The sequence below is a fragment of the Triticum urartu genome, chromosome 7A, assembly GCF_056163025.1.
Source record: "Triticum urartu cultivar PI428250 chromosome 7A, HENAU_Tu73, whole genome shotgun sequence".
In the NCBI taxonomy this organism is placed as follows: Eukaryota; Viridiplantae; Streptophyta; class Magnoliopsida; order Poales; family Poaceae; genus Triticum; species Triticum urartu.
In genome coordinates, this window is record NC_141879.1 from 696,558,533 (window position 1) to 696,630,621 (window position 72,089).

Consider the following 72,089-nt stretch of genomic DNA (forward strand, 5'->3'; position numbering starts at 1 on the left):
TGCGGGCTTGGTGGTGCTGGTTGCTAGCATGCAACACCGGTATTTTCTTAGAGATTCGATATCTTTATGTAAGGGTAAATACACTGGCAGTCTTAGAACTTGAAAGTGACGTGTGGTGGTCTGTTTGGTGCATAAATTTGTAAAATACGTATTCTAGTCATTAAACTTGTATGGGCATGCAAATACGGTCACATTTCGCGTACGCGGGCGTATCTATTGCCTCTGTGGCACACTGTCAGCCACTGTAACCCTGCGTGCTTGATAGAATTGTAGTAAAGCCCTCAGTTTTCTTTTTATTTACATGAGAGCCCCTCAAATAAAATGGAAGGTTTTTGAACCCATGACCCGTGGCTAGTAACCTCACGCGAATTGCCAACAGACCAATGATGATTCATGTTCAATTCACACGACTAAATTTTATATCCTAGCAACCAATAGGGACCGAATAATTAAAGACAAAATATAACCCAAAAGAGGTAGCTCCGCGGTGTGACCTCGTGGTCGCTCGTGCCCGAGCAAACTAACTGTCTACAACAACCCAATATCATATACGGGAATTTTTTATGTTGCCATCTCTTTTTTTCTATGTAATAAAAGAACTTATATTCTGATGTGTGTGGCATTTTAGAAAATCATGCAATACAAAAAATGTATGAGAAATTAATAGAAATTATAAAAAATATGTTTGTGTAATTAGAAACACGTATTTTGCATTTTCAAAATGTTAACGTGTTTTAGAAAAATGTTCATGGCATTTTAAGAAAATTATACAATCTAATAAAGAGTTCATGTAGTTAAAAATGTTTTGTACCATCCAAAAAATATCACTCACCCTTGAAATGATCAAAGTTTCATAAATTCTTTTGGACAAATCAGCACTTTTTTGTTTGAATTTGAATAAGTTCGAATTAAAAAATCTAGATCAAAGGAAACATAGTGCAGATGAATGAATGTATATTCTGATCAATGAGTTTTTTCTTTGAATTCGAATAATTTTAAATTTGAGAATCTGGATAAAAGGAAATATAGCGCAGAATGGATGTAATGTAGAAGAATTAACTACGATTTCGGAAAAAATAACTAAGTTTTCTTTTGAATTTCCGTAATTTTAAATAAAAAACCTAGATAAAAGAAAATAAAGTGTAGAAGGAATAGAGAGGGATTGACATAATGTGTTACAGGATTTAGAGGGCAAGAAGCCTTTCCTAGAGATAAGGTTGGAATCACATAAGAAAGAATACAATCAATCTTAATAAATCCGAGCCTACCATAATCTATACTCCAACACACGTAAGCCACCTGTGCATGTCGTGTATATGTGTCCGCGCACCGCTGCATGTGTACATGTGTGTCGTGTGGGTGACCGTGCTTGTGCGCGCATGAGTGTTGTGGGTGTGCATGTGTATAGTTCGCATGCACGTGTGGTATCAATATGAAACAAAATTAATCTTCGACGAGGTGGTACCACCAATATAACATGAGGCGATTAATCTCCAAGGATAAACGCAAGTATTACGTAATATGTGTGAACTATACTATTTTTTTACCAAATGTGTGTGAACTATACTATTGTCTACATTATTATGTATAGTGTTTCTGTCTAATTTGTGTTCAAGTTTTTGTCGTCATTTGTTTCAAGCTTATTTAATTTATTTTTTATGGTAATACCAATCTCTTCAATTTATTCTTTGTAAAAAGATAACTTCAGCTTTTTTTGATTTTATTTTTTTGGTTTTAATATAGTCTTGTCGGAAAAGAAGTGATTGTCATTGACCTGTGAAGCAGAGGAAGAATATGGCAGATGGGCCTTTGGATCCTAATCAGATGGTGGAGAGCAACTTGAGTGAAATCACAAAACAAATTTCAGGCGCCTATTTAATAGTCGGCCCATATATAGTGCATGAATTAATGGCATAGAACCCCAAATATTATCTTTCAAGACTGCATTTGTATAGAACTCCATATTTGGCGATATGTTCACAATGCACCAACCATATAATTGCAGGGTAGGAATAGTAGGGTAGTAAAATACACACTGCTAAAAATATATCATTAATTAAAATTATAGACATCTTGATATACACACTTTGACCGCATAACGCTCTAATATAAAATGTGGACCGAGGGAACTCATCTGGAATGCAAAACGAAACGTACATCTGCAACACTTTGTTTCATAACCAGATAGCTAGGTAGCAGGCGTCCCTGATTTCTCCTGCTTAGCCAGATAGCTAAGATGGGAAGTACCAATCGCCTCTGTTCCATTTCCCTGGCCGCCCCCTTCATCTTTGCTGTTCTGCTGCTCAACGCTGATCTAGGGTCGTGCGGCTGCTTCAAACGCATCTTCACCTTCGGCGACTCCATCACTGACGCCGGCAACTTCGCGTACACCGGGCGTAACAATAAGAATCCAGGTCCACCCTCTGTGCCCCCTTATGGAGAGACCTACTTCCACCGTCCCATGGGACGCGCCTCTGACGGGCGTCTCATCGTCGACTTCTACGGTGAGTGCATATGCATGCATGCATGTATGTATATGTGTGTTCCAATCCAAATAGTCCGATTTCATACTAATGCTAAATTTGGTGCGTGATGTTCTGTCAGCGCAATCGTTGGGCCTGCCGCTGCTACCGCCGAGCCTGCCCAAGGAGAACACGGGCCAGTTCCCGTACGGCGCCAACTTCGCCTTGTACGGTGCCACGGCGCTAAACCCGAACTTCTTCAAGAGGTATAACTTCGGGGTGCCGTTTACTTGGAGCCTCGACGATCAGCTGGATACATTCAAGAAAGTGCTCGCGCGGATTGCTCCGGGAGATGGTATGTAACGCATGCAAAAGCATACGTTATGGTCAGCTTATCATATTTTAATTTGGCAACATGTCTTCTTGGTCAACTTATTCCATTTTTTTTCGTGATGACCAGCTGCCACCAAGAGTCTCCTGAGCGAGTCGCTGATCGTGTTCGGTGAGATTGGTGGCAACGACTACAACTTCTGGTTCTTCGCAGGACACGGCGGTGACACACACACACCCGAGCAGTACATGCCCGACGTGATTGCCCGCATAGGCGACGGCGTCCAGGAGGTGATCAACCTCGGTGCCAAGACGGTCCTTGTCCCGGGGAACTTCCCCATCGGGTGTGTGCCGGCGTACCTGAGTGGTAACAAGAGCAACAAGTCGGCGGACTACGATCAGTACCACTGCCTCAAGCGGTTCAACAACTTCTCCCAAATGCATAATCAGTTGCTGAAGCAGGAAGTCAGCAAGCTCAAGTCGCTCAACGCCGACGTGAAGATCATCTACGCCGACTACTATGGTGCTTTCATGGAGTTCGTCAAGAATCCCAGTAGGTATGGCATTGACGACCCTCTGGTGGCGTGCTGTGGTGGCAATGGCCCCTACGGCACCGGCCATACATGCAACCAGACCGCAAAGCTTTGCCCCGACCCGTCCAGGTTCGCCAGCTGGGACCAAGTCCACATGACAGAGAAGGCGTACAGCGTCATCGCCAATGGGGTGCTCAACGGCCCGTACGCCGACACACCGTTGCTAGCGCTCCACGTTTGCTAGGAAAATTCAGTTCCATCGTTTTGAGACTTGAATAATTACTGCGGCTGATGATACTTTGTAACATATGCTTACCAAACCGCGGGAAAAACAAAAATCAATAAAGACATATGCTATTTGCCAATCCGGTTTTAGATGTGGTCAGTGGCACAAAAGTATTATGTGTGACTTGATTATCTAAAAAAGTTCAAGTGTAAAAGGAATAAATAAGATCAAATTAAACACGCATGACACATAGAAATATATACCCTACGGGCTACAAAGTAATGATTATATTTTTTCTGTTCATTATCTATTGAATGTTCACTAAACCTCATCTGGAAGACCTGGGCAACGGGACAGGTGAAGTTCTTCTGCTGGCTCCTGCACCAAAACCGGCTGTGGTGCAACGACCGGTTGCAGAGGAGGGGCTGGGAAAATGCATACTTCTGTCAACTCTGCAATCGGAACCTCGAGACGTCGGTGCATCTCTTCTGGGAGTGCAGGGTGGCCAGAGATGTTTGGCAACAAGCAGCGACATGGAAGGAATGCGTCGCCCTGTGCCCAGCTGGATGGCCAGTGCCCAGTTCGACCACGGAGATGCTGACCATGATCGCAAGCAACACGGAGCCGGGCGAAAGAAGAGGGATTCTGTCACTAACAGCCCTAATCTCTTGGCACATATGGCTGGAACGAAACCGCTGCACCTTCAAGAACAAGCAGCCAAGCGCCAGAGACATCATCGGCGCTGCCAGAAGTGACTTGGAGCAACAGCGCCTCGCCGGCGCAGCCTGCTTAGAGACCCCTTTCAAGGACCAAACGTGAGATAAACGTTTTTCTGATCTTTAAGCTAGTATGGGCTCCCCTAGTTGCTAGCCCACCTTTTGTTCTCACCTCTCTGCTACTGATCGCGTTCTCGATCAGTCAGCATTTTTTGTACTCTCCCCTCTACTAAATCAATGAAAAGCCAGGCAATCAGGATCTTTCAAAAAAAAGTTCACTAAATAATATCATTTTTATTGATTGGCAAGTATGTGACTTGTTTGCCAAACTCTATGCTTGAATTTAGAGATTATTATGAACTACTCCCTAGTCGGAGTTCATATGTGGACACATATCATAGCAATATCTTAATCATTCTGAATCGTCTGATCTACGTAATTAATCTATCTTAACCTTACGATTTACGTTAGCCTGTGACGAAAAAATATCCAATCTAAACGTGAACCTGAGCCAACTTGCACATAACTAACATGTGAAAAACAAGCAATATTGTCCTAAACAAATTCTCAAAAAATAAATAAATTACTAAACAAACAATGTTATATAGGAGTCTTATAAGAGTCCATATATCCTCCTCAAAATCACCACGTTCTCCTTTCACGCATAGATGCCCCCTCTTAAAAAAAAGAAACAGGACCATCACCATGTGTCCTAGAAAAATACCATCACCACGTTCCTCTCCTTTCACGCATAGATTCAATCTAATGCGCTCCGGCCATGCCTGTTTCCACAACCACAGTACGTAGTAGCTCCTTTTTTCTTGCCTCGAACAAAACCACGATCCAATTCTCATCCAAGAAAACTGGTGGCAGCTGCAGTTGATGCTGCAGATGGGTGTGCCATGCGGGAACTGCACAGAGTCTCCTGTGGTCGGGTTCCATGTGAGCAGTTCGACAGTGTCGCATGTGCTTGAAGCTGGGTGGGCCGCAAGCATCGCAAAATCCTGCACAAGAACTTGGCGCTGATCTCCACTACGGACGGTGACCACGCTCCAGGCCTCCAACTCTGGAGCCATTAGGATCCTTTAATGCCTTGGTTCACGTGAGGGGCTCAGCAATTTCGTGCTAGAGAAGCTTGGGCGGAACCTGGAAAGAGAAGGAGCAATCATTCTGCTTTCGTTTTTAGTTTTTGAGGTGAGACGGGAAGCACCGCTAGAGGTATGGATGATTACATACCCCATATCAAGAGAGCACCGATGGGATCGAGCAGTGTACCAAGGGGTGCAGAGTAGGCAAGCCGCGGCATCCTGCATCCTCAGGTCTGCCCTTCCATATATTCTCAAGTTTGCTGGGATATTGTCAAGGATGATATCATATCCTTGTTTAGACACTTTCATCGAGGGGTGTTGGATGTTCAAAGGTTGAACTACGGGATCATCACTTTGCTCCCGAAGCTCTCTGGAGCTGACAAAATCCAACAATTCAGACCTATTTGTCTGCTTCGTTGCCCTTATAATCTCATCACAAAAGTCCTAGATCGCCGAGTCTCGGTTTATGCTGACAAGCTAATTAGCCCAGTACAGAATGCTTTTGTCAAAGGTAGAAACATTATGGACGGGGTGCTTTCACTCCATAAAATCCTTAATTACACTCGTGTGAAGAAAAAGGTTGGGGTGGTGTTGAAACTGGATTTTGAAAAAGCGTATGATAAGGTTAACTGGGAGTTCCTATTAGAATGCCACAAGTTGCGGGGATTCAATGATACCTGGTGTGGATGGATTAATCAGATCCTTCGAAATGGCACGGTTAGCATCAAGTTAAATAACAGTGTGGGGCCGTACTTCCAAAGTGCGAAAGGGGTGCGGCAAGGCGACCCTCACTCCCCATTCTTGTTTAACTTAGCTGCCGAATGCCTCACGAAGATGATTAAAAATGCTCAGCGTAATAAGTTGCTGGTTGGCTTAGCTGCGGATCTGATCCCTGATGGAGTTGCGGTACTTCAGTACGAAGATGACACAATTATCTGCCTTGAACATGACATCGATAAAGCAGTCAACCTGAAGTTGCTGTTGTATATGTTCGAAATGATGTCCGGGTTGAAAGTTAATTTTCAAAAAGTGAAATTCTGACTGTTGGGGGAGACGATGCTGTGATTAAGCAATATGCCGACCTCTTCAATTGTGATATAGGCAGCTTCCCTATTAAATACTTGGGCATGCCTGTCAGCTATACTACCTTGAGAAACTCCGATTGGGAGTTCATTGTTTGCAAATATTTGAAAAGATTTGATGCTTGGGTAGGTAATGCTACCTCCATGGGAGGGAGACACACTTTAGTTGACTCTGTTGTCGCTCAGATATCCTTGTATCATATGTCCATGTGGCTGATGAACAAAACGTTCATTGAGAAATTGGATAAACATAGAAGAAGATTCTTCTGGCAAGGGTGTACCAAAAAAAAGAGATACTATCTCGTGAGATGGAATAGGATCTGCAGATCCAAAGAAAAGGGTGGTCTAGGTATTAAAGACCTGCGCAAGCAAAACATTAGTCTGATGGTGAAATGGTGGTGGAAGCTTGAAACTCAAAGTGGGTTGTGGCAAGACATCGTTCGCGCTCGTTACTTGCGGAATAGAACGGTAGCTGATGTTGTCCCAAGGTTTTCTGACTCTCCCTGTTGGAAAGCCTTGCTGAAAGTCAAGGAAGTTTACATGACTGGTAGAAAGATCAACATCGAATCTGGAAACATTGCCAGGGTATGGAGTGACTCTATTAACGGACTGCTTCCGTTTAAAGAGCATTACTCTCAACTCTTTGACATTTGCAATATCCTTGAATGTACTATCAAACAAGTGCTGGATATGGATAGTGCTACCTTTTTTAGAAGAAGACTCACTCCTGTGCTGGCTGAGCAATGGGGGGTTGTTTTGGATACAGTTAAAAATCTTCCTTTAAATGACAAAGAGGATCGAGTGGTTTGGGGTCTGAACAAGAATGGTAAATTTAGTACCAAATCTGTTTATAAGTTGCTGGAGAAACCCCTCAGTGGGTGCCATTATAAATGGATTTGGAAAGCCAAAATTCCACTCAAGATCAAAATTTTTATGTGGCAACTTTCGCAAGATGCGGTGCTGACTAGACAGGTGATGCGCCACAGGAATTGGCCTGGGAACCCTGTTTGTTCATTCTGTAACGATATTGAGACTTCCCAGCACTTGTTCTTTACTTGTTCAGTCGCTAGGGTTGTGTGGCGATCTATTGGGGTGGCTATTGGTACTGATAAGTGTCCTGATAACTATTGGCAATTCTTTGCTTGGTGCTATTCTTTCTTCCAGGAGGGGATACGTTTTATACTGTTGGTCTTGCTGCCACCTGCTGGGCGATCTGGCTTGCTCGTAATAAGACTACCTTTGAGAAAAAGCAAATTAAGCCTCCCTTTGAAATTGTGTTCTCTATATGCTCCTTTCTTTTGTATTGGACAGGACTGCAAAAGGGTGATGACGCTGACAAGTTTCGATCAGGTGCCGAGGTGATCAGGGCCAGCACGATGCAGCTGATGAGACTTTGCGAGAACACTGCCCAGCTGATTGGAGGAGCGTGAAGATCTTGGTGAAGGTACTCTGCTTTGAGGACAGGACGAAGTGGAGTGTTCTGCTGGAAGGGCCATCTTCCTCATAGTTGTTCCGCCTCTTTTGTTTTGATGTTACTTTTGGTGTGTTGGCATGTAACCCTCTCTGGGTGTTGTGGGACTTAGCTCTCTGATGACTGTAGGTGTTATCAGGTTTTCGTCCCACAACGTTCGGGTCGACGGCGACCCGAATGGCAGTGGGTTTTCTGGTAATGCTTGAACTCGCCTTACCTCTTTCCCTCTCCTGACTCTGTATTCGGAACTGGTTGTATTTCCGTTGTTTGCAATGGAAAGAGGTAACGCCCGGTTCAAAAAAAATATTCTCAAGGTTTTCCTCTGCCTCTTGAGATTTCATCAGGTGCGCTGCTTCTATATGCTTGCATGATCTACCCAGCCTTGCATGCCATAGCCTGGGGAATGCAGGGTCTTGATGGAGGCACCTGGCAGGCCAGTGCTAGCATACAGGAAAGAAATTAGAGCCAGAAGAAAAAAAAGAAGAGCAATGCACTAAAAATATACTGGACTTCCTAAGGATTTATCTCAATCGGATGAAAAATATGAAGCACATATCATCTCTCTCAGGTCGTCCATGATGAAGAGCAGCATGCATGTGCCATAGACTGTCCATCCTGACGAGTTGATCAGAAATATCAAAATATGTACAATAATCATACCGAGCGTCAGTGGATCGAGGACGCTAGAAAAGCCTCGCGTCTACTTTGTTGCTTGAAATTGACTAATGCATGCAAGCTAGACTGCATAAAGAATGCATGCCATGCGCATGGCAGCCTTCAGAATAGTTGAGGCACCGACAAGCAATAGCTGTAGTAAACATATTGCATGACAAGGCATGCAGGACAACAAGAGTTAAGAAACAAAGTTCTGCTGATCATGATGATAGGTGGTAAGAAGCAACGATAACTTGAGCGTGTTATTAATAAAGAAAAATAGAAATAATTTAAAGATCACTTGGGGTTTTTGTAACAGGCCACAACCATCATTCAGGAAATACATGACCGCCTGGCCCATAAGAGAAGAAAATTATATATCATTGACACGATTCTTCCTCTTTCCGTCCATAAAAGGTAGCAGTTCATGTTTATGTCTGCCAACATGGTTATGTTAGAACCTAGATGCACACAAGAACTAGAGTTAGGTACTCTGACCAGGTTATGAAAATCAAATATTTTTGATATTAAACATAACTTACCAAACTATTGATGTCTTCAACTACTCTTACACTATTGTTGCGGTCCTGTTTGGTATGCACAAATATGTGAATCGTGGCAAGCATGTCTGGCTCAGCTATCCAAGATTGAAGCTGAATCCCAGTGTCATTCTTCCGGTTGTTGTCATGGGAAGGGAGCCATATAGCCTCCACAGATGATGAGTACTCCCTTCGTTAAATGTATAATAGCAGAAATCTCTTCTTAATCCAACATTGGTAGAAATAAGATGGAGAATTAACTTAAAGCAATTATTTCTAAGGAGTGGCCATGGATGATACTTAATTTTATTTTATTTAGAAGTTAACTAAGTAGTGGCAATTTTAAAGCCGTCGCAAATGTCTGTGATATTTCATCTGAAACTCTTTGACAAGCTCCAATGATTTGTGAGTTTTCATAACATTTCTCACTATTTGAGATTTTAACCCTATATGATTATTAGATATATTCGTTTGCACTTCACTTCATGTGAGAGGTTTAATTTTTAGTGGTCTGAGGTGTCAGTTATCAAAATAGGACATTCAAGACTACAACTACATGGGTGGAATTATTTCTGCCAAAACGTAAAAACTCCAAATTGTTAGGCATATCTCATTAGTCATGATTTGATAAGTTTTTCAATAATTGCCTATCTCAATATATGCAAAATATCAATTCATACAAAAAGTGGTAAAAAAAACCTCATGAGTAATGACTAAGATTCAATATGTCCAAAGTTTGTATCGACAAAATAAATATTAATAAAAAATTGTTATTTAAATACAAACTTTTGCAAATACTATATTTTATGGGTATTTTCTAATGCTACATTAAATTACTTTAATATATCATTGGAAGGGCTCAATCGGTAGTAACTCAAGTGAAACAAAATCAAATTATCTATCATATTGTTTCACAAGTCTTTCAATTGTCTGCTCTATCCCTAAAAACAAAATGTAAGCATTGTAGTTGATTTATCTGAAAACCATATAACCAACCGAGCATGCACTATAAAGAAAGTTGGATGACATGGATAACTAGATGCATAAATGCAATAAATCGTCCAATTGTGGTATTGGCATGAATAATGTGATAATATGATATTTTAATAGAAATATCATTGTCAAATCAACTTAATTTTTTGCCGGATCAATTTGACAAAATAAGTGAGCAGCTTCACTTAGATGGACATTTAAAATATATGAAAATATATTGTATACTAATTTCATATAAGAAAATAAATCATAAACTAGACCGTGTGAATGCACGGGTTGTCGACTAGTTTACCTCTAATCCCACTTTGAACTGCTGTGTTTGCTAAACTCGGGCGAGTTCAAGGCTTGGCCACTGCTCCAGTGACAATTTTTGGCTCCTGGTGTAAAATTGGGCCTAATGGGTTTCTACAAATCTCGCGCAACCCTCAAGTTGACTCATACGCCTTCCTCTATAGTCGGTTCACAGCGCCTCAAGACCCTAACCTCGTTCGCGTAGCGTGAATGGCAGCGATAAACTGCTCTGTAGCATCCCTCCATAACCTTACCCGCCTCCACTTACCCGGCGAAATAAATTCTTCACCGACCTCTCCTCTCTCGCGTGACTTGGGAATGAAAGCCCTATATTCACTGCTGCCTCCGCTGCCCCTGCCACCCCAAGCCCCACTATACGGTGATGGATCATACCTCTCACCTCGTCCGACTCGTGTCGTCCCCCTCACTCATGCTCCATAGCTCGCCTCCTGCCACTGCTCTTAGAGCATCTCCAAGAGGCGCCCAAAAACTGGGCCGCGCGCTAAAATTCAGGTTTTTTGGGCGCCGGACAGCTCAAGCAGAAGCTGTAAAACAGTGCGCGCGCAAAAAAGAGTTGGGCGCACGCTGAAAAACGCTATTAAAAGCTGCAAATTTGAGGCGCCGGATTACGTGTGCTTCACAATTTACACTGTGTGTTCTTTTGGGCGCGTATTTTTGGGCATCTGCTAAAGCAATATTGGGTCTGTCGCACTAAAAGTGCTCCAGTGACGCGCTAAAACTATTTTAGGGCACTGAATTTTTGTGCACCTGTTGGAGATGCTCTTAGGAGCCTCCGGAAAAATGACACTCAAGGTGAGGGAGCACGTGTGTTATCTCCAACTCATGAGATCCGCAAGGACATCAACACACAGATGACTCATCGACCTCAAGTGCGAAAAGGCTTCACCATCCAATCAACCGCTATATGCTGTACCTAGAATGGGAACAAGGTCCATTTCTCTCCCCTTTTCACTAGCAAAGTTTATTTTCTCCTCGATATATTAGCTTCAACTATATAGGTACTGCACCCCCTTACATCTCCACCGGTCAGATGCGTTTAGATTCGAAACATATAGTACGCGTGCTGTGTATAGTTCTCCGTATCTATTAATTCATGCAAACATATCACTGTGTATATGCATGTCCTTTTTGCAGATCCGGCCCCACCAGTAACCCTCTGTTTGCAGTTAATTCATCGCTATTTTTTAAAATAATATAATTTTTTAAATAAATTTTAGAAATATTACGGCATAATTATATATTTCAAAAATAAAACCCAGTCGGCCTACTGCTGGCCGATGGGATCCGTCGGCCTACTGCTGGCCGATTGGAACCCAATCGGCCCACTGCCTGTCGCCCAGTCTGTTTCCTCTAGGCCGACAGATGCATGCACCCATTTATCTGTTGAATAAGTATTTGAAAAATGTTGAAGATATATTTAAAAAAATGTTGATCATGCATATAAAAATGTTAATCAAGCATTTATATACATGATCAACATTTTTACAAATACTTGTTCAACATTTTTATATACATGATCAATATATTTTTAAATACTTGTTCAACATTCTTTCAAATACTTGTTCAACATTTTTCCAAATAATTGTTCACCATTTTTTGCAAAAGTTTGATTAACATTTTTATATACATGATCAACATTTTTGAAAATATTTCTTCAACATTTTTCAAATACCTATTCAATAGTTTCAAATATTTTTTCAACATTTTTCAAATACTTGTTCAATATTTGTTTTTCAAATGGTTGATTAACATTTTTATATGCATGAGCAACATTTTTTTAAATACTTCTTCAACATTTTTGAAATACTTACTCAACAGATAAATGGGTGCATGCACGCCATCCAATCGGCCGGCAGTGGGCTGACTGGGGTCCAATCGGCCCACAGTAGGCCGATTGGATCCAATCGGCCAGCAGTAGGCCGACTGGGTATTATTTTCAAAAAATATAATTATGCCGTAATATTTATGAAATTTAATATAAAAATGTATTATTTAAAAATAGCACTAATTCATCTACCTCTGGGCAGAGCTCCCCACCCACCCCGTATTTACTCCCCGATCTTAGTCTGTCATTTATATGTGTGCCTTGTCTTCAGTTTAGGCTGCTATTCAGTTTACTATGTATTATGCGGAGAATCATATGTTGATCTCACCAGTAGTTTATCTTTAGTCAATCTTTGACGGGACGTTAGCGATCCAGGTAGCACTAAAGTACTGATATGTGTTGTAATCCTGTTCCCCAAATATATATACATGTGTTGTGGTTTGTGATTTTACAAAATAAAAATAAAAATCCACCTGATTGTTATCTTATCTCCCGGCGCACATGTAACAGTAAATCATTGCCCTGGTGATTTATGTTGCGAAGATCTATATGAATTAATATTATTTTATAAACTGTTTACTGCTCTATAAAATTGTCTTCTGTTGTTTTTGGTAACGATCCACTCAGATGAAATTAATGTTGAGCACAAGGTGACCCAATCTCAGACGCACCACTCCCTGCTGCATCTGTCACCGGCATTTAATAATGGACCCATCTCACCGCGTATGTAACGATTGTATTCAGCTCGTATATGAGCATAGAAATGCTTCATATCGATTAATGTGGAGATCTGGCTAGAGTAACGCATGACGAAGATTTCAGGGGGGACAGCACCTCAGAGCCACAAATCCTCGTCCGCGTAAATATGCACTATATTGACCAGTTGCCGAGATTTAAATATTCAAACTAAGTTGATTGATAAATGTTTATTCTGAAAGGCCAATAGTTACTTTTCATACTTATTATTTATTATTCGGAGATTCCTTACTGAACCTCTGCAATTTTGTGTTCCACTTAGTGCTGAAAGTTTGTTCAGTGTTTCATGGAGATATTAAATCAGATCCGTTTTTTAGAGTTTTAGAATAGTATATTGCACTATGTAGCTTTTGTTGCGAACACGCCACCAAGATTCTTTGTGGATTTTCTGCTCGAAGAATGTAGCAAAGCTTTTTATAAGGAAGAAGTAATCTTCTCAACCATGATCCAGACCCACATATTTCCATGTAATGAGTTACAGACAGAATGGCATATCCGCTTGGTGAGGAGTTGTACCAACATGACTGTGGTGTGGTGCCTGGTGACCATGGAGAGTTAGGGACTGCAAAAAATGGTAGCATGTAAGCTATTTCTGTGTATTCGTTTACTGAACACATAGTTACTTCAACATTTCCTTGATTTTTAGTGATAATCCAAAAATCTGGGTGCTTTCTTGCATAATTTGCCAGCACCTTAATGATAGTGGAGTTGTTCAATTCTGTCTGATCTTGTTAAATTTGCTACTACAGGCTAGCAGATGGAGATAAAGAATTAGCCTTGGCTGAATTCGGATCCGGTATACTAAGATGTATCGAACTATTTGTTCGATGTTGCATGAATAATGGTTGTTTTTATTTGTGCCAAATATGGTTGATTTCGGTACTGCACATGCTGTGAATTGGGACAAAAGGACCTCTGATGATTATTGTTTTCATGAATCTTGTCCATATTTCCAAATTGATCTATTTCACTACGCATGGATATGCTGCCAATAAAGCAAAAATAATAATATTTATAACGCCGAACATGTGAATGTTAAAAACGACCCGTCAATATGGTGAATGCTAAAACGACTCGTCAATCCTCTTACACATCGTCCAAAAACTTATAACGCCACACATGTTTTACATGACGGCTTCATCTATTTATCAAACACACGCACGCACGTGCGCAATCGCTTTTGCTATAACATAGGCGCCTGTATTTTTTCTAGTACAATCAATTTCCTTTTTTTTCTTTTTCATGCGCGTTTACTTTTGTTATTTCTTCTCCTTTCTTCTGAGTCGGCTTTTCCTTCCTTTGTGTGTATATGTGGGCATGTGGGTTTATGCGTGTGTGTGTGTGCACATGTGTCTGTCGTGTGTGCGCATGCATGTGTATGTAGTGTGTGTGAGCACGTGTGATATCAATGTGAAACATAAAATCTTCTTCGATGTGTTCGTGTGTGTGTATGTGCGCGCGAGAAGATACTGTCAATATGAGATGAGGCGATCAATCTCCAAAGGTAAACGCAAGTATTATGTAATATGTGTGCAACTTATACTATTATAAAAAAATTACGCTATTATATGATCATTCTTACATATTGTCAAAACGTGCAAGTTCTGCTCAAGTTTTTGTCATTATGTCTATATGTATTTTTCATTTAATTTTTTAGAGTAGTGCAAATGTCTTTAGTTCACTCAAGTTTGTAATATTATTTTAGTTTTAATTCTAATTTTTGTATACAGTCTTGTCGGAAAATAGGTGCCTGTCATCTAAAACAAATCAGTCACCTGTTAAGCAGAGAAAGAAGAAGGCAGATGGGCCTTTGGATCCCAATTAGACGGTGGAGTGCGAATTGACTGAAAATCAAGATAATTTTTTTTGTGAGGAAAAATCAAGATAATTTAAGTCAATAGTCAGCCCAAAAAAGTGCATAAATTAATTATTGGCATAGAAACCCAGTCTTATCTTTCAGAACTCGATATATTTAGCAATTTCCGTAAGAGAAAAGATATATTTAGCAATATCTTCACGATGCACGAAAGATATAACTGTAGGGAAAGAATTGTGGGGTAGTAAGGTACACACTGCTAAAAAATAGCATTAATGAAATTGACAGTCATCTTGATATACACACTTTGACCGCATAACGCTCTAATATAAATGGGGATGAAGGGAACCCATCTTGAATACTAAACGAAACGTAGATCTGCAAGACTTCTATTTGTAACCAGATAGCTAGCATCTGTCTCTTCCCCTGTTCAGCCAGATTTCTAAGATGGGGAATTCCAGTCGCCACAGCTCCATTTCCCTTGCAGTCATCTTGGTCTTTGCCTTCCTGCTGCTCAACGCTGATCTAGGGTCGTGCGGCTGCTTCAAGCGCATCTTCTCCTTCGGCGACTCCATCACCGACACCGGCAACTTCGCGTACATCAGCCGCAACAGTCCGCCGAGTCCGCCCTCAGTGCCCCCATACGGAGAGACCTACTTCCACCGCCCCACGGGCCGTGCCTCCGATGGGCGTCTCATCATCGACTTCTACGGTGAGTACGTACATGCATGCGCGCATGTGTGTTCCAACAGTTCGAAATTAATCCGTGTGCATGCTGAGTTTGGTGCCTGATGTTGTGTCAGCGCAAACGTTGGGCCTGCCGTTGCTGCCGCCGAGCATTCCCGAGGAGAAGACGGGGAAGTTCCCGACCGGTGCCAACTTTGCCGTTTTTGGCGCTATTGCGCTCAACCCCACGTACTTCATGTCAAGGTACAACTTCAGTCTGCAGCGCGGGTGCCTCGACGAGCAGCTGGCTTCTTTCAAGAAAGTGCTCGCACGGATTGCTCCGGGAGATGGTACGTAACGCATGCAAAAACATACGTTACGGTCAGCTTATCATATTCTAATTACGCCACTTGTCTGCATGCACATGTACTCCATATGTGTTCTTGGTCAACTTATTCTTTCTTTTTTTGGCTGTGATCAGCTGCCACCAAGAGTCTCCTGAGCGAATCCCTGGTCGTCTTTGGCGAGATCGGCGGCAACGACTACAACTTTTGGTTCTTCAATCATACGCACAGCCGGGACACGGCCCAGGAGTACATACCGGACGTGGTTGCCCGCATAGGCGCCGGTGTCCAAGAGGTGATCAACCTCGGTGCCAAGACGGTCCTTGTCCCAGGGAACTTCCCCATCGGGTGCGTGCCGGTTTACCTGAGTGGTAACAAAAGCTACACGTCCACGGACTACGACCAGTACGGTTGCCTCAAGTGGTTCAACGCGTTCTCCCAGATGCACAACCAGTTACTGAAACAAGAGATCACCAAGCTCAAGTCACAGAACCCCGGCGTGAGGATCATCTACGGTGACTACTACGGTGCCTTCATGGAGTTCGTCAAGAATCCTAGCAGGAATGGCATTGACAAGCCTCTGGTGGCGTGTTGTGGTGGCGATGGCCCCTACGGCACTGGCCATCTGTGCGACCAGAACGCGAAGGTTTGCCCCGACCCGTCGAGGTTCGCCAACTGGGACCAAATCCACATGACAGAGAAGGCATACAATGTCATCGCCAATGGGGTGGTCAATGGCCCGTACGCCGACATCCCGTTGCTCCAGGCTTGCTAGGAGAATCCAGTTCCTTCATTTTCAGATTTGAATAATTATTGCGGCTAATGAATACTCCCTTTGTAACAAAAATATAAGACATTTTTTTGGTGACGTCTTATATTTTATTACAGAGGTTGTTACTTTGTACCATATGCGTATCGAAAAGTGCAACAGTGGGAAAATTAAAAATAAATTAAGACATGCATTATTGGCTAGTCTTGTTTTACATATGGTCAGCGGCCAAAAGGTATTATGTGTGACTCCATTATTAGTATATGAAAAGTTTCAAGCATCAAAGGAGTAAAGAATATAAAATTAAATATGCATGAACATTAATGTGTTAGAAATATACCCTACATGCAACATAGTGATGATTATATTCTTATCCATGAGCTATTGAAAGTTCATTGAATAACATCATTTATATTGATTGACAAATACTCCTATGTGACTTGTTTGTGAAACTCTATGCTTGAATGATTATAAACTAGTCCCGAGTCAGAGTTCATGTGAGGACACATATGAATATAAGACTATCACATGTATTGGTTGATGACCATGTTTCACAAGTCATGGTGGTGGGGATGTCAAACTAATAATGTGGCATGTGTTAGGAACGGGTGGTTGGACAAACCCAACTTGACACATAGTATGAATGCTTTTAGTTGTCTTTTACAATGTATATGATATGTCCTTGGAGCCAAGATTGTCGTATGTGTACTTGAGATGCATAGTGACTTACTTAGGGTTGCCAAACGCTACTGCTTTATCGGATGGTTATAAAGGTTTCTTCTTACTCAGCTCGAACAACCACAGTGTAGCTACCAGAGTACCATCCAACATAGAAGATCCATAAAGCTCCTCATCGAATATGGCACAGATGCTACAAGCCATGTTACACTCCAACAAAAAATGCATCCCCGTATCCACCTCAACCCCGCAGAAGGAGCAACTACGGCCATGTTACACTTTAGCAAATAGTGCCTCCATGTATCCACCTCAAACCCGTAGGAGGAGCATGATGTCTTCTTCACCATGTTTCGGTGAACTCAAACTTTGCTCGTAGGTAGGGACGAGCAAGCTATTCACCATTCAAACATCCTTAGATTTAATGGGAGCTTAATGATACGCCCTAAATGTATCTACAAATTTGTTCTATTCATACCATATACTATAATTATGCAAATTTTAGAATTTATTTGAACTAATAAATTAACAAAGTGCTCAAAGCTGATTCTTGATTTTCAGTGATTATGTTTTCAGGGAAAATAGGTATTTTGGACTTACGGGAAAAACAAAAAGATATGAGGATTGTTTTGCACAAAAAGAGAGTGAATAGGCCAGGACCCATGCCTAGAGGAGGCCTAAAGGGGGTTAGAGTGGGAGCCTGGATCCAGCCTAGCGAGCCTTCGGTGCCGAATGGCTCATATATAGCGGCTCCTAGATATTCATCATCTATTATTTTCGCATCCGACACTTCAAGAACTGAAGCGATCTCATCTACAGCCCTATTTCAGTATACTACCGTAGGGGGGGGGGGGAGTCGTCACTTTCTTTGTCAACATCGAGTGTTGATGCTCCCATGACAATGTGTGAGTAGTCCACTCCCTGTACTATGGGTTCATAACAATATCCATGATGCAATATCTCCTTTATTTCTCAGTATAAAGATCGCATGAGGTGCCCTACATGATTGTAATCCATCTGATTTATTTTTAGCGGCGATGTTATCTATGTGATGAATTTTCCTTTTGTTTAGATTATGTGTGATGCCTTTGCATGAGCTATAGTTGTGTATTTTTCTATGATTATTTGATTTCTCCTAGACAACTTTGCTGAATAATCAATAGAGAGGGTTTTGTGCATTATTTTGGTTTGAACTTTGCAAGCATTAGTTCGGTTTAATCTTGCAAGTAGCCTACTGCGGTTAGAATAAGTTGAAAAGTCTTATGGAGAGTGACAACTGATGTACTTTTATGTTACTAGGGATCAGACTACTAATCCCTAGCATTCCATCAGACCAGGTAATGACCGTATGACTAAAGTTGCGATTACCATCTGATCTTCTAAATAGAAAGGCCCGCTCCTCCATATAGCACGGCCCCACTAATTTCTCTGCTAGCGTGCTTCCATAACTGCTCTGCATGCTTCTAGTAAGTGCTCCGGTTAATTGCTCCATGTGTTGTTAGCACATCTCCAAACCAGGAAATTTATGCATGATGTTGCGTACAATACACTGGAGATTTTGATTCAATAGTGGAAGATTTTGCTTCGGTTTGAAATAGATTTGTGTTCACATAATGGGATATTTTTTTATTGTAAGATGACTTTTATGTTTCTCGTAACGAGTTTTTTTTTCACGAAACTGATTATAATTGCACCTCTTTGAAGCGCATCAATTTTTTGCTTCCATCGACTATAAAACTGCTTCCAGTCAAATAGTAATTTGCTTCCATCTAAGAGTAAAATTGTCTTATTTATCACTCTTTTGTTTTCATCAACTAGAGTTGTTTTCAACCAAATAGTTTGTTTCCATCAAAAGAAAAAACATTGCACTATCACAACAACACATGCTTCAAAAGAACTAGCCATTTGCTTCCATGGACCAAAAAATTATGTTCCGCAGTCCCAATAGACAAACAATTTGAATTAAATACATGCTCAAACAAACTGATACTTGCTCGTAGTAGTTTCCTACTTGCTGTTGTACGGGAAGTGACAAACTACCATCAAGTCATTGCCTTCGGCGTGGCTCCTCAAGGTGCACATTATCTTGGTGTAGGAGCATGCATCACTCATCTATGTGGTGCTTCGAACTGTAATTAATGTTTCTTCCAACGAGCTGGTGCTTCCAATGATATATCAAAATCACATGTGAATTGCTTCAAGCAAAACATTTGTTTTCAACTGGACCAATTAAAGGTTTAATTGGAAGCATATAAGCAAGGTATGTTTGGTGAACTAGTTTGGAAGAACAACTGTCTGGCCGAAGCATATAGTTTGGCATTTTGAAGCAATAATAAAGTGGATGGAAGCATACAACCACAATATCTAGCAACATCCTTTAAACGACCAGCCGCATATCGATTCTTCAACATATAATCTGGTTGGCGCTGCTTACTTGTCGAGTGTCGACTGAGGGCATACGAAATGTAATATGTTAGCAATTCTGAAAAAAGGATTAGGTGGAATAAACAAATACATTGGCATGGATGTTCAGATTCATTATCCATTCGTTAGAATCAAGAAAGCTCAGTTGTTGACTCGGGTTAGCAAAGATGTAGGAAGCATGAAAACATGCCAACTCAATATTACAGATATTTATATGAGCACATATCACTCATATTAGATAAGAAAGTAAGCATGACACTATTATGAGGATGCATCTATTGTGTCACCAAGATACAAACTGAACCAATAAGATGATGATTGGAAGCAATTTTCTGGCCTAACGAAAGTTAATATTTACTAAGTAGAATCGCCCTCGTTAGAAACATGGAAATTGTACAAGGTTGATAGGTACCGTTACTTGGAATAACTAATTTTTATATGAAGCATGGACAATTGGTACTGGATAACAAACTGAGCCTGATAGCAAGATGAGGATGCATCTGCACTGTCACCAACTTTCAAACTACACTCATTTTTTCTGATGATAGGTGGAAGCATTTTCCTATACTAGGGTAACAACATGATTATAACGTAGAAGCACCCAGGTGTCAGCTGGACAAAAATGCAAAGGGTGCATTATTAGTGTTAGATGGAAGCATTATTTGTGAAACTCCGTAAAGAGGAAGCAATGAAATAATATTATCTCAATAGTTCTCACCTCACTACAGGAATCAGCTTATTTGCCGTCTGCCATGGCGGATGGCAAAGGAACCAAAAGCGGACGGAAAAGCTCTCTGCCGTCTGCCACCGACGGCAAACCTGCCGGCAAAGATTGTGACGGTAAACATGTTCTTTGCCATCGGTGGCAGACGTCAAAGAATATGGACGGCAAAAACCATGCGTTAGCCACGTTAGGTGGCTAACGGCAGCCTTTGTCGTCCACCAGTGGATGGCAAAGCTGCCCAACCCTTTGCCGTCTGCCTTGTGACGTCAGTAGACCCAGCTCTTTGCCGCCTGCCACGGATGGCAAAGTGACCGAATGGGTCAGCTTCCAGGTTGCACAGGTTGCTGCCACGTGGCTGCTTTGCCGTCCGCGGCAGACGACAAAGTTCCTGTATTGTTATTGTTTTTTCTGTTTTCTATTATATCCCTGCATTTTCAAAAGATATATATGATATATATAGTTTCAACCTCAAACATAGCCCATGTATCAAACGTCTAGCAGTCCATCAATGCAACAGAACACATAGGGTATTAAAAGATCCAATACATACATAGTTTCACGGAGTTCGTCCATATATACAAACATAGTTTCACATTGTTCATCAATACAAGTGAAAACAATAACTAAACACTAGCAGTCCATCAATGCTGCTTCCATGAAGTGAATCAAACCTGCAAAAATGGGAGTAAGAAAGTTAGAAGAAGAAGAAGGCTAGAAGAAGAAGAAGACTAGAAGAAGAAGAAGAAGCAGAAGAAGAAGAAGAAGAAGAAGAAGAAGAAGAAGAAGAAGAAGAAGAAGAAGAAGAAGAAGAACAAGAACAAGAAGACTAGAAGAAGAAGAAGAAGAAGAAGAAGAAGAAGAAGAAGAAAAATAAGAAGAAGACTAGAAGAAGAAAGAAGAAGATAAGACTAGAAGAAGAAGAATAATTTTCTTCTTCTTTTTCTTTTCTCATCTTTCTTCTTCTCTTCTATCTTTTTATCCCTTTCCTCCTCATTCTCATTCTTCTTCTTTTATTCTTTCTTTTTCTATTCTTTCTTTTTCTCCTCTTTCTTGTTTTTCTTCTTCTTATTCCTTATTTGTGTCACTTTAGAGCTAACATAGGTAATTATGCCATTTTTAGCCAACTAATCTTATTATGTCAATTTGGAGGAAAATAAGGTAAGTATAGGTCATTTTTATGCTAACCTACGTGATGATGCCATTTTTGAGCCAACTTACGTAAGTACAGCTCATTTTTTATCTAACTTAGGTAATTATGCCATTTAGGAGGAAAATAAGTTAAGTATATGACATATACGAGAGAACTAAGGTTATTATGCCATTTTTGAAATGAATAAGCTACTTATGTCATAAATGAACTAAATAAGCTAATTATGTCATTTAGGAGGATAATTATCTAAGTATGTCTTTTTTGGGGAAAATAAGGAAAGTATGTGGCATAATAGGGCTAACAAGCATGTACAAAGCTAAGTATGCATTTGTTAAGCAAAACACTAGAGAAAACTTACCCTCATCACAGCAAATGTGATGAAGATCGCAACTAAGGTAACAATTGATCCAACAGCATAATAATACCAAGCCTCATTATCAATGGCATATTTTCTAATCTTCTTAATCTTCAAGCGCATTGCATCCATCTTCAAGCACATTGCATTCACCTTCATCTTGTGATCATCGACGACATCGACAACATACAACTCCAATTTCATCTTCTATTTTTCAATTCTTTTATTTTTTCTTTCAAATTTATTTTTCAAATAAATTTAACTTCTCGACAAGAGGGTCGGTTGCAATTTCCGGTTCACATACCTCCTAGATAAAAATATCTCTATGTCAACTTGATGGCCATAATTGTCATAAATGCAAAATGCAACAAATAGTTATAAAAGGGAATATAGCACATCCGAATCATAAAGTGGGCGAGGGCCGACAGGGACGGATATCAAGACCATGACACTGTATAACAAACAATCATACAAAGTAAGAAAATTATACAACTAACTATATAAATCATACAATCATACAAGTAACTATATAAATCAAGTACAACATAAAAAACTGAATCCCTAATAATAATCTGGATCGTCGGGTTCAATAAATGCTCCGATATCAATAAATGCATCGTCATCGTCACTATCATGAATGAAGTGCTCATCGGGTTCAGCAGCATCAACATGTGGAAGGCCACCTTTATGTAATCGGTCAAGCATTTACATGTCATCCGCAGCAGTAACCTCTTGTTGTTCAGGCTCTTCTTGTTCCGTCTCAGGGGTGAAGTTGGGTTCACTATTGCTGTGTATTTCAATGTTCTGCTGTGAAGTAGAGCGTTTCTTGAAGATTTTTTTGGAAAGATGTGTTTCTTGGAAGAATTCACCTTCATATGTGTCTGTGTTAATGTGAGGTTCATAATCCTCTTCATTGCAGGGAGGTGGTCAAACACGTGGCGGCACTTCATAAACGACATTCCAACCATTCAGATTTGGATCAGTTTGGCAGGCCCACGGTAGATAGAAAACTTGGGTCGCCTGTTAAGCCGTAATATAGACATCGGGAACATCTAAATGGGTGCTTTGTTTGATTTCGATTAGCCCTATATGTTCATTAGTCCTTCTAGTCTCCTTCGGCTGGAACCAGTAACATTTGAAGACTACGACGTTCGGTGCGTTTTGACCATAGAATAGAAGTTCATAAATTTCTTCAACTCTCCCATAATACTCTGCCTCCTTGCTTTGCCAGAAGCTCATACTCTTTGATGGTTTCCTTTTGGATCACCGCTCATCCAGGAATTAGGAGACGTATCGATTGTATCAAAATATATTTGGGAATAAGAGCAGTTCAAAGGAATTAGAAGTTGTGAAACAATGTACGCGAGAACTTACTCGATGTGCGGCCGCACTTCTGTTAGGTTGGTGAAGATATACAAGGAAATGGTCCACCATTCTTGGACATCCAACGATATTGGTTTCGAAGCATCGGCTGGTGCAAGATTCCCTCTGAATAGGCTGAGGTTGGATTTATGGTCGCTAGAATTGTACCAAGGCTTTGGATTATGCAAATGACGATTTTTTTGCTTCATAGTGTGTTGTCACGAAGTTTGCCGCCTCCTCAGTAATTAATGCCTCGGCCATCGATGCTTCAAATCGACGTTTATTTTTACATTTTGCTCGGAGCGTCTTCTTCATCCTCTCAGCTGTGTAGCACCAATGATTTTGGACGCCCCTCCCCCCAATCTTGCCTTGGTCCGGAAAGGCAAATATATTTCAGTTACCTTCACATCCAAGTCACAGAACTTTTGCTCCACGATCCTCTCCAAGCTCTCTTGGTTTTGAGTTAGGGTGGCCAGTCCCTTCTCAATCCCCAGAGTGGAGGCAATCAAGTAGCCAAGCTGATCTTGCTTGCTCTTCAGAAGATACTGAGATGCTTCTTCAGTAGTTGGCATCCTAGCAGCCTTTTCAGCTTTTGCCTTCTCCTTCTTGGCTTGTGCGTGCACAGAAGATGGTTCATCCTCATTCATAACCACAGTGTTGTCCTCGAAGTCTGGATAGATAGGCATGTGCTCCTTGTCCAGCAGATATGTATCAGTGCCCATCTTGGAGTTGATCAGCTCTTGGATCTGTGGGGCATACCCACAACTCCTCTTCTGATCTGCAGCTGTCCTCTTGATAGTCTCAACTATTAGGCTCATGACTTTGAACTTCTGTGGGACATCAAAGATGTGAAGCAAGTTAATTGCATGGCCTCTGATCATCTTGTGATCACCTGACTTTGGCAAGAGAGTGTGCCTAAGGATCCAGTTGATGGTTGGCAAGCCGGACAGAAGGTAATGTACAAATCCGAACTTATGTGTCTCAAGAGCAGCATCTGGGATCTCCTTGTACATGTGTGCCATGGTGTTGTGATCCTTCTTCTTGTTGGCATAGACATCCAAGTCATCTTCACTCTCTTTTGGGGCATTGATCAACTTTTCCCATTCAGCAACCGTGGACTGGTACCTCATACCTTCAGACATCCAGACAATCCTTCCATCTGGGTAGAAATGAGCTGTGGAGTAGAACTACATGATGAGCTCATCATTCCATTTTGTGAGCTTCTGAGCCACAAACTCATCGACTCCACAAGCCCTGAAACTGTCATGTACACCTGGATAGTGATCCTCATTCTCCTTGATGTAGTCCCAGTCGACCCATGTCACACACTATGGGCTTCTTGTCAAGCAACACTGTCTCATAGAAGTCCTGTTGTTCCTTTGTATGGAACTTGTTGTCCACAGCAGTCCTCCTCCTGGTGGCATATGGATCTGACTCTCTCCATAGCCTCAGACCTGAGTCCTTCCTGATCTTCATGTTCTCAGCAACTGGATGAGCATCATTGTGATATGGGATTTTTGGTTTCAGCTTCCTCAAGACATGTGACTCATCATCTTCTTCTTCCAATTCAGCTTCAGGCACTGGGGCCTTGTTCTTCTCCTCAGCAGGGATGTTCCTGGTGCTCCTCTTTGGTTTTGGCTTTGGAGCTAGAGCTGCAGCCTTTGGAGCAGTCTTAGGCTTAGATGGAACAGCCCCTGCCCTGATGGCATCACCCATAAGCTTCTGAGCTTTGGGTGCTGGTGCAGCATCTTCTTCCTCTTCCTCTTCAGAATCTCTCATGATTGAGGATCTCCCAAGAACTCTAGCAGTGGTCTTCTTGACCCTCTCCTTCCTCTTCTTCCCTTCTGCAGTAGCCTCTTTGAGTTCATATTCCAAAGGGACTTGAGTAGATGCTCTGGCCTTAGACATTGGAATTCTCTTTGCAGGCAGTTTGGTTTTCATGCCAGGCTTAGTGGTAGCAGTAGTGCTATATTCCTTCTTAACCACTTTCTTCTTGGAAGTAGCCTCATCCTTAACTGCCACATAGTCTTCATCCTCATATTCAGAGGTCTTCTTCTTTCTGGCCCTGGTGCCAGCTTTGGGTAAGTTGCTTGGGGTGCTCCTGCTGCCATCATATGAGCTGCTAGAGGGACTAGTGCCCTCACTCAAGTGAACCTTCTCCTCTGACTTGTTCTGGCTGTCACTCTGATTAGACATATTGCAAACACTGACAGCAGACCCTGTGAATAGATATAGATGAGATAGAGTGGATGAGCATCACAAAATGCAGAGGTTTTTGCAAAAGAATGAGTCAAAAACTTAGTTTTAGTTTTCCACAGAAAGCATTTCGGATCAACCGATTTGTAAACTCGGTGATACCGAAGCAGCTGTTGGAACCTAAACTAGTGAACTCGGTCAGACCGTGTCACAGTTCGGTGGCACCGAGACTGCTAGGGTTTGACAAAGTCCTGAACTCGGTCACACCGATTTGCAATTCTCGGTCAGACCAAAAATTACATGTGCAATGGCCTGAGCCGAATCGGTGGTACCGAGTTCCACAACTCGGTGGGTCCGAGATGGTTTCGGCGGAAACCTAACCCTAAATTCTCAATTCACGACTAAACTACAGAGTGTTTTGACTGGATAAGAATGATCTCAATCGTGGCAAGATACATGGCGAACACAATGTGCTAGGAATCAGATAGGGATAGCACAGTGATCGAGTTCATACCCTAGTTCGGCGATGAACTCGCTACGACGGCAACGGCGGGGATGATTCCCGTTGACGGAGGCGGAGACCAGCGACAGGAGGCGGCTGGCGACGAGGAGGACGATACGGAGACCCTGGAGGCATAGCGAGCTAAGCGCTGGTCGAGGAGGTTAGGAAAGTTTTCTAAAATTTGACCCGTGGATATATATAACCCGACCCTGTCGGTGTGACCGAGTGGAACAACTCGGTGGCACCGAGATGCATAACTGCAAGCAGTTACTGCAACTCGGTGTGACCGAAAAGTTCAAATTGGTTGCACCAAGATTGAAAACCTAGATCGACTTAGTGATCTCGGTATGACCGAAATGGGTGAATCGGTCAGACCGAAACACACAAAGAAGTTTTGGAAGTTTAAGTCTATGACGAATCGGGGACTCTGAGTGCTCCTCACACAGAGTGGTTCAAATCTGACTTGATCAAATTTTGTGATGCAGCATGAATAGAGTTTGAGACGAGAAAATCATAGATAGCTAGAGAAGGTTCTTAGGCATTCTTGTCCATCCACTTGGCCAAAAGAAAAGGAAACCAATCAATCAAAACAACAAGTGGATGTCCTCGAATGAGTAAATTATGCAACCAACATGCTCACACAATAAAATGGCAAATGAAATATGTGGCAAATCATGCACAAACAATTCTAGCATCTATCAAGCAATTGGCGATGACTAGGTCATCTATATTATGAGTATATTGACTTAGGAGTCAAATGAGAACATTTGATCATAGGTCATACTCATCGTTTAAGCACAAGTGGGGTTACCACTTTTACATAAAGCGTTGTTGTGTTCACACCATTAGAGTTGCTTTAACTCAATTGTTAGAGTAAAGCTCCCCCCTAGATGTGAGACTCCCCCTAAGAGGGATGAACTAACCTTGGGTTTTGTCGATGATGACTTCATGTATGTGTTGAAGATGTGGATGCTCTATGTTGATGTAGATCATTTGGAGCTATCCTTTGGAGTGAGTTGCACTTTCAATACCTACACGGGTTAGTCCCACAAGGAACAAACAAGGATATCCATAGACATAGAATGATGCACACACAGGATGATGTCTATGAAAGCTTTAGGTTACTTTGTCCCTTGTCTTACCAACAAGAGGGTTTGTGACTCGTTGAACTAGTGCAAGATGTGGAAGTTGATTGCACTTGTTTTTCCCAAAATGATAAGAGTGAAGTATATTGGCGGAGTCACCCTCAAGAACTCTCTAGTTCTTCTTCTTCGGGATCCACACCATCTTGATGGGAATCCTCGGAGTTGTAGTTGTACTTGATGAAGTGGAACTTGATGTAGTCTTGGGAACCCACTTGACCAAGGCCTTAGGAGCTTCTTCAAATGCATCAGTTTCCTCTTGAAGCCTGTCCTTGCCTTTTTGCTTGTGGTCTTGTGGTGGAAGATCATCTTGAGCTTGTGTCCCTTTGGATGAAGTAGGATCATACTTATCTTGTTGAGGAACAAACTTCATCTTGGGGTATTGATCTTCTTCCCACTCAACTCCATTGGCATTGAACTTTCGTTCAAAACCAATACCTTGATTCTTCCGGTGCCTTCCTTGCTTGCATACAATTTCCTCGAATTGCTTGCTCCCGGCAAGGCTCTTGTAAACACCTTTCTCTATAATTCCCTTCAATAAGCTATTTTCTTGCTCAAGTGTAACTTGGCTAAGAGAATCATTAGTGGAATCAAGAGAACTACTAGAAGCAACAACATTGGATTTAGCATGATTATTGTTACTACTAGAGGAAGAATCTTTCTTGTTCTTGTTACTAGACTTGACTTGAGGCATGTAAGTGGATAAGAGTAAATGCTTGGCAATGGAAGAAGAACTTTTCTTGCAAAGATCATCATTGATTGCCTTTAAGAACTCATGCTCTTGCTCAAGGTTGAGCTTTTCAAAACGTAATTTCTCATGAGTCCTTAAAAGTTCTCGATGATCCCCTAAGATAGTTTCATGAGCTAACTTAAGAGTGTTTAGTTCTTTAGTTAGAGACTCAATCTTCTCCTTATCATTGTCATTCGTTTCATCATAGTATTCATCACTATAGTTGTCAACAAGTAACTCATCATCACCTAACAAGTCATCTTCATCACTATTGAAATCAACATACTCGGGGGTGTGATACCTTTGGACCTTTGGCCATGAAGCATCTTCCAATTCCTTCATTTGGTGAATCAAATATGTCGTAGGAGTTGGTTGACACAAGTGCTAGACCGGCAACACCTTCATCTTGATTATATTCGGAGTCGGAGTGATAGTTTCTCTGGGAGTCATTGTCGGAGTCGGAGCCGGATACCCATTCACCAACATGAGCTTGATGTCTTCGTTTTGTGTAGCTCCTTGATGACTTGTCCTTCCTTTCCGAATCCTTGCTTCTCCGTGAGGGTCTTCGTTCATACCGATCATCCCTACTCCTTCTCTCCCTTGATGGTGATTCTTCTCTTCTACTTCTTCTTTTGGGAGAATCTTCTCTTCTCTTGTGGGGAGCCGTACACTCATTGGAGTACTGTCCCGGTCTTCCACAATTATAGCAGTTTCGCTCTCGATTAGAAGATCTTTTGTCATTGTAGGACCTTGACTTGAAACTTCTCTCTTTGCTTCTATTCTTGTAGAACTTGTTGAAGTTATTCACCATTAAGCTCAATTCTTCATTGAAGGTTTGTTTCTCACTTGATGATGTGGGAGCTTCACATGAGGCTTTGTAAGCACCATTTGACTTGTTATGGAGCTCCTCCTTATCCTTGAGTGACATCTCATGAGCAACAATTCTTCCAATGAGTTCCGTTGGCTTGAGATCTTTGTAATTTGGCATCATTTGGATCAATGTGCATACGGTATCATATTTTCCATCCAAGGCTCTTAGGATCTTCTTTATGATGAATTTGTCGGTCATCTCTTCACTTCCTAAGCTGGCAATCTCATTTGTGATAAGAGCAAGCCTAGAGTACATTTCAGCGACACCTTCACCATCCTTCATTTTGAACTTGTCAAGTTGACTTTGAAGAACATCCAACTTGGATTCCTTGACGGAGTCGGTACCTTCATGCATGTCAATCAAAGTGTCCCAAATTTCCTTTGCATTCTCAAGATGGCTGATTTTGTTGAAATCTTTGGGGCACAATCCGTTGAAGAGGATATCACAAGCTTGATCATTGTATTGTAGCATCTTCAACTCATCCGCAGTAGCTTCACGATTCGGTTCTCTCCCATTAAAGAATTCACCTTGCAAGCCAACACAGACAATAGCCCATACGACGGGGTTATGTCCAAGAATATGCATTTTCATCTTATGCTTCCAACTAGCAAAATTAGTACCATCAAAGTAAGGACCTCTACGGTGATAATTTCCCTTGCTAGACGCCATACTCTCCTAGGTTGTGTAACCGAGGCTATGACCACCAAAAGCTATGGAAATCAAAGCAAATGGAGACCAAAGCTCTGATACCACTTGTAGGATCGAAAGTATGCCTAGGGGGGTGATTAGACTACTTGACCAAATAAAAATCTATCTTTTTTCCCAATTTTAGTCTTTGGCGGATTTTAGCTATCTTAGCACAAGTCAAGCAATCTTAACACAATTCAAGCAAGCATGCAAAGAGTCTATGAGCAGCGGAAAGTAAAGCATGCAACTTGCAAGAATGTAAAGGGAAGGGTTTGGAGAATTCAAACGCAATTGGAGACACAGATGTTTTTGTCGTGGTTCCGATAGGTGGTGCTATCGTACATCCACGTTGATGGAGACTTCAACCCACGGAGGGTAACGGTTGCGCGAGTCTACGGAGGGCTCCACCCACAAAGGGTCCACGAAGAAGCAACCTTGTCTATTCCATCATGGCCATCGCCCATGAAGGACTTGCCTCACTAGCGGTAGATCTTCACGAAGTAGGCGATCTCGTTGCCCTTACAAACTCCTTGGTTCAACTCGACAATCTTTGTCGGAGGCTCCCAAGTGACACCTAGCCAATCTAGGAGACACCACTCTCCAAGAAGTAACAAATGGTGTGTTGATGATGAACTCCTTGCTCTTGTGCTTCAAATGATAGTCTTCCCAACACTCAACTCTCTCTCACAGGATATGGATTTGGTGGAAAGAAGGTTTGAGTGGAAAGCAACTTGGGGAAGGCTAGAGATCAAGATTCATATGGTAGGAATGGAATATCTTGGCCTCAATACATGAGTAGGTGGTTCTCTCTCAGAAAATGTGTTTTGGAAGTGTAGGTATGTTCTGATGGCTCTCTCCTCGAATGAAGAGTGGGTGGAGGGGTATATATAGCCTCCACACAAAAACTAACTGTTACACACAATTTACCAATATCGGTGAGACCGAACTGAAAAACTCGGTCGGACCGATTTAGCAAACCTAGTGACCGTTAGGATTTTCGGTGGGACTGAGATGCAACTCGGTAGGACCGATATGGTTAGGGTTAGGGCATAACGTAATCTCGGTGTGACCGGTTACACAAACTTGTGGGACCTATTTTGGTAACAAGCTAACCAGATAGTTGGTTAGGTAAACTCGGTGGGACCGATCACTCATTTCGGTGGGACCGAAATGTTACGAAAGAGAAACAGAGAGTTTATATTGCAATCTCGGTGGGACCGACCGCTCATCTCGGTAGGACCGAAATGTTACGAAGGGAAACAGAGAGATTACAACCCCATCTCGGTGTTACCGAAATCCCTATCGGTGAGACCAATTTGCCTAGGGTTTCTGGCTGTGGCTGTGACATTTGAAACTCGGTGGCGCCGGATAGAAAGAATCGGTAGGGCCAAGTTTGACTTTTAGTTTAGGTCATATGTTGATGTGGGAAGGTAGTTGAGGGTTTTGGAGCATATCACTAAGCACTATGAAGCAAGCAAGCCATTAAGCAACACCTCATCCCTCCTTGATAGTATTGGATTTTCTTATAGACTCAATGTGATCTTGGATCACTAAAGTATAAAATGTAGAGTCTTGAGCTTTGAGCTTGAGCCAATCTTTTTGTCCTTAATATTTTGAGGGATCCACATTCCTCATCCATGCCATGCCATTCATTGAGCTTTTCCTAAAATATTAATCTTGGAATAGCATTAGCTCAATGAGCTATATGTTGTTCGGAATTACCAAAACCACCTAGGGATAGTTGCACTTTCAAGGAGGGAGTATCGGGGCAGCGCACATCGACGGCGGCGTGAGCGGGCGCGGCGTCAGGGTCTGATGCGGCGTGGGCGGGTGCAGCGTCGGCGGCGGGGAAGGGGCGGCACAGAGAAAGGGGATTGATCGGATCGAGCGAGAGTGAGAGAGAGGAAAGAGATGTATGGCTCTCTAGGTATAGCTAAGTTAGCTATAGCGTGGGGCAGAAAAACGCGCTATAGCTAACTTAGCTATAGCGCGGGGCAGAAAAACGTGCTATAGCTAAGTTAGCTATAGCGCTGGTCTAGCAAAACAACGCTATTGCTAACTTTTTTCTTTATATTTATATTTTTCTTTTTCTTAGCTATAGCGCTGCCCAGGATAAAACGCGCTACTGCTGACTTTTTTTCTTTATTTGTTTCCTTTTTTTATTTTTCTTTTTCTTAGCTATAGCGCGACACTACTAGGAAAGGGGCTATAGATAATATGGACACTAATGGCGCACCAGACATGTGGTGCGCCACTCCTATATAGCAGTGGCGCACCATGTGTTGGTGCGCCACTACTAACATATCTTTTTTTCCAAAAATACTAATGGAGCACCAGGGCATAGTGCGCCATTAATAGTTTTAACTAGTAATGGCGCACCACTCATCCCATGCGCCACTACTATCTTTTTTTGCAAAACTACTAATGGCGCACCACCAGCTGGTGCGCCATTAGTAACCAGGGTTATTAATGGTGCATTTGTAGGTGGTGCGTCATTAGTAACCTGGGACCAGCTAGATATTTTGGACAACCACCTACACACTCACTTTCCCCACTTCATTCTCTCCACCTCCTCCTCCAAGATTGTCTCGACTGCCTCCTCCTCCTCACCTCATTTGCACCATAGATTCAGCCGAATTAAGTGGTTAAATTACCTTTTTTTGAAAGGTAAGTAAGGGGAAAGCTTTATTTATGTTGTAGATCTACTTTTTTCTCCCTCCAACAACGTGCACATGCACTTTTTATGGCCTAGCTAGATCTATGTATGTTTGTGGTGTTGCATATATGTTTGTGTTTGCAGATACCGGTATTTGAAATACGATAGTTGCCAATATTTTGCCGGAATGTTGATTCATTTCTGTTTCGGCGAGAATTTTGGCACTATGCATTCTTTTTGGTCCTATTTTTAGGGAAAGTCATGCCAAATTTTTTCTTGGTTCTAAAATATCGTTTTGCTCTACCCCGCAGGCGACCATGGTCCACACGATGACCGAAGGCATCATGAATTGGTTTTTGAGCTCCGCGAAGGCCGAGATGCTTCAAAAGAACGAGACGAAGCTAAGATGTCCGTGTCGAAGATGCAAGCTGAAGAGCCTTATTGCGGACCCGGATTCCGGGCATGTGCCGGACCACCTACTCTTGCATGGTTTCATGGATGGCTATCGGTGGCAAGGTGATGAAGATGACTATGAAGTCATCCATGGGGGCCGGGCAAGAAATGAGGAAGGGCAGCAGGACAACCACCGCGGCGAGGGCGGGCAAGAAGACGAAGAATCTCCAGGACATGATCACGGCGGCGATGCTGTACACAGTCATCATGTAGAAGATGCCGGACATGATGATGAGTGAGGGTGTCCTAGATTAGGGGGTCTACGGACAGCCGGACTATATCCTTTGGCCAGAATGTTGGACTATAAAGATACGAGATCGAAGACTTCGTACCGTGTCCTGATGGGACTCTACTTGGCGTGGAAGGCAAGCTAGGCAATACGGATATGCATATCTCCTCCTTTGTAACCGACCTTGTGTAACCCTAGCCTCCTTCGGTGTCTATATAAACCGGAGGGTTTTAGTCCGTAGGACAACATACAATCATATCATAGGCTAGCTTCTAGGGTTTAGCCTCTCTGATCTCGTGGTAGATCAACTCTTGTAGTACTCATATTATCAAGAATAATCAAGCAGGACGTAGGGTTTTACCTCCATCAAGAGGGCCCGAACCTGGGTAAAACATCGTGTCCCCTGCTTCCTGTTACCATCCGCCTTAGACGCACAGTCCGGGACCCCCTACCCAAGATCCGCCGGTTTTGACACCGACAATGAGGAAGATCAAGACGAAGGGCATGATCATGAAGATGAAGATGCTGGAGCAGACGACGATGGACCATCGATGGGCTGGGTGCAGGACACTCATATTCAAGAGCTGCTTCTCAAGCAGACGGATAACGCAAGAGTTGCCGCCCGAGAGAAAGCCAAGCTGGATCAACTTGAGATAGACACGGTTACTCCATTGTATGAAGGATGCAGGCCCGCAGATACCCGCCTGAAAGTAACGCTCATGGCTCTGGAGATGAAGGTAAAACACAAAATGACCGACGCATGCTTCGACGAGAACATGTCATTCTGGCACGAACGTCTTCCCAAGGGGAACAAGTGCCCAACTAGTTTCGAGGAGGCGAAGAAAATTGTGTGTCCTCTGGATTTACTGCACGTGGAATACCATGTGTGCATGAACAATTGCATCATTTATCGGGACGAGCACATGGAGTCTACCATATGTCCGGCGTGCGGTGTCACTCGATACAAGAAGAGGAAGAAAGCTCCTCGAAAAGTGGTGTGCTACTTTCCGATCACTCCTCGTCTGCAGCGGTATTTCGCGGACCCGAAGGTAGCAAAGCTCCTGCATTGGCACACTGATAGGGAGAAGAAGCGAGAAGATGACGCAAATGATCCGGAGATAAATAAAAAAGACAAGATGTTGAGTCACCCTAAGGATGGGAGCTAGTGGCAAGCGTTGAACTTCGAACACCCAGAATTTGGGAACGATCCAAGGAACATCGTGCTGGGCGCGAGCACCGATGGAGTCGATCCATTTGGCAGCTAGAGAAGCACACATAGCACCTGGCCTGTGTTTGTGTGGATGTACAACCTTCCCCCTGGTTGTGCATGAAGAGGAAGTACATTCACATGAGTATGCTAATTGAAGGGCCAAAATAACCAGGGAATGACATCAATCTGTATCTGGGGCTGCTGAAAGAGGAGCTAGACACGCTGTGGAAAATGCCAGCCAATACGTGGGACGCCGCAGAGAAATAATATTTCCCTATGAGAGCCGCACTGCTCACGACGGTGCAGGACTATCTCGGTTAAGGATATGTCGCGGGGCAGGTGGTCCACGGATTTTTTGGATGCGTCAGGGGCATGGATGACACAACGTATCGCCATCTAGATAAAGATCCTGGGTCTTCGAAAACCGTGTTCATGGGACATTGAAGGTGGCTTTGTGACGATGACCCGTGGAGAAATCACAAGGATCTGTTCGATGGTGAAACCGAACCCCAAAGACGCCCGCATACGAGGAGCGGCGAGGAAATTGACGAGCTGTTGAATAATTGGAAAGATTGCCCACTGCCGGGAAAGGAGCAGAAGGCGCCAGAGCCGGGAAAGAAGTGAAAGGCGCCAGAGCCGCTGCTGAAGGTATGGAAAACGAGGTCTGTTTTCTGGGACTTTCCGTACTGGAAGATCCACTGTGTGCCTCACAGCCTTGATGTCATGCATATCATGAAGAACGTGTGCGAGAGTCTGCTTGGTACCCTGCTCAACATGCCAGAGAGGACCAAAGATGGGCCGAAAGCAAGGGCAGATTTGAAATCAATGGGCATCAGGGAGGAGCTTCATGCTAATGATGATGATGATGATGAGGCAAAGCAGGACACGGAAAGTCTTTGCAAAGGCAAAAAGGCCAAGAAGACCGGAAATGACTTCCCTCCCGCGTGCTTCACTCTAAGTCAAGAGGAGATCGATCAGTTTTTCACCTGCCTCGCAGGAGTAAAACTTCCTTACGGTTACGCGGGGAAGATAAGAAGATACCTAGACTCAGCAAAGCAGAAGTTCAGCGGGATGAAGTCTCACGACTGTCACATGCTGATGATGTAGATACTTCCAGTTGCAATCCGTGGGATCATGGACGCGCACGTCCGTGAAACGCTATTTGGCCTATGCAACTTTTCGACGTCATCTCTCGGAAGTCAGTTGGCGTGAGGCAACTCAGAAGGCTACAGGAAGAGATCGTGGTGATACTATGCGAGCTTGAGATGTACTTCCCGCCCGCATTCTTCGACGTTATGGTGCATCTGCTGGTCCATATCGTGGAGGATATCATCCAACTCGGGCCGACGTTCCTACATAGCATGATGCCGTTCGAAAGGATGAATGGTGTCATCAAAGGATATGTTCGCAACATGTCACGTACAGAGGGAAGCATAGCCAGGGGCTTTCTGACCGAAGAGTGCATCTCCTACTGCATGAATTTTCTAGGCATCGAGAACCCCGTTGGTCTGCCTGTCAACAAGCACCTCGGCAGGCTCGCTGGATGGCGTCACCATGAGGGTCGCCGCGAAATGCATGTCGACTTCGAGGGTCGACTCGCCGACTTTGAAAGAGCAAACCTAGTCGCGCTACAACACATAGACTTGGTCGATCCTTGGGTGGTAGAGCACAAAACCTTTATTGAGAAGACGTACAATGACCGAGGCCAACAGAGGACGGACGGAGATATAATCAAAGAGCACAACTCATGTTTCACGCGTTGGTTCAAGCAAAAGCTTCTGTCGTACCCTTTACATGAGAATTCTTCCACGGAAGAACAACTCATATTCGCCTTGTCACAGGGCGCCGAGCACAACCTGATGACATATGAGGCGTACGATATTAACGGCTACACATTCTACACCGAGGGAAAGGACATGAAGAGCGATGGTTATCAGAACTCCGGGGTAACGATGGAATCCTACACCGGTGACGACAAGGACAGATACTACGGAAGGATCGAGGTGATCTAGGAGTTGTGCTACGCTGGAGAGAAGGTCCCGATGTTCTGTGACAGATGGGCCAAGAGCATCATAAAAGATGACCGGTATTTCACCACCATGGTTATACCCGAAACCAAATCCAAGACCGCGGGCGCAAACGTCACCGCGAATAATGAGCCATGGGTACTGGCTTCCCAAGTGGACCAATCCTTTTTCATTACCGACCCATCAAAGCCCAGTCATGTTGTCGTGAGGAGAGGCAAAAGGAAGATCATCAGAATGGATGGAGTCGCCAATGAGCAAGACTTCGAAAAGTACGGCGACCCGAAGATGGAACATGACGACGACGATGAAGTACCAGCATACACCACAAGAAGAAGCAGGACCACCCTACCTAAAGGACTTCCGTTCAAGAGAAGAACTCCATTTATGAAAAATAAGGGCAAGAAGATTGTGAACAGATAGCTAGCTAAGATCGATTGTATTTAAATTGTAGCCTTCATTTCCCGATTGTATTTCGACATATTGAAATGATATTTCTTCTGTTCTAGTGTCCTCATGAATATTTATTTATGTTTATTATGGTATTGAATTTCTAATTCACAAAAATTATTGAATTTGTTAATATTTTTTGAACTCGTGAATATTTTTAAATTTAATTCATGGGCACTTTTTGAATTCATGAATATTTTTTCAAATTTGATGATATTTTTTCATATTCAATATGAAAAAATATTGAATATCCATGAGGACACTCGATCTCGATCCCCCTCCATCTCGATCGCTACCCCCCCCCTCGCCAGATCCCCCTCGCCGCCGAGCACCCCCCGCACCCTCCCCCGCTCCACCGTCGCCGACGACCCCCCGCACCCTCCCCCGCTCCACCGCCGACGACGACCCCCCGCACCCTCCCCCGCTCCACTGCCGCCGCCGACCCCCCGCACCCTCCTCTGTCTCCTCGCTCGGTTCCCCCAACGGAATTGGCCGAGCGCACCACCCACCCCCTCCCTTCCCCCCGAGCGAGACCTAGGGTTCAAGACGCCGCTGCCGGCCCTCCGCTAGGCAACAAAAAATCCTAAAAAAATTACTATTGGCGTACCGCTAGGGGGTGCGCCATTGCTATCCAAAAAAAGATTATTAATGGCGCACCTCTAGGGGGTGCGCCATTGCTATCCAAAAAAAACATTACTAATGGCGCACCGCATGGAGGTGCGCCATTGCTATCAAAAAAATTACTAATGGCGCACCGCTAGGGGTTGTGCCATTGCTAACCCTCCCCCCACTAAAATCCCCAATCCCCTTTCCCCCAATCGATCACATCTCTCTCAGCCCCCCACCCATTGTGCCGACCCACTGCGTCACCGCCACCGCCGCTGCCCCGACCCACTGTGCCGCAGCCGCCCCCGCGCTCCCGCCGCCTCCCTCTCCCCATCCTCCCCTTCCTCCCCCTCCGAGCCCACCCCGACGCGTCTCCGTCTCCAGGCCGTCGAGCACCGAAGCAGGCCCCGACCCACCTTGATGAACCGGACCTCCGCCACGCCAGCTCCTCCCTCCCTCCGCCTGCCCCCTCCGCCGCGTGGATCCCTCGCCGCAGGCCGGTCCCCCCAATCCAGGCCGCCGCCCGAACTCAAGTCTGCAGCCTCTCCTCCTCAAGAAGAAGAAGAAGAGGAACACTAGCCTCTTCCTCCTCTTCTGGACAAGGGTACGAACCCGTCTTTCCCTTCTCTTCTTCCCTTTCTAGTTTTCTTCTTCGTTTCCCGCATCTCATGCGTGCGTATGTGCAACTTAAATTCCGTTTGTTATCTGGGTTGAACTCTCTAGGTTTCTACCAACTTTAGAAGGCCAGTGTTGTCAAGTTATTCGTTTCATGCAGACTTTCTAATATTGTTGAACTTAAATTCCTTTTTTATCTGGAGCATTCAAAATCATTGTAATCTGATGGACCGGACTGAAACTAGGTGAACCAATGAGCAATTTCCCTTGTAGGAAAATTACAGGCAAGGTTCCAGGTGCCAGTACTGCTAAGTGCTAATTATGCTGGTCACTGGCACAACGAGTCATTCTTGCTCTACACGTCAGCAACTTTGCTAGTTTGCTGGGTTTTGTCTCCGACCATCATGTCGTGATGATTTTGCAGGTACCCCGAGAGGCCCTTGAGTTTGTCGGAATGTCGATTAACTTCCGTTCCGGCAAATTCGGGTACTCCATATGTCCTATTTTCAACAAAGGTCATGCTGAAATTTTCCGTGAATTTTAGCATGACTTTGCTAAAAAAGGACATATGGGGTACTTGCGACTAATGCATGGGCCGGGGTATCTTAGTACTTAATTAAGTAGGATCAACTGCCCCTTTATTCTTGCTGCATTAAACCATAGGTGGCAATAGAGCTAAGTGATTAGGCCCAACTTAGAATTCTCCTTCCCTTTTCTTGATAGGGTATATTATTAGAAGATATCCATATATATCAGTCAACCTAGGGTGCCTCGGCATCGATAAACCCTAAATGATAAAAGCTTAGCTTTTAGGATGCCTCGGTGTTGACAAACCATAAATTATAAAACCTTGGCTTTTAGGGTGCCTCGGCGTCGACAAACCCTAAATGATAAAAGCTTAGATTTTAGGATGCCTCAGTGTCGACAAACCCTAAATGATGAGACCGTGATCTTGTTCCTTGAGAATAACCAACTTTTTAACCAAACTTTTTTCCTATTTAGAGCAAAACATGGCCCACAACGATGAGGCCGGCGATTCGGGCAAGCAATTCTAGGAGCTGTCCCAGGAGATGGAGGAAGAACCTCACCGCTATGAGGACGTCGCGGAAGACATCGATCCTGACTACACAACCCTAGTGGCATCGGGGATGACACCACTGATGGTGCCGCCGAGGATGCCACCATTGATGATGGAAGCGCACACACAGATGGCAACCAACCGAAGAGGCAACGGAAGGACTGGCGCCCGAACGTGCTCGGTACCGTCAAGGAGGAATTTACTAAAGTGAACTCCAACGGGCATCCAACGGCACCCAAAGAATTAGTCAAGGGGTACTCGGTTCAGCTCGGGTGCATTCTCCGGAGCACCGTCCCGATCAACACCGAGAACCTAACACTAGTAGAAAAGAGGGCTTTGGTTCAGGCCGGGTCAGCCCATTAGTCCCGGTTCAGTCCAGAACCGGGACCCATGGGGGCATTGGTCCCGGTTCGTGAGGCCAGGGGCCTGCCGGGCCTCGTGGGGGCATTGGTCCCGGTTCGTCTGGCCCCTTTGGTCCCGGTTGGTGGGACGAACCGGGACCAATGGCCCCCGCTCCTGGCCCACCACCATTGGTCCTGGTTGGTGGCTTGAACCGGGACCACCGGCTTCCCTTTGGTCCCGGTTCATGCCACGAACCGGGACCAATGAGGTGCCTATATATACCCCTCGCCCGCGAGCAGAGCACCATAGTGCTCTGTTTTTCTCTGGCTGGCGAGGGGAGGGCTCTATGGTGCTCTAGCTCACCTCCTATGCACATGAGGTGTTCGATGAAATGCCCAAGCCACACTATTTAAGCTTTCTCCTCTCGAAGCTCGACCTCAAAGCTCCATTTTCCTCGAGATTTGTCTAGGTTTAGCGGCCCGTCACGTCCCATTCCCGTCTTCACCGCCGTCGATCGCCCGCACCGATCTCGTCGCCGGCACCACCGTGGTGAGCCTCTTGTTCTTATCTTCTTTCTGAAAGAAAAAATTTCTTACTTTAGATAGATATTTGTCTACTTTTCTTACTTTTATTATTGCTTGTTATTATATAGTGCGATGGTTTTGGTATCCGCCCCCGTCAGCCCTCGTCCTGGCTATGATTCGGATGTGGTATATATATTATCTTTTTATAACTATTTGGTTCATTTATTGTTTATGAAAATTATGCCGACCAACATGACATAGATTTTATTTATCCAGGAGGTAGTTCAACCGGAAATTCCAACCGACCCTATTGTCGAGAGGTTAAATTTAGTTGAAGAAGAAAACAATTACTTGAAGGAAAAAATAAAAAAATTGAGGAGGAGAAGATGATATTGGAGTTGCATGTTGCGGATGTCGTCGATGATCACAAGATCAAGATGGATGCAATGCGGTTGAAGATGAGAAAGATTAGAAAATATGCCATTCATACCGAGGCTTGGTATCATTATGCCGTTGTATCAATTGTTACCTTGGTTGCAATTATGATCGCATTTGTTTTCACATTGAAATGTTTTACATAGTTTCAATGTATGGTTTAATTAATTAGATGCTCTGGAGAGCTATATGTTGTTAGATGAGAACTATGTATGTACTTTGGTTTTAATGTGATGATGAACTTCTATTAATTTGGTCACTTAATTATCTATTCATGATGTTTTGTAATGGTTTTTGACACACTTAATTATATATAATGCACGTAGATGAACCGGCAATGGATGTACGGTGACAGACACACCTCCGAGTACATTAAGGGCGTGCATGATTTTCTCAAAGTGGCTGAGGCAAACAAGAAGAATGGTTTTATATGTTGTCCATGCCCTAAATGTGGGAATACGAAGTCTTACTCTGACCGGAAAATCCTTCACACCCACCTTCTTTACAATGGTTTCATGCCACACTATAATGTTTGGACGAGGCACGGAGAAATAGGGGTTATGATGGAAGACGACGAAGAAGAAGAGGACGATGACAACTATGTGCACCCTGAATACGGTGATGCTGCAACGGGGGAAGCTGCTGAAGATCATGAGGAACCAAACGATGTGCCCAATGATGCTGCAAAGGGGGAAGCTGCTGAAGATCATCAGGAACCAGACGATGTGCCCGATGATGATGATCTCCGCCGGGTCATTGTCGATGCAAGGACGCAATGCGAAAGTCAAAAGGAGAAGCTGAAGTTCGATCGCATGTAAGAGGATCACAAAAAAGGGATGTACCCCAGTTGCGAACATGGCAACATAAACCTCGGTACCATACTGGAGTTGCTGCAGTGGAAGGCCAAGAATGCTGTGCCTGACAAAGGATTTGAGAAGCTACTGAAAATATTGAAGAAGAAGCTTCCAAAGGATCACGAATTGCCCGACAGTACATATGCAGCAAAGAAGGTCGTATGCCCTCTAGGATTGGAGGTGCAGAAGATACACGCATGCCCTAATGACTGCATCCTCTACTGCAGTGCGTACAAGGATCTAAACGCATGGCCGGTATGCGGTGCATTGCGGTATAAGATCAGACGAGATGACCCTGGTGATGTTGACGACGAGCCCCCCAGGAAGAGGGTTCCTGCGAAGGTGATGTGGTATGATCCTATAATACCACAGTTGAAACGTCTGTTCATAAACGAAGAGCATGCAAAGTTGATGTGATGGCACAGTGAGGACCGTAAGAAAGACGGGAACTTGAGAGCACCCGCTGACGGGTCGCAGTGGAGAAAAATTGAGAGAAAGTACTGGCCTGAGTTTGCAAGTGACCCAAGGAACGTATGGTTTGGTTTAAGCGCGGATGGTATTAATCCTTTCGGGGAGCAGAGCAGCAATCACAGCACCTGGCCCGTGACTCTATGTATGTATAACCTTCCTCCTTGGATGTGCATGAAGCGGAAGTTCATTATGATGCCAATTCTCATCCAAGGCCCTAATCAACCCGGCAATGACATTGATGTGTTCCTAAGGCCATTAGTTGAAGAACTTTTACAGTTGTGGAATGGAAAAGGTGTACGTACGTGGGATGAGCACAAACAGGAGGAATTTAACCTGCACGCTTTACTGTTTGTAACCATCAACGATTGGCCCGCTCTCAGTAACCTTTCAGGACAGACAAACAAGGGATACCACACATGCACACACTGTTTAGAAGAAACTGAAAGTATATACCTAGACAAATGCAGGAAGAATGTGTACCTGGGCCATCATCGATTTCTTCCGACCAACCATCAATGTCGAAAGAAAGGCAAGCATTTCAAAGGCGAGGCAGATCACCGGAAGAAGCCCGCCATGCGTACGCGTGATCACGTACTTGCTATGGTCAATGATTTACACGTAATCTTTGGAAAGGGTCCCGACGGACTAGTTGTTCCGAATGACACTGAGGGACACGCACCCATGTGGAAGAAGAAATCTATATTTTGGGACCTACCCTACTGGAAATACCTAGAGGTCCGCTCTTCAATCGACGTGATGCACGTGACGAAGAACCTTTGCGTGAACCTGCTAGGCTTCTTGGGCGTGTATGGGAAGAAAAAAGATACACCTGAGGAACGGGAGGACCTACAACGTTTGCACGAAAAAGAAGGCATGCCTCCGAAGCAGTATAAAGGTCCTGCCAGCTACGCTTTTATGAAAGAAGAGAAAGAAATCGTCTTTGAATGCCTGCTCAGTATGAAGGTCACGATTGGCTTCTCGTCGAATATAAATGGAATAATAAATATGCCAGAGAAAAAGTTCCAGAACCTAAAGTCTCATGACTGCCACATGATTATGACGCAATTGCTTCTGGTTGCATTGAGGGGGCTTCTACCGGAAAAGGTCCAATTAGCCATTGTGAAGCTATGTGCATTCCTCAATGCAATCTCTCAGAAGGTGATCGATCCATAAATCGTACCAAGGCTAAGGAGTGATGTGGCACAATGTCTTGTCAGTTTCGAGCTGGTGTTCCCACTATCCTTCTTCAATATCATGACGCACGTCCTAGTTCATCTAGTCGACAAGATTGTCATTTTGGGCCCGTATTTCTACACAATATGTTCCCCTTTGAGAGGTTCATAGGAGTCCTAAAGAAATATGTCCGTAACCGCGCTAGGCCAGAAGGAGCATCTCCATGGGCCATCAAACAGAGGATGTCATTGGGTTTTGTGTTGACATCATTCCTGGCCTTAAGAAGATAGGTCTCCCTAAATCGCGGTATGAGGGGAGACTGATTGGAAAAGGCATGCTGGGAGGGACCTCAATAATATGCAGGGATGGATATTCTTGGTCTCAAGCACACTACACAGTCCTACAGAACTCTACCTTGGTGACCCCGTATGTCGATGAACACAAGAACAGTCTGCGCTCCAAACACCCAGAGCAGTGCAACGTCTGGATTACATGTGAACACATCAGGACTTTCAATAGTTGGTTGGAAACACGTCTCAGAGGTGACAACACTGTTTGTGATGAGATGTACTTGTTGTCCAGGGGACCGTCTTTGACTGTATTGACTTACAAAGGATACGAGATAAATGGGAATACATTTTACACGATCGCCCAATATCAAAAGAGCACCAACCAAAACAGCGGTATCCGCTTTGATGCAGCAACCGAGAGGGGAAATGACACATATTATGGTTACATAGTGGACATATGGGAACTTGACTATGGACATGATTTTAAGGTCCCTTTGTTTAAGTGCAAATGGGTCAATCTGTCAGGAGGCGGGGTACAGGTGTAGACCCATAGTACGGAATGACAACAGTGGATCTGAAAAATCTTGGGTACACTGACGAACCGTTCGTCCTAGCCAATGATGTGGCACAGGTTATCTATGTGAAGGACATGTCTACCAAACTGAGAAAAAGAAAAGATAAGGAAGCGAATACATCATACGATGAGCCAAAGCGCCACATAGTTCTTTCAGGAAAAAGGGACAATTGGGAGTGGAGGGCAAGACAGACATGTCTGAAGATTATGAAAAGTTTCATGAAATTCCTCCCTTCAAAGTCAAGGCTGACCCAAGCATGGCTACGGCGAAGATTATCCATGGTTATGGCGCAATTAGAAAATGACACAAGCGAAGAGGGGAAGAAGAAAGAAATAGAGGAGAAGAAGTGAAAATAGTTATTCTATTTTCTCTTCTTCTCCTCTATTTCTTTCTTCTTCTATTTTCTCTTCTTCTTCTCTATTTCTTTCTTCTTCTCCTCTTTTTTTCTTCTTTTTTTCTTCGATCTTCTCCTCTATTAATATCTTCTTCTCCTCTTTTTATTTCTTCTTCGTCTTCTTATTTTTTATCGGATATGTCATTGTCGATATACCTCGTGTCCCGATAACTTCAACACGAGGGGGGGGGGGGGTTCGACCTACCCCCTCCCCGATAATATTATTTTCCCATGTATGTATGTCGTCGTTGTCGATATAACCCCCTCCTGGATAACTTCGACCGTGATAACTTATACCACGGGAGCACCCCCCGGCCCTCTCGCTCGACCAAAACTCTAGAGGACACCCAAACCCTAGAAAAAAAATGATGTCGGTCTCCTACCCCCTCCCGCCGCGCCCCTACCCTTGAAGCGTTGCCTAGGCCACCCCAAACCCGGAATAAGCTAGGTCTACGTTTGCCACTAATAAATCCACATGCTGTCATGTTTGTGTAATAATTGCCATGTTGTAATATTTGCAGAAACAATGGAGTTCGGACGAGACGAGGAACAAGAACAGGTGTTGGGGGACATAATCTTAGCTAGATGTGATGTCATGTCGTATCTTAATGACAATGATGGTCTAGAAGCAGAACAGGGTGAAGAAGAAGCAGGCTACGGTGATCGAAGAATGGAGGAGGAAAGACATGATTATGATGGCTCCGGTGACCCAATGCTGGTGCAAGAAGGAGCCCGTGGTGACGGCTCCGGTGACCAAACAGAGTCCGGCCAGGTAAATATATTAGTTAAGCATGTGATGACTAGCTAATTGATGCATTCATTGTTTTGGTATGTACACATATTAATTAACTCTCATCTAATTCTTCTTTTTTCTAGCCCTCCGGATCGAGCACAACTTCGGTAAAGAGACGAAGCCCGAAGAAAAAGTTGCGCTCGGATGAAAGGTTTGAGATCACAGCAATCGCGCGCGACGGCTAACTGATTGAACCCATTCGGACAAAGGAAGCATTTTCTGCTCAGTGCGGGGTTCTTGTTAGGGACAAGATCCCGATCAGCATCCAGCAATGGTATAAGCCTAAGAACGAAGACCCTGAGGTGTCTTATGTCAATGATATGCAGAAAGATGATCTTTGGACTAAGCTGAAGGCAAATTTCACCCTACTGCTAGAGGAGGATCCGGAGAAGCCAGTTAAAGAGCAATTAATCAAGTCTCATGCTCTTAAGAAGATGGCAGACTTATTCAGGAGGTGGAAGAATGAGCTGAAAGTGTTTGTCGACAAAGAAGAGACACCAGAATTCATCAGCAGATATGAGAAGATTTGAGATCACTGGCCCGCATTTGTGGCCTACAAGACATCAGAAAAGAGTAAGAAGATGTCGGCGACAAACAAGAAAAATGCTGCAAAGAAGAAGCTTCACCATCGCACGGGGTCAGGTGGCTACCTCAAAGCCCGGCCTACGTGGGCCAAGGCTGAGAATGATCTGCTTGATAAAGGGATCAAACCAGAGACAATGAACTGGCCAGACCGTTGCCGGACTTGGTTCTTCAGGGCTGGCGGAACCTTGGACCCTGTATCAGGGAAATGCGTTTGGACGGACGAGCAAATGAACATACCAGTCAAGAAGCTAAAGCACTATATCGATGGAGCACAGCAAGGGATGTCCGTTCCAGACAGAGAGAACGACGAGCTCACAATGGCCCTCAGGAATCCTGAGCACCCTGGACGGACACGAGGCACGCCAGGATCCGTTCCGTGGAAGGCTGGTTTTCCGGACGCAGGCGGTTACAAATGCCAGGAGTGGAGGAAAAAAGTGGAGCATGCCCAAATTCAGACGCTGCACGAAAGGGTTCAACCGCTAGAGGAACGAGAAGTAGCTCGCAGCAAGCGACCTGCCGAAACTACCCCCGAAGCTACCCCGCCATCTCAGCGGAGAAGCAGCGTGGCTTCCACCGAGCTGCTTCAACCGGAGCATGTATTAACCGCTCCTGCTAGCTACCCCGTGGATGCTATCATGGAGTCTCAACATTGCCACCTTATGACACAATGCAGAACTTCAAAGTCAAGGCGGCTGTCGGCTCTGTTCGACCTACTGAACCCGGCGCAACTTTTCACTGTAATCCGATTCCAGAAGGATATGCCAGGGTGACGGTGGAAGAAATAACGAAGGGATTTGAGGACCTCCAGCTTGACTACCCTACCGGTGAAGGGGAGACTCGGCTGGGTTCTTGTCTATTGAGTCCATGCCTATGGCGGAAGGAGCTCATCAAGCTTCTGAACTGGACGCCTGCGCCTCCTCCTCCTCCTCCTCTGGCGAGTCAGGGCACTCCGCCTCCTCCTCCGCCTCCTGCTCCGCCTCCTCCTCCGACGAGTGATCAGGGCACTCAGACTCCTTCTCCGGCGCGTGGCGGCACTCCGCCTCCTTCTCCGCCTCCGCCGGCACGCCCGAGCAGCCAGCCTCCTCCTTCTCCGCCTCGTCAGCAAGGGCGGAAGAGACCTGCCGCCGCTCCGGCTGCTCCGGCGCGTCGTAGTCCTTCTCCTCCGCCTCGTAAGCAAGGAAAGAAGACAGCCACAGCTGCTCCGTCTGCTCTGCCGGCGTCTAGCAGTACAGCCAGAGGCGGGAGGCAATACAGATTCGGTCCTTCTCTGAAGACTCTAGAGAAGTTACCATACGAGAGGACCCCGGAGGATAACGCCAAGATCGCGTGAGCCGAAGTGAGGAACTTCTTTTAAGGGGTGAAAGCAAAGAAACATCCACCTCCGGAGGAGAAGGTAGATCCGGTGAAAGCGAGGCGCACTCTAGCTGCCCTGAAAAAACCAGCAAAGTCTCTGCCGAAAGGCAACTATGACCGCATTATTGCAAAGTCATTTGTCGAAGTGGAGCGGTCGGTAAGTACTGTCAGTGATCAAAGGTTAAAAGAACGACGAGCTGGGAAAAAAATTTCCCAGCTCGGTGAACAAGCGAACCAATCGTGCCCCCCGCTCAAGGTGCCTACTAATGATCCGAGGATGGTGCCCGGTTATAGCAATCTTGGAGATTACCTGCCCGACAATGTACATCATGAGTTCTTGGAGGTGGAGGAACACAAATACGAGTACGGGAAGTCTCTCGTCAAAGATGAAAGATCTCTAACAATGATGATGCGAAGATTCCATGATTGGTACATGAAAACTTGCAGAGAGTCTGGGGGGGAATACTTTGACGCTCAGAGTTAGAGAGGAGCATGACCTCGTTGGAATTGGACTGTTGAATGTTCCATTTGAGGAGTTCTTCCCGTTTTTCAATCAAAAGGCCCTCGATAAAGCAATAGTCACTTGCTACTGTCTGTAAGTAGTACTACTTCTGTCATTAAGTCTCTCTATATACGTCAGCTCTTTCATTCCATGTATTTATAATTATCCTCACTATATTATGCAGATTGAAGATCACCGAATTGAAGAAAAGACAAATCGGTGATATTGGGTTCATTAACACAAATCTCATAGATGCAAACAAGGTTAAATATCATGTCGAAGATACCGAGGCCAACTTGCTACGATCGTTGGTAATAAATGAAAACAAAGATATAATACTCTTTCCTTACAACTTCAAGTGAGTGTTATTGTCTTGTGCATATTCGGTTTCCCTTATTAGTCTAGGTTATAGTAATGTAGATGAGTTATGCATGCGTGCGCAGGTTCCATTATATTCTCCTAGAGATTAAGCTTGAGCAGGGACTAGTAACTGTCTTAGACTCGAGACGAAAAGATCCCCAGGAGTATGCGGGCATGACTCAAATGCTCGAGAAGTAAGTTAAATCAATCATTATCCACCATATTAGCAACTTTGTTCATTTCCTGATATATCAAGTAATTGTTTTCTTTGTCTGGCGGGGTTTGGAGAAAATTCACCAAAAAAGCTCTAGGACTGCCGAAGAAGCTGCAATTTAGACATCCGAAAGTAAGTACTATAGTAACATGTTCCACGCATCTCCTAGTGATTCAAGCGCTAGTTTCATCAATACCATTTATAGCATGCTTGCTTATCAGTTTGATTGACCTCTATTTCTTGTAAAGTGGGAACCCGGGAATAATTATTGTGGATACTACGTTTGCGAGTCCATCCGCCACACGACCTGTGAATGAGGGTACTCTGGCGAACAATATGAAGTGCGTAAGCAATAATATTCACAATTTTATTTTATTACCATCATTTGTGTTGAGTTTCATTTATTCATATATATATATATATATATATATTGGCCCCCTTGTTCAAATTAGATGTTTCGGATGCGGGATGAACTCCTAGCAATCCCGTGTTCCATGGTAATCCGATGCCACCCACCGTGTATAGGGTTGACCTGGTTCGGGTGCTGCCAGGCTGCGACGAGTTGTTACCTCCGATTCGACCCGCTGGGCCCGACGAAGATGATGTGATGACCCTCAGTGCCCGTGTAAGCTGCCCCCTGCTTTGGCCGAAGAGCCAGATTCGTTTGGGGGCGGGGGACACCACCCCACAGACAACACCTCCAGTTATGCCGGCGCCAAGCCATGGCAAGTCCGCCGCAACGCTACCGGACATGCCGGACATCCCTATGGCACAGGATCCGAACATGCATATGGCACAGGATCCGGACGACGACGACAACGACGACAGTACATTTACCAACGTCGATAAGTACTTCGCCGAACATGGGTACGGTGACGAATTCTTCGGGCCTCCTTCTCAAGAACCCAACCCTGAAAAAGACGACCGCGATCTAGCTGGTACCACGGAGAAACCCAATTGCAACAGGCGTCGTCTAGCATTCAGTTCTCAGGAGACGCCTCCAGCTGCCGCCTTCACCGAGCCTCAGACAGCCGAGGTGCGAAATATTACCAGCCCCAACACACTCAAGAAGGTGGTCTGTGATCAGAACTCGATCCCATTACAGCAGAAGAAGAAGGGACGCAAAAGAAAGAGTAACAAGGGTGCGAGCCAGCCGGCACCGAGTACGATCCGTGCTCAGGACAGGCCACCTTCACCTAAGGATATCTCGAGGAGGGTGCATGTGGCGGGTAGGCCGATGCTACCGACTAATCTGCTCAATGTTGCAACCGGTGCTATGCGGAGTCTGCATGACAGCGTTCTTTCTTTGGAGAAGCGGCGTCTCTCCGAGAATGATCTGGCATACCCGGTTTTCGTGGCCAAGGTGCCAGAGCGCCATCGGGGGTATGATCGTCCTGCGGTTTGATGACATCTTCGCTATGTTTAACCTTCATCCGCTGCAGTACACCATCGTTCGGCTATTTTTGCTGAGTATGGAGATGCGGATCATTAGAGACAAGACCCCGAACATCATGATAGTCGACCCCTTCTACATGCATGCCAAGCTCTTGGGCAATGCTGGGGACCGGCAAGTCGTGAGTTCATACCTCGAAGGCGTCATTCTGGCAAACCCATATAAGGATAACTTCCTAGTGCCTTACTTTACCGAGTAAGTCATCCCCTCACCGCCCCGTAACATATGATTTCTTAGATTTCGATCGTTCTTTTTTTCTAACATTCCGTGTTTTGAGCAGTGACACACATTGCACACTCATCCTCTTAAGCCCGAAATATTCCATGGCCATGTATTTCGACTCGGACCATCAGTCGAAGAAAGTCTACACAAATATCAAGAAAGTTCTTGATGATGTTCTCCCCGGCTATGCCAGATCTGGAGGCACCTTTACCAGGCCAATTCGTAGGTACGGCAAGCACGTGTTCACCCACAATACGACGTTCCCGTGCGTCAACCAGCCGCCTGGCGGTCAGAAGGATGCCTACTACACCCTCCATCACACGCGGGCGATCGTACGGGACCATAATCACCTTCTGCTACCAAATAATCTCAAAGATTGGGCCGCAAGCTTGTTGGACATCCAGGACGCGGACATCAGACAAGAATTCTTTCGCATCCGGTCGGAGTTTGCGGAAATCATCCATCAAGATGTCCTTCGTACCTTGGGGCGGTTCTACCTCAGATATCAACCGTCCAACAGTGAGATAGAAATAGCGCTACAAATGCAGGCTGACAACGCCCACGATTTCATGACCACCACGATAGACGGAGGCTTCATCCATGCTCCGGTCCCTGAGTCGAGTCGAAAGTAGTGATGCTATATGTAGTTCTGAAATATCGATTGGCTCATGTTGTAATTAAACTTTAATGAACTTGTATGTCTCTTTGGTTTGGACAGTCGTTCAACTTATATGTAATCGATGCTATTTATTAGTAGGACCATGAATCGTGCTATTAATGTCTTGCTTTTCTCTTCTGATCCTTTTGTTGCATACTTATATATTGCTTATGTATTGTCTGTGAATTGCTACTAACGTTTTGTTTGGCTAGTGCATAGAGATGCCGTCGTATGTCGTGTACAAGGGTAAGGTTCCCGGAGTCTACGACGACTGGGAGGAGTGTCGGAGACAGGTTCACCATTTTAGCGGTAACAGTTACAAAGGGTACACCACTAGGGCGGAGGCGGAAGTTAGATACGTGCGCTATCTAGCGGGAGAGAGGAGGGAGAGTTGGAGGAACCAGATGAAGACCAGTTTATCACGATGATGCTCATCGTGATGACCGCAGGTCTCTTCTATGTGATGGTAGTTTGGATGATCGATATCGATTTGTAATGTGAAGACAAACTCGCTACTCGCGGTCTCGAGACTTGTAATGTTCTAACTTTGTTCAGTATTTTAAATACAGAGACTAATATGATGAATTGTATTCGGAGACTAATCTTCTATTGTATTCGATAAATCTGATGTTTATATGTTGTGCTCTCTATATTCTGTGCAGTAATATGTTTTGTAACCTGTGCAAATATCAGAAAAGAAAAAAATCCCTAATATTTATACTAGTGGCGCACCACTCAGCACTTTAGTGCGCACTGCAAAAAGCACACTAGTGGCGCATCATCAACTAGTGCGCCATTAGTAAGCCAGAGCAAATGGGTAAATATGGCCCTCTGGGAGGCATACTAATGGCGCACCGTGGGATATACTAATGGCGCACTGCGTGGTGCACCATTAGTATACCAGATACTAATGGCGCACCTGTGGTGCGCCATTAGTAAAAAAATTCTAATGGCGTGAAGCTAGTGGCGCACCTGTAGTGCGCCATTAGTAGCCAAAACAGGTGCGCCACTAGCAGGCCTTTTCCTAGTAGTGCGGCCCAGGCCAAAACGCGCTACTGCTAATTTTTTTTATTTTTCTTGCATTTCATTTTCCACAACTTATTAGTTCCCTTTTCTTTTTCTTTTCATTTCATTTTGCAAAACATCCTTTCTTTTCCCTTTTCTTTTACTTTTTCTTTCATTTGCACTTTTGTTTTTCTTATCTTTCTTTTGCACTTTTCTTTTTCTTCCTTTTGCACTTTGGGGATTAGTTTGTCAGCTTGGGCGACGACGACGCTTCAGACTGATCTTCTTCCCTCTTTTGTTCGTTGTCGAATAATTGAGCCCATGGTCGTGACTTTTCCTTCTCCAGGGATTACGATCTTTCCTAGGTAATGTAGTCTTCATTCTTCTTTTGACATATGTTTCGTCGTCATCAGCGTCATCTTCCCTCATCGGATCACCATACTGGTCATAGTCTTCCTCATTGGCGACTCCATCCATCCCGGCGATGCTTCTTTTGCTTCTCTTCACGACAACACGGCTGGGATTGATCAGATTAGTTATGAAGAAACATTGTGTCACGTGTTTAGCGCGTACCCATGGCTCAATTTTGGCGATGGCGTTGACGGTACCGCTATCGGTGTCGGTTTTCTCTGTGTACATTCTTAGCCCATCTGACACGGAACATCGTCGCGCTATGCAATCCAGAGTAGTTAAGCTCCCATATCTCTTCGACCCTTCCGTAATATCTTTCAATTACATTCCCGGTCATGGCTTCCATCGTCACCCCTGGGTTTTGGTCATCACTGTTTATATCTTTCTCCTCCGTGTAGAACATGTATCTGTTGATATCGTATGCTTGATAAGTCGCGAGTTTGGTCGAGGGGCCATGTGCTAAGGCGTATATGAGTGTTCCGTTTGGATAACCCTCTTCTGGGGGATTAGCCAGAACTCACTCTTTGAACCAACACACGAAAGTGGAGTTGTGCTCTCTAATAACTTCAGCATCCGTCCTGTGCACCACAGGGTCACGGTACTTCTTTGCGATGGTCTCTTTGTCCAGTGTCACGAAATCTTCTAGCACATCTAGGTGTTGTAGCACTACTAAGTTTGCCCTGTCAAGGTCGTCTTGTCGGCCCGAGCATAACACATTCACATCCCTATGACCATTGGTGTGACCTTCACCTTCGAGCCTTCCACAATGCTTGTTGACGGGCAAACCAACAACAGGGTCTTTGGTCAGATAACTCTCACAGAAAGAGATGCACTCTTTGGTCAGATATCCCTGGGCTATGCCTCCATTTGGACAAGACATGTTATGAATGAATCCTTTGATGACCCCATTCATCCTCTCGAACGGCATCATGCTATGTAGGAATGTCGGCCCTAGGTCGATGATGTCATGCACGATGTGGACACATAGATGCACCATGACATCAAAGAACGCGGGCGGGAAGTACATCTCTAGATCATTCAGTATGACAACGATCTCTTCCTATAGCCTATGGAGTTGCTTCACACTGATCGACTTTCAAGAGATAGCATCAAAAAAGTGGCATAGGTCAGTAAGCGTCTCACGCACATGTGTGTCCATAATCCCTCTAAGTGCAACCGGGAGTAACTGCGTCATCATCACATGACAGTCGTGAGACTTCATCCCATTGAATCTTTTTTTCTTAGTGTCCAGATATCTGCTTATCTTCCCACAGTATTCGGAACTAACTTTGATTCCGGCATGGCACTTGAACAATTGATCGACCTCCTTTAGATCTAAGGTGAAGCAAGAGGGGGGCAATATTGTTCTTCCTTCTTGTTTACTATTCCCCCCTATATTCCATCTCCATCTCCGTCTCGGTCTCCTCTGACGACCTTTTACCGGGCATTTGGAATCTTTCCTGATTTTCAAAAATTCCAAGTCTTTTCTTGCCTTCGGCCCATCCTTGGTCCTCTCTGGCATGTTCATCAATGTTCCAAGCAAACTCTCAAGGATTTTTTTGTGATATGCATTTGATCAAGGCTATGAGGCGTGTCAAGTATGGGCCAGTATTCCAAGTCCCAGAAAACATATCTCGTCTTCCATATCTTCAGTAGGGGCTCCGGCGCCTTTTTCTTCGTCTTTCCCGGCGAGGGGCACTCTTCCCAGTTCTTCAATAACTCATATATTTCTGCACCGCTACGCTTACATGGAGGACCTCGATGCTCAGCCTTACCATTTAATAGATCTCCACGCTTTCTCCATGGGTCATCCTTCTCGAGCCATCTTCGATGCCCCATGTACACGATTTTCGAAGACCCGCCATCTTTCGATAGCTGCAGAGAAGTTGTATCATCCATGCACCTCGTGCATCCGCAATATCCGTGGCACACCTGGCCGGAGAGATTGCCGTAACCGAGATAGTCCTGCACCGTCATGATCAGCGCGACTCTCATGTAGAAATACTCTCCTTTCCTTGCATCCCATGTCTTGGCCGGCGTTGTCCATAAGGTTTGTAACTCCTCTTTCAGTAACACCCGAGATACAAATCTATATCATTTCCTGGTTGTTTCGGCCCTTGAATCAGCATAGCCATGTGTATGTATTTTTCCTTCATGCACAACCAGGGGGGAGGTTGTACATCCATACAAACACGGGCCATGTGCTATGATTGGTGTTCTGGTTGCCAAATGGATTCATGCCATCACTACTAGTGCCAAGCATGATGTTCCTTGGATCATTTGCGAAAAAATCAAATTCAACATTTAATGCTCTCCACTGGCTAGCATTTGTGAGGTGTCTCAGCTTCGGCTCATCTCCGTCATCTGGCTTCACACTCTCCGCGTGCCAGCGCATAAGCTTTGCTTCCTTAGGATCTACAAAATACCGCTGTAGACGCGGAGTGATCGGAAAGTACCATACAACTTTTTGTGGAGCTTTCTTTCCGGCCTTTTTATATCGTGAAGCATTGCACTTTGGACAGATGGTTTTTTCCGCGTGCTCGTTCCGATATATGATGCAATCATTGATGCATGTGTGATATCTAATATGTGGCAGATCAAGAGGGCACACGATTTTCTTTGCCTCCTCGACACCAGTAGGACACAGGCTTCCCGCGGGAAGAACCTTCTTTAGGTACTTCAGAAGCTCATCCAGGCTTGTATCTGTCCATTTTTTTTGGCTTCATATTTAGAAGTTCTAGTGTGAAACTCAAGCGGGGCACCTCGGGATTGCAACCATCATACAAAGGAGCCATCGAGTCTACCTCCAGTTGCGCCAGTTTGGCCTCCTCTCTAGAAGCAGCTCTGTCACTCGTCGTCTTCTTACGAAGCAGGTCTCGAACATGCGGGTCCCGCATGGCTCAACTTAGTAGCGACGAAGACGATGGCATGTCTGCGTCTTCTACGCCTTGAACTGCCTCTTCGCCATCGACATTTCCGAGGCCGTCTTCCTCTTCGGGCACATAATCGGTCATCTCTTCGTCTAGTGGCCCCATGTCGTTATTTCCTACCCCGTCGACGTCCTCATCATCATCATCATCATCATCATCATCATCTTCACTTATCCATTGAGTATGGCCATGCATGAGCACATGCGCCTTGAATTTACCACCCTGAAAGGGGTCAAGCCTGACTCTTCCTTTGCATTTTCGACACGGACATAAAACATCTGTGACGCCCCGAGACCGATGCGCCAGGTGTCTCCCAGTTATTCGCTATTGTTGTCTTGTCTTTTGCTTGCGTGTTGCATCTTGCCATGTCATCATCCGCATTGCATCTGCATGTTTTCAAAACTTGCATCCGTCCGGGTTCCCCCAGTTCCGTCGGTTGTCCGTTCTGAGCCCAGACACACTTGTACGCGCTCGCGGCACGTCAGAAATATTATTTTATAAGTGGCCGGAAAATGTTCTCGGTATGGTTTGAAAGTTGGCGTGCGGTGTTGTTTTGTTGCCAGTAGGCCGCCTGCCAAGTTTCATCGCATTCGGAGTCTGTTTGACGCCCCAACGGATAACTATAGCGACAATATAGTCGGTCAAATCGTCCGACGTTTTCGGTTTCTGGAAACAGTCGCCGGGCCTGCCTCTCTTCTCTGCTCTTAGCTCGAGACCCTCTACACAGCCCACTACCTACCGCCAGGTCCAACCTAACCTCTCTCGTCAGCCCACGGCCCTCCTCGCGCGCGCGTCCGATAGTTGTCCCGAACCCGACTCGGACTTTCGTCACCGTTGGATCCGGAACATCCCCAAACATCTACAAAACATCCCCATTTTATTATTCGGGCTATCTAACCTATTTATTTATGACCGCCCGATTATAATCGGACGGACCGGATTAGTCCCTACCCAGTCCCCTACCTATATAATCAGACTGAACCCTAATTTCTAGGGAGCTGTCCCCTCCATCCTCCTGCCGCCACCTACCTACTCTCTCTCGGGATCCAACCCCTCCTCGTTTTCACACACCAGCCAATTCCATCGATCAATCCATCCAATCGCACCACCGCCCCCTCCTCCCGTCACTAAAACCATCCAACGGAGTGCTTCGTCCTCACCTCGTCTCCCTCACGCCGGCCACCAGCAGCTAACAAGATGAGCACCACCGCACCTCCCCCATCTTCTCTTTCTGTCCCTCTCTCCCTCTGGTCTCTCATCTCTCTCTCTCTCTCTCTTATCTTCACCAGGAGCTCGCCACCAACCGAAGCTGCAGCACCATCCCCGAGCTCCGTCCGTGCCGCCGTGGTCCGGATCCGGCGCCGACGACCGGATTCGTCTGTTTTCGCCGTTCTCGGCGCTACCGGAGCCCCAAGGTCCTTGTACCATGTCCGCTACCGCGCCACCTTCAAGCCATTGGGCACCTGGTCCCCTGCCTGGCCCGCTCGTTCTCTGCACGAAGGAGGCGCAACGCCAGCGCGTTCGTCTGCCTCCCCTGCTAACGCCTCGTCGCCGGAGCCCCGCTGCAAGTCCCTCCCATGGCTGCCGCCTTCTGTTCCTCACCGCCCGGAGTAAGCTACCGTCCTGTTCGTCTTCCAGCAAGGCGAGGCACCGAGCTCTGTCGCAAGTCCCCTGACCCGGCGGCCCATCCCCGGATTAGTCCATTTTTGGCGTTCCAAACCACCGACGGAGCTTCTCCTTGTCCCCGGTGAGGTGCCATGCCGCCGCTCCTGCGTCCTCGTCTTCCAGCAGTTCCCGCCGCGGCCTGCTCCGTTCGGCGCTGTCTCCCCCAGATCCGACGAGGCCCTGCGATCCTAGCCTCATCCCCGCCTCCAGGTCGCCGCCCCGCCTCACCGGAGTCCACCAGCGCCGGCGACCTCCACCTCCCTGCATCCCTGTAGTCGCCGCTGCTCTGCTCCCTGTCGAGCAGAGGACGAGCGCCTCAATCGCCCACTAGGGCCAGATCCGTGCGTGGCCTCATCGCAAGTCACGGCCAGATCCAGCCGGCCCACTTGCCCTTCCGGCCTCACCTCACCACCGACTGGGCCGAGCCCATGGGTGAGCAGCCCTCTAGCCCCTCCTCTCTTTTCAGCCCAGTGGATTTTTTTTTTGGTTCCGCGAATTTGCTAATTACTAGGGACTTACAGATTTGCAGAAAAACCCTTGCACTTCATGCATATAAAAAACTCATCAACCGTGCATCATATTAAAATGTTTTATAGATGTAACTTGCTTAGAATTTTTCCTAGTTTCATAATATGCAACTTTCATGCATGTTAAAAATGTTTAAACTTGTTGTTTGCTTTACTTTGCCTATTGCCATGCTAAAATGATTTGTTTCATAACTAAATAACCGTGGCTTGGTTTTTAATAAACTTTATATGTAAATGGGGTAGAAAAATGCCTAGTTTAACATGGTGTACTTGTTTTGCATGTTTAATAACTCTAAAATTGTGTTTAGGACAGAACAGTACCAAACCTAAAATATGCATATGGGGATTTACCGGAATTGTTGTTTGTTGGTTCCGGCCTCATTTAAACTTGACTAGATAGTTAGTTTAACTTTGCTTCACCCCTTGCCATGCTAAACAACATTTAATATTGTTGAGTACATAAACGAGAGAGAACTAAATAAGGTATGTGGTGTTCCGTCAATATGCAACTCGTTGCATATTGAGCTCCACTTAACTTGTAGTGTTGTTTGTGCACTTTGCCATGCCATGCTTCATTAAACCGGACATGCATCATAATTGTTTGTGCATCATGCCATGTCTATGTGGTGGTTTTTTACTATGTTGTTTGCTTCTTTCCGGTGTGCTTCTTCGGGTTAGTTCCGATAACGTCGCGTTTGTGAGGATCCGTTCGACTATGTCCGTTTGTCTTCTTCATGGACTCGTTCTTCTTCCTTGCGGGATCTCATGCAAGATGACCATACCCTTGAAATCACTTCTATCTTTCCTTGCTAGTTGCTCGCTCTTTTGCTATGCCGCGATACCTACCACTTGCTATATCATGCCTCCCATATTGCCATGTCAAGCCTCTAACCCACCTTTCACTGGTAGAAAAAGGGCCTTTAGTCCCGGTTCGTAAGGGCCTTTAGTCCCGGTTCTGGAACCGGGACTAAAGTGTCGGTACTAATGCCCTAACCCTTTAGTCCTGGTTCAATCCAGAACCGGGACTAAAGGCCCTCCACGTGGCCGGTCCACCTTTAGTCCCGGTTGGTAACACCAACCGGTACTAAAGGAAATTTTCTGATTTTTTTTGAATTTTTTTGAATTTTTTTTTGAAATTTTTTTATTTTCAAATTTCTGAATTATTTTAACCTCTAATCTCTAATCACCCCTCATCACTGCTCAATTTAATCTCTAATCACCCCTCATCATTCCAAATCATCTCACTTCCCGAACGGTCACCCATCCTCTCACTACTCCAGCCTGAGCACGCTTAACTTCCGGGTTCTATTCTCCCTCGTTTCCAAGTCTGCACTTGTTGTTTTCCTGACAATAGTAAGATGTCAATCCTATTAACCCTCAGGAATTTAGCTTGAGCATGAAGTCACATATTTCACTGTTTGAGTTTAAAACTATTGTTCTAAAAAACAATAATTTTTTAGTAACACTAATATTTCTTGAATAAGTAGTTTGACCATAGTTTGACCACAGTTTGACCAGATTTGACCAAAATTCAAAAAAGGTGAAACAATTATTTAAGAACACTAATATTCTTGAATAATTATTTAGTAACACTAATACTTCTTGAATAAGTAGTTTGACCATAGTTTGACCAGATTTACTGAAAATTTAAAAAAACTGAAATTTGAGCATAACTTTTTTTCCTTTTGGAATTTGAGGATTCTAGAAATTTGCAAACAGGCCGTAGGCGGTCTCCATCGGATGTAACTTTTCGAGTAGATGATTTTTCATATAAAAAACTTTTTAATCCGAGTTCGTATGCAAAAGTTATGCCCATTTTACAAATTCCAGAGAGATTTTGCAAATAAAGTCAAAATTCACATTTGCAAATTTTCCCAACAACTAGACCACATATCACATGGAAACTTATTTTCTTTTATTTTTTTGACATTTCCATCATTTTCTTTTATTTTTTTTAAAACTGAAAAGGCGATCCACCGGGGGGGGTTATAGTTTGAAAATGGGACCTTTAGTACCGGTTCGTGGCACGAACCGGGACTAAAGGTCTCATCCCCATTAGTCCCGGTTCGTGCCTCAAACCGGGACTAAAGGTCTAATCTTTAGTCCCGGTTGGTGGCACGAACCGGGACCAATGGTTGTGGGCCAGGAGCGAGGCCCATTGGTCCCGGTTCATCCCACCAACCGGGACCAAAAGGTCTAAATGAACCGGGACTAATGCCTTAGCCGCACGAACCGGGACCAATGCTCACATTAGTCCCGGTTCTAGACTGAACCGGGACTAATGGGCTGAGCCGGCCTGGACCATAGCCCTGTTTTCTACTAGTGTTTCCTAGCAAACCGTTGTTTGGCTATGTTACCGCTTTGCTCAGCCCCTCTTCTAGCGTTGTTAGTTGCAGGTGAAGCTGGAGTTTGTTCCATGTTGGAACATGGTTATTGTTGGAATATCACAATATCTCTTATTTAATTAATGCATCTATATACTTGGTAAAGGGTGGAAGGCTCGGCCTTATGCCTGGTGTTTTGTTCCACTCTTGCCGCCCTAGTTTCCGTCATACCGGTGTTATGTTCCTTGATTTTACGTTCGTTACGCGGTTGGGTGTTATGGGAACCCCTTGACAGTTCTCTTTGAATAAAACTCCTCCAGCAAGGCCCAACCTTGGTTTTACATTTGCCTCACCTAGCCTTTTTTCCCTTGGGTTTCCGGAGCCCGAGGGTCATCTTTATTTTAACCCACCCCCCCCCCCCGGGCCAGTGCTTCTCTAATTGTTGGTCCAGTGCCTCACCTAGCCTTATCTATCTTGTTTTAACCGGAGTGTTGTGGTCTTGTTTTACCATCGTCGAAATGTCTTGTAACCGGGATTCCGAGTCTGATCGTGTCTTCCTGGGAGAAGGAATATCCTTCGTTGACCGTGAGAGCTTGTGATGGGCTAAGTTGGGACACCCCTCAGGGTTTTGAACTTTCCTGTGGTTATGGGCAGATAGGAATTTTTTAATGTCCGGTTGTAGAGAAATTGACACTTCTCTTAATTAAAACGAATCAACAGCGTGTGTAGCCGTGATGGTCTCTTTTCGGCGAAGTCCGGGAAGAGAACACAGTCTCGTGTTATGCTTGAACGTAAGTAGTTTCAGGATCACTTCTTGATCACTTCTAGTTCACGGCCGTGCTTTGCTTCTCTTCTCGCTCTTATTTGCGTAAGTTAGCCACCATATATGCTAGTGCTTGCTGCAGCTCCACCTCACTACCCCTTTTCCTACCCATAAGCTTAAATAGTTTTGATCTCCCGGGTGTGAGATTGCTGAGTCCCCGTGACTCACAGATTACTTCCAAAACCAGATGCAGGTGCCGACGATGTCCGTGCAGATGACGCAACTGAGCTCAAGTGGGAGCTCGATGAAGATCGTGTTCGTTGTGTTGTTTACTTTCCGGACGATCAGTAGTGGAGCCCAGTTGGGGCGATCGGGGACCTATGCATTTGGGGTTGTCTTTATTTTGGTTCCGTAGTCGGACCTTGATTGTATTCTGGATGATGTAATGCTATATTTATGTATTGTGTGAAGTGGCGATTGTAAGCCAACTCTTTATCCCTTTCTTATTCAGTACATGGGATGTGTAAAGATTATCCCTCTTGCGAAGATGCTTCCGTGGCAAAAAGGAAGACATATTTCTTCTTTTGGTAGGGTATGCAATGAAGAGATATGCAACAACACGGCACTTGAACTTATTTATACCTTTTAGAAACTTATAGGTCAATAATACATTCAAAAACATGTGCTTCCGTAACCATGTTTCCTACCATCATATATAACACATATACCCTTATATAACCTTCATAAAGTAGCACATCCATATTTTCACAATCTATAAATCTGAGGTGTTTTGCCATCACACAACGACAATATTTATGCCATTGTAATACAACTAGATGCAAAGAACATAAGTATAAAATAGTCAAAGCAATGTAACTTCGTTGGAGTCTATATCCAACCAAGGTACACATGCATGTGTAATAATAATAACCTATGTCAACATATTATTTTTTGTGGGTTATGTCAACATATTCAATATTATTGTTTGATATATCAGTTTGCCACATATTTTTTTGTATCTAATATTAAAATTGCTAGCCCGTGCAAGTGCACGGGTTGACGGCTAGTCAATCGTAATCTTGCAGAACAGACTATCCTAGCCATATTAGCTGTACTGAATAATTACTAAGCTTCATGTTAAACTAAAATCAACATCGCACTATTATACACTGTGCGACTTGCAATTAATCCTAAAGCGTTCAGTAAAAAAAAAACTGGGTCGCCATGAATCTGCAAGTCCAAATTTTCTTGATCTTACCAGACCAAATCAAGACATGACACGTAGCTACGCAAAATAGTTATAGATATGACATGATCTGGCAGGGAGGTTTGAACGCCTACCTTACCTGCAAATGGGGAGACTATCACCAGGTCCCATTGGAGCGCCTTCGCCAAAGCTGTTGTGCATGGCTGCACGAACTTGGCGCCGGCCAGCGCTCGCCAAAACTGTTGTGGATGGCTGCACGAACTTGGCACCGGCCAACGCTGCTGCTGCAATGTTTAATCTATGATAGAAAGGACATGCAACAGAGAAGTTTCTTCTTTCAATTTGGGACCTTCTCGGTTAGGGACGGTTCTCAGGTTCGTTTCTGGGAAGATACCTGGCTAGGGAACAACTCACTAATGGTGCAATATCCGAACTTGTATAGGATTGTTAGACATAAATTTGTCACAATCAAACAAGTCTTAGGACAACAAAACCCCGATATTTTTTTTCGTAGGGATCTTTTGGGAACTCGTCTGGCAGCATGGAATGAATTACTCACTTGCCTGGATGACATTCAACTGTCAGATGAGCCGGACACTTTTCGATGGAACTTGCATCAGAATGGCAAATTTTCGGTCAAATCCATGTATGATGCAATGGTACATTGTGATGCTCCGGTAGATAACAGGAAATTGTGGAAGCTAAAAATTCCTCTAAGAGTGAAGATTTTCCTCCGGTTTCAAAACAAAGGAGTCATTCTAACTAGAGATAATCTGGCACGACGAAACTGGCATGGGCCCAAGTCATGTGTCTTTTGTCAACATGACGAGTCTATCAAACACTTATTTTTTGAGTGCAAGTTCGCGCGGGCAGTTTAGGCCGTGGTCCAGGTAGCTTCAAATTTATACCCACCACGTACTGCACGGAATATGTTCGGCAACTGGTTGCGAGCTATTGATAAACAATTTTCTGCACATATTCTTGTGGGAGCGGCGGCCTTATGCTGGGCAATGTGGCTTACCAGGAATGATGTGATTTTTAACAACAAAAGTGTCTCATCTCCTATGCAGGTTATTCATGCTTGTACACGATTGCTCCGTACGTGGTCTATCTTGCAGAAGCCGGAGGACAGGGACCTTTTTATGATGGCGTCTACCCGGCTGGAGCGTACGGCCAGGGAGGTTTTCTACCCCCATGGATGACGGTGTGATTTACGGATAGGATCTACCGCTCCTTAGGCTGGACACGATTTATTGATTGGCATTGTATCAAATTATTTTATTTTTAGAGTGCTCTGGACGTTTTGGCTGTGTGCATCTAGCTATGCAGAGGCCGGGCTTTCTTTCAATATGATTGTACCACCTCGATATATCTATTCAATGAAAAGTTCTTTATCGAAAAAAGATGTGAGAGAAGTACGTAAGAGTTTGAGAGAGAAACGTGAAAGATTGAAATTCAATCTGTGGAGAGCCCATAGACACAATCGATGCGAACAGGACAATGGTTGTACTTGCCTACAGTGTTGGCCATGAGCAGCGGCCAAGCAGCCTGGCTCGAGGCTTGGTTCCTTCCAACACGTAGCTAGCAGACAACTCGTCTGGCGACATGCACAAATAGAAGTTGGTGCTCGATTGATCTGAACGCGCACATACATAACCTCCCGATCAAACATGTTCTTGTTCAATCTTTCTAGCAGGTTACGATTTGCAATGTTTTAAATAGCGGGCTATGGAAAATAGCGGCGGGCCTTCAAATCGGCTATAACGGAGCTATATCGGGCTAAAGCAGGCTATAGCGGACTATTTATGAAGACGACCACTTAGCGACACCTTGCTGAAAAGGCTATAACGGGCTATAGCGAAGCTATAGCCGGCTATTTAAAACTATGTGATTTGTTGAGAGAGAGAGATCACGTATAAAAAGAAGAAGCATGGATGGGTGTGTTTTCCATAGAAGAGGCCGTGGAGTAGGAGGAGTAGATCGAGATAGTTTTTTCTTAGGATAGAGATTATTTTTCCCTTCGGGAGAGATTGAGAAAGGATAGTTTGTTTGGTGGGGAGATTGTTTTTTTTTTAAATCAGTGGGAGATTGGTTAGCTAGAGGAGGAAGAAAAGGTGGATTACAATCGTTAGGATCATGCCACGATTGTGGGCCTTGACTAATAACCTATTTTTTTTCTAGAACTGAGCAAAATTTTATTGGGAGTTTGCTGAATTGTTTGGATTCTTTTTTGTTTCCTATAACGTGGAGGCTCGTATGTGTGAGAATTTCAGTTAGACGTGAGAACTTGACAGAGATACGTAATAGCTTTTTTTGTACGCGAGAGAGTCTTTTAAAGATACTAGCACATATGCCCGTGCGTTGTAATGGAAGTAAAAATTAGCGTGTTCATCGGTGTGACATGATAGCATCCAGAAGGTATCACACGACAAGGAGACGCACATCAAGCTCTAAAAGAAATGCATATCAATCAGACATTAATCACACAACAACCCTTAACACGGGTGCTAAGGATCAATTAATTCTCCTTATAATCCTAACATCTATACTTAGTTAGCTTTACACCTCTGCACCCCAAAATTGTAGTACACTGATTGACCTCGCTACGACACGCGTCCGATTTGTACCAATGGCGGTCATTCTTGTTGTGTCCATGTGGTCGGCTTCGCTATGCTGTCCATATGCCTTGTTGTCTTGGGATCGTTTATGTAATAGTTTTGCAGCACGGCGGTCCAACTTCCAAATAGAAAAATAATAGCGGCAACTGGTGTTACATTGAGTTGCTTCCGGATGTAGCAAGCAATTGGCCTTCCAACATTGTGTTCTGCTTTGAGCAACAGCAGCGGGCCTAAAACTGTTGTGTATGCCGTTTGCAGCAACAATGCTTGATCGAAAGTTACATGTAGATTAATTGGGTATTTATTTTCAAAAAAGTAAAACTTGATAGCGGCAAAAACACCGAGAAATAAAAACATTCCCTTGCACATTGAAAAGGTTAACATGCCGCCCAAAAATCAAAGCTGACGGCAGGTCATTTGCTTCTTTTTTCTTTTTGAGTAGTTTGCGAGCGAGACTCGATTGATCCCATGCAAAGAAGGCAACAACATCTCTCGTGTTGCACACATCTCATGGGTTGTTTTGTTAGTGCGTATTAAGATTCAGCCATCACTGACCAGCTATATATACCACTCCAACCAGATATTTTATATCTTTTGTTAGTTAGATTCAGCTATACCTTACACTCCATTGGACATGCAAGCACATCCCGAGCCTACAATCCAGCCATACTTCCCACATTTCCGTTTAGAGCCAATATTTAATTCTTTCGTCAGGCTCTATTCCAACAACTTCATTTAATTAGAACCAATCTTAATCCCTTCACTCTTGCACCATACCCTTTGTTGGGCTTGATGATTACTCGACAACTATCCGGCGTATATAAACTGGTGGATTTTTGTGGATCAAAGCGAGCTGGAATAAATATTCAAGCGAATCCTCTTCTATCTAAAAAAATGTTCGCGTTTTTAATTTTTTTTTCAAAATATGTTCGTGTTTTCGTATTTGTACATAAATTAAAAAATGTTTTGGATTTTAAAAAAATGTTCGTGTTTTTCAAAGTATGTTCGGAATGGTTTTGTCCTATTTTTTCACAACTTTTTTAAAATGTTCAGAATTTCAGGAAATGTTCCTGTTTTCAGAGATTGTTCACAAATCTTAAAAATGCTCATGTTTTCTTTTTCAGGAGTTTCAAATAATGTTTCCAGTTCTAAATTTGTTTGAAAATGTGTTAAAAGACGTGTTTTCAAATTTTGTTTGCTTTTTCTAAAATTTTTTGGAATGCTTTTGTTCAAAATTTTCACAACTTTTCAGAATTTCTATTGGAATTTCAAAAAAATGTTCCCGTCCCACAAATTGTTCAAATTAAAAAAAATCATGTTTCAATTTATTTTCCAGCGTCTCAAATTTTCTTTGTGTTCCCATTTTTTTGCGTGTTTCAAAAAATGTTTGTGTTTCCACCTTTTGTTTTGGATTTTAAAAAATGTTCCTGTTTGAAAAAGTTGTTCATGATTTTCGGAAAATGTTCTTGTTTTTAAAAATGTTCCATTTTCAAAAATATGTTTAAATTTTTTTAAAGTGTTTGCGCTTCACAAAACATTCTGGTATTTTTTTTTCAAAAACTGTTGCAACCGAAATTTAAAAAATATTAGTATCTGCGCTGCAGATTGGCTCTTAATACTTTGCACTGCTTTGTAACCCGTGAAGCTTGGTAGGTCAACTGGTTGGAGTGCGATGTTTCTTATATCACATCCTGGGTTTGATCCCCACAAGGGCACCTTTTTTTGGAGCTACAATATGTCATTGCAGCCTATCACTATCTTCATGGGCCGGCCCAGTCGTTTGAGAAAATCACGAACGAACGTAAAGGTTAACCGCAGCGGCCCATGAAGGACGAAAATTACGTAGGTCGCACTGTAAACGAAAAAATACCACGGGAGAAAGGACAAAGAATATTATGACCAAACCAAGAATACTTATTCCCTTTAATAGTAGGTATAGACGTGAGAGATTGTATGAGGGATTGAGGAATTTTTTTTTCATTCTATGAATCAATCTATACCATAATAATTTGGTCCCACCAGTTTAACGGTGGAAGAGATACATGTTTTTTCGTCTATGAATCGATCTACACCGTAATATATATATATATATATATATATATATATATATATATATATATATATATAAGAAAATGGTTGTGTACTCCTGGGAGTACGTACTCTCGCTCTTCATATACCACATAAATGAATCTTTTATAGCTTATTATTATTTTTAGTATACTTCATTAATAATTACTAGATACCCTAAAATGGATTTCATGAAAAAAATCATGTGTGCCTCATATTTTCAAAGGTTTACGTATATACTGATTTGTTTGTACGTGAAAAAGGTATATTGCAAAAAGTAGGTCGTAAATGATATTTTTTTTAACAAAACTTATATTGAGGTATCTTAAAATATTTAATGAAGTATATTGAGAATGATAAAGGTATAATCAATGCATATACGAGGTATATTGAAGATGGGAGTACATACTCCCAAGAGTACAGAAAATGAGTCATATATATATATATATATATATATATATATATATATATATATATATATATATTGACTTTCAGACTTTTGGGGCGCCATAGCACTGAGAATATTTCTCAGTTCAGTTGGTGCGAGTGTGTTCTTTAGTACTTGCTTAATTTTGTTCCCAAACTCAAGAAAGACATGTTGTCTAGCATTGCAAGCACAAACCCCAGCAGGAGCCGGTGTTGCCATCGCTTGCGGGCGCTGAGGAATGAGGATTCTTCCTGTGTTGTGGTGGTGGTGCAGGGGTGAATTGGTAGTAGTACAAAGCAAGAATCGGGAGGTAAGGGATGAACATGAGCAACGCCTGCTGCTGCACCGAGGATGAAGAACTGGATTCACACAGCATGTGGGTAGCGAGGTGCTGCGGAGAAAGGGGATGGACTAAATAAAGCCAGCTGGAAGGGATGGGAGAGGATATGGGTCCTGGTAGGTGGCCGTTTGGCAAGATCACGGATGTGAGGTTCGCAACGGGCGTTTCCTAAAAGGCGCCCGTTACAGGCATGTGCGCAAACGGGCGCACACCCCCGCGATGCTCTGGGCCGGCCCATCTAAAGTGTTTTCTTTTCTGTCTTAATCTGCAAAAAATCGGGTGCGAGTGTGTTCTTTAGTACTTGCTTAATTTTGTTCCCAAACTCAAGAAAGACATGTTGTCTAGCATTGCAAGCACAAACCCCAGCAGGAGCCGGTGTTGCCATCGCTTGCGGGCGCTGAGGAATGAGGATTCTTCCTGTGTTGTGGTGGTGGTGCAGGGGTGAATTGGTAGTAGTACAAAGCAAGAATCGGGAGGTAAGGGATGAACATGAGCAACGCCTGCTGCTGCACCGAGGATGAAGAACTGGATTCACACAGCATGTGGGTAGCGAGGTGCTGCGGAGAAAGGGGATGGACTGAATAAAGCCAGCTGGAAGGGATGGGAGAGGATATGGGTCCTGGTAGGTGGCCGTTTGGCAAGATCACGGATGTGAGGTTCGCAACGGGCGTTTCCTAAAAGGCGCCCGTTACAGGCATGTGCGCAAACGGGCGCACACCCCCGCGATGCTCTGGGCCGGCCCATCTAAAGTGTTTTCTTTTCTGTCTTAATCTGCAAAAAATCGGGTGCGAGTGTGTTCTTTAGTACTTGCTTAATTTTGTTCCCAAACTCAAGAAAGACATGTTGTCTAGCATTGCAAGCACAAACCCCAGCAGGAGCCGGTGTTGCCATCGCTTGCGGGCGCTGAGGAATGAGGATTCTTCCTGTGTTGTGGTGGTGGTGCAGGGGTGAATTGGTAGTAGTACAAAGCAAGAATCGGGAGGTAAGGGATGAACATGAGCAACGCCTGCTGCTGCACCGAGGATGAAGAACTGGATTCACACAGCATGTGGGTAGCGAGGTGCTGCGGAGAAAGGGGATGGACTGAATAAAGCCAGCTGGAAGGGATGGGAGAGGATATGGGTCCTGGTAGGTGGCCGTTTGGCAAGATCACGGATGTGAGGTTCGCAACGGGCGTTTCCTAAAAGGCGCCCGTTACAGGCATGTGCGCAAACGGGCGCACACCCCCGCGATGCTTTGGGCCGGCCCATCTAAAGTGTTTTCTTTTCTGTCTTAATCTGCAAAAAATCGGGTGCTACCGCTAGGATTCGAACCAGCTACCTCCCGCATCAATGACCGCTAGACAAACCACTCGGCCGCCGCACGGCATCTGGTTGCAACTTACTTTTTCCTCTGTAATTCGTTCTTCTTCCTTTTCCCTTTTTTAGTTTTTCCTTTTTGTAGTTTTTCCTTTTTTTTCTTTTGTCTTGGTGTGATGAATTGGTTTGCAAATACATGGACGTTTTTCTTCAAATTGATGAACTTTTTTTGAATTACAATGAACTATTGTTCAAATTCGATGAACTATTTTTCAAATTTGATGAACTTTTTTTGAATTTCGATGAACTTTTTCCAATTTCGATGAACTTATTTCAAATTTGATACTTTTTTCCACTTTTTTGTGAACTTTTTTCAAAATCGATGAAATTTTTTCAAATGCATGAACTATTTTTTAAATTTGATGAACTTTTTTAAAATTGGTGAACTTTTTTCAGAATCGATGAACCATTTTTGAATTTTGATGAACTTTATTCAAATATGTGAACTTTTTTCTCAAGATTTGTAAACTTTTTTTGAAATGGATGAACCTTTTTCAAAATCGCTAGACATTTTTCTCAAAATCGTGAACTTTTTGTCAAAATCGATTAATTTTTTTCAAAACAAATGAACTTTTCTGTTATTGGTCAGAGCGCGACAGTAAACGTTTGCGGGGGTACAAATGTACTTACAAAGTTGTCCCTGTAATTGGTCAGTAGAGCGTGGTAGGTGAGGCGGTTAGTCTTATTGGTTCGGTGTTGTCACGGCGCGAGTTCGATCCTTGCCGATGAACAATCTAGCGTTGTCTTTTTGGCGTTTCCTCTGTAGCGATTGAATCTTGCTGGGCCGGCCCAGTCGAATCGCCTTCGGGCGCCAGTACGAGAACCGGCGCTGAGAGCGCCGGTTAGGAGCTCCCTTCGCAACGTTATGATGAACGAATAAATGCGCGGGGGCCCAGATCATTTGCTCGGACATATGGGCCATCTATACTCAAAAAATACGCAGTACAGTGGCCATCCCAAGCTGATTGGAGCGTTAGGATATCGGGTCTATCTGAGCTCGAGCTCAGAAACGAATTTTCGTATTTTTCAATCGTATGGATAGAATTTTTTTCTATATTGACTGAAGCCTTGTTTCTCGCTTTGAAAATTTATTTTGGTGTATCAAAAACAATATTCACGTTTGATGTACGCATTTACATTTCGTAGAATAAATTGTGCAGAGGCAAACGAAAACATACATGGACACCGATTTATTTGATAAGAACAGTATACACCTTTATTTTTTTTTACAAAACTACAATAATTCACTTCTACATAGCCAGTATCACTTCGCGTTGAACTAGCCGATCATAGTTGAGCTCCATGCGTGATGCGAGTTCTTCATTGTCAACAAGGTAACCACCACATACAACGGTGCCTAGTGTCCGCATCTGACTCAACATTGTGGACAATGTGCTTGAAATGAAGAAGCACGGCTGAACCGAGCACAACAAAGTGTCTGTACAACAGAAAAATCAGTGAAAAATAATGAAGCTCACATTAGTAGTGATTGAAACAAAAAAATATTACAAGAAACAAAATGCTTGTACAATAATATCGGTAAAAAACAGTAGGGGTATTCCCTACTGTTTTGCTAAACAATATCAGTAAAAGAAGCAAACACTAGCCATGGTTCAAGGACATAATACAATTGGTCGAATCAAAGGGTCTTTACAATAAAAGAAGCACACACAAGCAATGGTTGAAGCAAAAGTTTACTACCATGGATGCATATACAAACCCTAAATCAGTGAAAAACAATGAAGCACACATCAATAGTGGTTCAAACAAAAAAGATGCAGTGGAAGAACAAAAATGTATGCACAATAACTTTAGTCAAAGAAGCAGCACCAGTCATGGTTGAAGCACACACTAATATTGACGGCGCCATGAACAAGTATTGGTCGAAGAAGAATTTATGTGCTGCAAGCGGTGCTGCAGTGCCATCTGGCCACCATTCCTTCGATGCTGCGAGCAGCCGTTAGGTGTGCCGCAAGTGGCGGCGTTGTGAGGGTGGCGACGCCGACGACGTGGTGCCCCGACCAGTGCGGGTCTACAAGGGTGGCAACACTTGTGCTGCTGTGAGAGCAGCCACCAATGCTTCAAGCGGTGGCTCCGACGATGGCAACTATGATTGAAGTACAATCGCCGGGTGTCTGTGGGATGAACTGCTCTTGTGCAAGATGTCCAATTCTGTAATGTTGATTTTGCCATTCTGTATTGTTCATTTATGCTGCAGTTTAATTCAGTTCCATTTTGCCACTTTCATCTTACAGTGATGTTCAATTTCATGACCAGAGTATGCAAAATTCAGCTCATTCAGTTATAGCATCCATGAAGATTAAACAAAGACATGAAGATTAAACACATCATGGCAAATTTTATGGAAGCAAGGTATTAGAAGTAAGAAGCTAATTTGTTAAACACAACATGGCAAATTGTAGGAAGCAAGGAAACATGGCAACTCAACATTACCCGTCTAGGTTGGAAGCATACAATAGAAGTCCAATAATGAAATGGGCAAAACATGTGGCTACCATCAGGAAGCCTCTGTTGTGCCATCATCATATGAATTTAACGGATTTTTTGTTGACCCATTGGAATGATTATCTACCCAAGAAAGCAATAGTATTGCAGTGTAGAAGCACCAAAAATGGTACTGGATACATAAGTAGTGTTACTTGGAAGTATGGGAATTGGAAAATGGAACAAAAACTACTATTGGCGCCAATAGGGGTATGGAAGCAAGGCATTGGAATTAACAAGCTTATGCTATGTACCCATGAATAGTTTACTAAACACAGTATCACAATTCGTAGGAAGCATGAAAATATGACAGGTCAACAATATTCGTCTTGGTCGGAAGCAGAGAAATTGATAATAAAACAAATAAGGTTGCTGCCAATATGAGGATACATGCTTTGCGTCTCCTACATACAGATTTAATAAAAAAAAATGTTGACCAATGGAAGTGTAACTTACTTACCCCAAGAAGCATGAAAACGTACGCTCGGAACATATGTATTGTTACTTGCAAGCATTGAAAATTGAAAACAAGAAGAAGACCCAAATACTAATATTGCTGCCAACCAAGGAGACATATTTACGCGCTTCACCTGCCCAGTTCATAAAAAACTTGTGAATCATTTAGTGATCAAATACATACTGGTTGACCAAATTCACACCCACAAACATGGCATAACCAAGGTACTGGCATCCACTCTAGATATCAAACAAAAATCAGAAAACAATTATTTTAGGAATCAACTAGCTCCGCATGATAAAAAATTGCCAAGAGGAGAGGACTCAAACCCGGTCGTGAGGATGTGGGTGATACTCCATTCGTGCTTGCTAAGCGAGAGCTACTCGGACCAGGTGGACCAGAGTCCAGAATGGTGGAGGAGGGCTTGATCCCGGTGGAGATAAGCGCGACAGTGAGTTACGTTCTGAGCTCGTTGGTGACCAAGTGGGCGGAGCTGGACGGCCGGTGAGGTCGCCGAGAGGCTGGACGAAGAGGAGAGAAGGAGACTCCTGCGTGCGCGGCCAGGGAGAAGGGGATCTGGGCGAGGCGAGTTGGGGACGACGCGTGCGAGGCGGAGGGAGAGCCCGGCAAGCTGTGTGCAATCAGGGACGATTGCAACCAGGGGGGATTAACGACATGTACAATGGTTCTATCTTAGGCATGCCATGTAGGATAAATAATAAGGTGGAGGAGAGAGAAATCATAAGAAAAGGCTTCTCTTCTCTTATTTAGGAGAAGACAAGAGATGATCTTTTAGCACAATATGTCTCGCCACGTTTTTAGGAATAGCTAGCTATTGAAGATAAGGCTAAGAGATCACCCATTGTAGACATGTTTTTTTGTCATCTCTAAATCACATGCAAGACTTAAGATAAGACTATCTTATCAACTATTGTACATGCCCCAAGGAGGAGAGGTTAAGGGGCGGGGATTGTGGGTGGGTAGTTGCTTGCATTTTGTTTATTTACACAGGAGGCGGAATCTTAAGCGTCCAATCTCAATTGAATCAACAACATTTGAGTGGTCTGACGTTGGTGTCTTTCCAGACTATAGATAGGAAGTGTTTCCCAAGGTATTATGTGTGACTTCATTATTCCCATATTCTTATCCATGAGCTATTGAATGATCATTGCATAACATCGTTTGTATTGATTGACAAATACTCCTATGCGACTTGTTTGTGAAAGTCTATGCTTGAATGATTATAAACTAGTCCCGAGTCGGAGTTCATGTGAGGACACATATGAATATAAGACTATCACATGAACTGGTTGATGACCATGTTTCACAGGTCATGGTGGTGGAAATGTCGAACTAATAATGTGAATGTGTTAGGAACGGTTGGTTGGACAGACCCAACTTGACACATATCATGAATGCTTTTAGTTGTCTTTTACAATGTATATGACATATCGTTGGAGCCAACATTGTCGTATGTACTTGAGATGCATAGTGACATACTTAGGGTTGCCAAACGCTACTCCATTATTGGTTACTTCTTACTCAGCTCGAATAACCATATTCTAA

The 72,089-nt window shown here is 44.0% G+C and overlaps 2 protein-coding genes and 1 pseudogene across 2 annotated transcripts; all 3 read left to right on the plus strand.

Annotated features, from left to right (window-relative positions):
* The first annotated feature begins 2,158 nt into the window (after positions 1-2,158).
* Positions 2,159-3,675, plus strand: LOC125525474 (GDSL esterase/lipase At1g28600-like). Its single transcript, XM_087535841.1, has 3 exons — positions 2,159-2,504; positions 2,605-2,817; positions 2,923-3,675. Exons 1-3 carry the CDS (start codon positions 2,237-2,239, stop codon positions 3,567-3,569), a joined length of 1,128 nt encoding a protein of 375 aa, XP_087391967.1. The 5' UTR covers positions 2,159-2,236; the 3' UTR covers positions 3,570-3,675.
* An 11,534-nt stretch (positions 3,676-15,209) lies between these two features.
* Positions 15,210-16,628, plus strand: LOC125525884 (GDSL esterase/lipase At1g28600-like). Its single transcript, XM_048690891.2, has 3 exons — positions 15,210-15,515; positions 15,607-15,819; positions 15,951-16,628. Exons 1-3 carry the CDS (start codon positions 15,251-15,253, stop codon positions 16,586-16,588), a joined length of 1,116 nt encoding a protein of 371 aa, XP_048546848.2. The 5' UTR covers positions 15,210-15,250; the 3' UTR covers positions 16,589-16,628.
* A 23,720-nt stretch (positions 16,629-40,348) lies between these two features.
* Positions 40,349-51,613, plus strand: LOC147961681 (uncharacterized; annotated as a pseudogene).
* Positions 51,614-72,089: the final 20,476 nt, after the last annotated feature.

Bases quoted from the DNA above. Each gene is read 5' to 3' on its own strand.
- LOC125525474 (XM_087535841.1), top strand. From the start codon at position 2,237: ATGGGAAGTACCAATCGCCTCTGTTCCATTTCCCTGGCCGCCCCCTTC. The intron at 2,505-2,604 runs GTGAGTGCATAT...ATGTTCTGTCAG, and splicing joins TCTCATCGTCGACTTCTACG to CGCAATCGTTGGGCCTGCCG. The intron at 2,818-2,922 runs GTATGTAACGCA...CGTGATGACCAG, and splicing joins GCGGATTGCTCCGGGAGATG to CTGCCACCAAGAGTCTCCTG.
- LOC125525884 (XM_048690891.2), top strand. From the start codon at position 15,251: ATGGGGAATTCCAGTCGCCACAGCTCCATTTCCCTTGCAGTCATCTTG. The intron at 15,516-15,606 runs GTGAGTACGTAC...ATGTTGTGTCAG, and splicing joins TCTCATCATCGACTTCTACG to CGCAAACGTTGGGCCTGCCG. The intron at 15,820-15,950 runs GTACGTAACGCA...GGCTGTGATCAG, and splicing joins ACGGATTGCTCCGGGAGATG to CTGCCACCAAGAGTCTCCTG.